Source organism: Coregonus lavaretus, assembly GCF_964263955.1.
Source record: "Coregonus lavaretus genome assembly, chromosome: 2".
NCBI classification, from domain to species: domain Eukaryota; kingdom Metazoa; phylum Chordata; class Actinopteri; order Salmoniformes; family Salmonidae; genus Coregonus; species Coregonus lavaretus.
In genome coordinates, this window is record NC_139989.1 from 5383154 (window position 1) to 5446067 (window position 62914).

The 62914-nt window shown below is 43.2% G+C and overlaps 4 protein-coding genes across 5 annotated transcripts; 2 read left to right on the top strand and 2 right to left on the bottom strand.

The window, feature by feature from the left end:
- The first annotated feature begins 9156 nt into the window (after window positions 1-9156).
- On the top strand, window positions 9157-23842 carry anks6 (ankyrin repeat and sterile alpha motif domain containing 6). Its single transcript, XM_084178447.1, has 16 exons — window positions 9157-9748; window positions 12363-12889; window positions 15712-15756; window positions 16227-16431; window positions 16585-16691; window positions 16861-17012; window positions 17139-17373; window positions 17782-17831; window positions 18096-18299; window positions 18433-18604; window positions 18756-18955; window positions 19104-19290; window positions 19378-19445; window positions 19567-19683; window positions 19844-19940; window positions 22506-23842. Exons 1-16 carry the CDS (start codon window positions 9414-9416, stop codon window positions 22553-22555), a joined length of 2751 nt encoding a protein of 916 aa, XP_084034573.1. The 5' UTR covers window positions 9157-9413; the 3' UTR covers window positions 22556-23842.
- A 3717-nt stretch (window positions 23843-27559) lies between these two features.
- LOC311146369 (GRB2-associated and regulator of MAPK protein 1-like) lies at window positions 27560-35548 on the bottom strand. Its single transcript, XM_084182855.1, has 6 exons — window positions 35281-35548; window positions 33146-33286; window positions 32146-32276; window positions 30770-31966; window positions 30327-30502; window positions 27560-29951 (listed from the first exon to the last, which is right to left on the bottom strand). The coding sequence occupies exons 1-6, from the start codon at window positions 35399-35401 to the stop codon at window positions 29075-29077; spliced, it is 2643 nt and encodes an 880-aa protein (XP_084038981.1). The 5' UTR covers window positions 35402-35548; the 3' UTR covers window positions 27560-29074.
- Window positions 35549-40776: 5228 nt separating this feature from the next.
- On the top strand, window positions 40777-47796 carry LOC311144721 (neutrophil cytosol factor 2-like). The gene is made up of 15 exons (XM_084180816.1): window positions 40777-40979; window positions 41221-41303; window positions 41726-41834; window positions 42061-42195; window positions 42453-42560; window positions 44625-44684; window positions 44865-44908; window positions 45344-45488; window positions 45645-45710; window positions 45906-45978; window positions 46087-46130; window positions 46276-46436; window positions 46532-46643; window positions 46820-46937; window positions 47097-47796. The coding sequence occupies exons 1-15, from the start codon at window positions 40806-40808 to the stop codon at window positions 47186-47188; spliced, it is 1524 nt and encodes a 507-aa protein (XP_084036942.1). The 5' UTR covers window positions 40777-40805; the 3' UTR covers window positions 47189-47796.
- LOC311144732 (2-(3-amino-3-carboxypropyl)histidine synthase subunit 2-like) lies at window positions 47784-51708 on the bottom strand. Of its 2 annotated transcripts, none has more exons than XM_084180827.1 (7): window positions 51686-51708; window positions 51136-51293; window positions 50915-51027; window positions 50499-50719; window positions 49568-50257; window positions 49186-49374; window positions 47784-48998 (listed from the first exon to the last, which is right to left on the bottom strand). In XM_084180827.1, exons 2-7 carry the CDS (start codon window positions 51283-51285, stop codon window positions 48856-48858), a joined length of 1506 nt encoding a protein of 501 aa, XP_084036953.1. In that variant the 5' UTR covers window positions 51286-51293; window positions 51686-51708; the 3' UTR covers window positions 47784-48855. The 2 variants fall into 2 exon arrangements, with proteins under 2 accessions (XP_084036953.1, XP_084036954.1); XM_084180828.1 differs by having other exon boundaries at window positions 51668-51688.
- Window positions 51709-62914: the final 11206 nt, after the last annotated feature.

A 62914-nucleotide genomic window follows, 5' to 3' on the forward strand; every position in this document is an offset into this window, starting at 1 on the left:
GTCTAGAAACTCCCTGTTGTCCACCTCTATCTGAATGTTGTCCTGATGGTCAGGGAGTATAACTTCCCAGAGATATAAATACCCATAGATAGAACTTCCTGTGTCAATGACCATATCTGTACTAGTAAGAAAATCAGACACCAAGCAAAAGATGTTCACTAATGTTCAAAGAGCTGTAGGCAAGTCCCTTACTTACTGAAGCAAGCCATTTATCCCAATATTTATACGGAAATGCATACCAACTGAGATGAAACTGTACAAAGTAAGTAGAGATTAGGAATATTATCTAGTGCCACTGAGTATGAAATTACATAGATCTTGTAGATAAAGCTTGAGATTAGATGAAAAGTACGTTATTTTTTGTCTATCTTCCTGGAGAGAAGCCTGTTTATTTGTTTTACTCCGCAAAACCAATTTCTCTTTGATCCCAGAAATAATCTTGGGGCTTTTACTACAGCTGTGGCAGGGCTGTTAAAGCAAAGTGGCATGCACAGGAGCCGGTGCACCAGTGTACGCTCCTTTAGCTCGCAGCGTTGACGAAAATTGTAATATATGCACAGTTGGCATATAATCATCGCATGTAACTCAAAATGTGACTAAGGCTTAAAGGGGCACTTCGCCACCAGTTCTATAGTTCGATATGAAGCTCCCACACATAAAGCAATACTTGAGATAGGATATTTCAATGTCAGTTCAGAGGGGCGATGGAAAACAACATATTAAATTGTGAAACAATTGTTAAAGCCCCTCTTTCCTTTCTCTTAAAACCAATACTTTAGATAAGGGACTGCAATGTCAGTTCTCACGGACACTGTGAAAGTTGATTTGACATCACCGCCTGTTGCCAGCTCCAGTCAACAAGACTGGCTGAATCAACATCAGACCTAAAGCCACACTCTGTAAAATGGGCACACTATCACTGTAAAAGGTTGTTATCAAAGTCTTAATGCTTTAAAATCAAGCTGTATATGAAATGACTTGAAATCTTACAGGCTATGCCTTTAACATCAAACATCTCACTGAGGGAATTTTGAACACAGAACATGACTGGCCAGGTTCAAATTAAGAGTTTTTATTTATTTTGTTCAAGTTGGTGGTTCCAAACTTCTTCTATTTAAGAATGATGGAGGCCACTTCTTGGGGACCTTCAATGCTGCCGAAATGCTTTGGTACCCTTCCCCAGATCTGTGCCTTAACACAATCCTGTCTCAGAGCTCTACGGACAATTCCTTCGACCTCATGGCTTGGTTTTTGCTCTGACATGTCAACTGTGGGACCGTATATATGTCCAATCAATTGAATTTACCACAGGTGGACTCCAAGTTGTAGAAACATCTCAAGGATGATCAATGGAAACAGGATGCACCTGAGCTCAATTTCGAGTCTCATAGCAAAGGGTCTGAATAGTTTTTATTTTTAATAAATTTGCAAACATTTCTAAAAACCTGTTTTCGCTTTGTCATTACGGGCTATTGTTTGTAGATTGATGAGGGGAAAAATATGTAATCAATTTTAGAATAAGGCTCTAACGTAACAAAATGTGGAAAAAGTGAAGGGTCTGAATACTTTCCGAATGCACGGTATATGACCTTAAAAAGGGTTTATTTACAACCTCTGGGGTATAAGATGTTGGGCAAAGTGGTATAGGAGAGTCTGACATATAACCCCTAACTTGAGTTAAGTTTTCACCAATGAGAACCGAGAGGGGCCTAGCATCATCCTTCATGACTGGGAAAGGCCTTGATTCTAGGTCGTAGAAAATCCTACATCCATCTCATTAGATCAGAACAGGATGGATCAACACTGATTCATATTAATGGTTTGCCTCCTAAAAAAAGGATAGCTGTGTTTTTCTGCATAACACACTTACATTATTTGTCTACCCATATGATGTGGATCATTGTCAGGTTATTTGATATGTAAGCTTCAGTAACAAAATAACACCATGGTTGTAATAACACTTTAAACAGGTAGTTTGTAAATGTGTAGAATGTGTTTGTTTTGGGTCCACACTGGTAAGTTAACGTATGTAAATTAGACAGTCACAGAGGATTTTCTTCTGAATAACTGGTCAGGGCATGGAACTTTCCATTCAGCTTCAGGCAACTTTGATGTAAGGCTTGATCACACCTGTAGTGACCACTTCTATCCGTCACGCCCATTGTTGCTCATACATTGTTCACTAGATATATCAATGTAATTACACCCAAAACAATGTTGAAAAACAGAATGCTTCCCATCACTAGATCACATAACTAGACGTGAGCTGGACGTGATCCCAAATGCTGCCACCAATGTAGCGGAAGAAAGTGAAAGCTGCAACAGGGATTCTAACCTGGGCTCATATGTTGCAAAGTGAGCTCTAACGGCCGTTGCCATGAAAGCCTAGCAGGCCTCTGGGCAGAGGCAGTAGGCCTACAATGCTGGCATATGCCTTGTTACAATAGCCATAGAGTTACATTAGAAGTGCCCATCCAAGAAGGCTCAAGGTAATTGGCAACAGATAAAATGACGTCAAATCACGTTATATCTACAGTAGCTGTCACGGTTTCGGCCGAGGCTGCTCCTCCTCCTGGTTCGGGCAGGCTTCGGCGGTCGTCGTCCCCGGAGTACTAGCTGCCACCGATCTATGTTTCATGTTCGTTTGGTTTTGTCTTGATGTTGTACACCTGTGTCTTGTTAGTCCTCGTTAGTGTCCTATTTAGTTCTCGTTGTGTGTGTTTGTCTTTGTGTGTGATTGCTCTTCTGTTTCGTGTTGGAGCTACGTACTTCCCTCCAGTGTTTTGGAGAGGTTTTTGGCACATGTTAGTGCGCCGTTTGTTTGACGCCTGTGTGCGCCATTATTTCGCCTTCGGGCTTATTGTGCTTATTTTCTACGTGAATATTGCACTAAAGTCTTTTGGACTGAGCTTCTGCGTCCTGCGCTTGATTCATGCACCACACCCACCTTCAGCACCCCTTGACAGTAGCTTTGATTGGACTGATCATGTCAACATCATACTTTCAAAATATTAGCTAAGTCAACATCATGAATCAAGTCGACAATCTACTGGCAAATCCTTTTTAATCCTTGTCATACAGTGAGGGAAAAAAGTATTTGATCCCCTGCTGATTTTGTATGTTTTCCCACTGACAAAGAAATGATCAGTCTATAATTTTAATGGTAGGTTTATTTGAACAGTGAGAGACAGAATAACAACAAAAAAATCCAGAAAAACGCATGTCAAAAATGTTATAAATTGATTTGCATTTTAATGAGGGAAATAAGTATTTGACCCCTCTCAATCAGAAAGATTTCTGGCTCCCAGGTGTCTTTTATACAGGTAACGAGCTGAGATTAGGAGCACACTCTTAAAGTGAGTGCTCCTTATCTCAACTTGTTACCTGTATAAAAGACACCTGTCCACAGAAGCAATCAATCAATCAGATTCCAAACTCTCCACCATGGCCAAGACCAAAGAGCTCTCCAAGGATGTCAGGGACAAGATTGTAGACCTACACAAGGCTGGAATGGGCTACAAGACGATCGCCAAGCAGCTTGGTGAGAAGGTGACAACAGTTGGTGTGATTATTCGCAAATGGAAGAAACACAAAAGACCTGTCAATCTCCCTCGGCCTGGGGCTCCAAGCAAGATCTCACCTCGTGGAGTTGCAATGATCATGAGAACGGTGAGGAATCAGCCCAGAACTACACAGGAGGATCTTGTCAATGATCTCAAGGCAGCTGGGACCATAGTCACCAAGAAAACAATTGGTAACACACTACGCCGTGAAGGACTGAAATCCTGCAACGTCCGCAAGGTCCCCCTGCTCAAGAAAGCACATATACAGGGCCGTCTGAAGTTTGCCAATGAACATCTGAATGATTCAGAGGAGAACTGGGTGAAAGTGTTGTGGTCAGATGAGACCAAAATGGAGCTCTTTGGCATCAACTCAACTCGCCGTGTTTGGAGGAGGACGAATGCTGCCTATGACCCCAAGAACACCATCCCCACCGTCAAACATGGAGGTGGAAACATTATGCTTTGGTGGTGTTTTTCTGCTAATGGGACAGGACAACTTCACTGCATCAAAGGGACGATGAACGGGACCATGTACCGTCAAATCTTGGGTGAGAACCTCCTTCCCTCAGCCAGGGCATTGAAAATGGGTCGTGGATGGGTATTCCAGCATGACAATGACCCAAAACACATGGCCAAGGCAACAAAGGAGTGGCTCAAGAAGAGCACATTAAGGTCCTGGAGTAGCCAGTCTCCAGACCTTAATCCCATAGAAAATATGTGGAGGGAGCTGAAGGTTCGAGTTGTCAAACGTCAGCCTCGAAACCTTAATGACTTGGAGAAGATCTGCAAAGAGGAGTGGGACAAAATCCCTCCTGAGATGTGTGCAAACCTGGTGGCCAACTACAAGAAACGTCTGACCTCTGTGATTGCCAACAAGGGTTTTGCCACCAAGTACTAAGTCATGTTTTGCAGAGGGGTCAAATACTTATTTCCCTCATTAAAATGCTAATAAATTTATAACATTTTTGACATGCGTTTTTCTGGATCTTTTTGTTGTTATTCTGTCTCTCACTGTTCAAATAAACCTACCATTAAAATTATAGACTGATCTTGTCTTTGTCAGTGGGCAAACGTACAAAATCAGCAGGGGATCAAATACTTTTTTCCCTCACTGTATGAAGAGAAATAATTAAGAGAAATTATAGATAAAACGTATCGGTGGACATAAACATTACACAACAAGTTGGAAATCGCAAATTCAGCAATGAGTGGTTTGGAAAGAATCAGTGACAGTGGCTAACTGCAAGCATTGCAAAGCAATCACTAGCCTGCTATTCAGTGGAGTGGCTGTGTGGTCCCAAATCTGGGCTTAAGGGTCTCTTTTCCAAGTTTAAAATGATAAACATTCAACATTGGCCATGCTGTCAATGAAGCATGATTTGTGCCGTGCTCAAAACAACTGTTAACTCGGAACTGCAAAAACTTGACTTCAGTGAGTTCAAGACAACTCGGAAGTCGGGAAAATACGTTTTGAACGGTCATCCAACTCGGAATTGTAAATCCGGAACTCGGGCCTCTTTCTAGAGCTACGACCTGAAGATCAATGACGTCATCATGATTCAACCTTGTATTTTTCAGAATTTCCAGTTGTCTTGAAAGCACCATAAATCCAGAGAATGCCAGACTTTGATGACAAAATTTGCCCACGAAGGACTGCCGCGCCGCCTTCCTGTTCAAGTGAGCACAACACAACAAGGTGAGTCCAAAAATGTATTGTATTTACATTTACATTTAACATTTTACATTTAAGTCATTTAGCAGACGCTCTTATCCAGAGCGACTTACAAATTGGTGCATTCACCCTATAGCCAGTGGGTTAACCACTTTACAATATTTTTTTTTGGGGGGGGGGGGGGGGGGTAGAAGGATTACTTCATCCTATCCCAGGTATTCCTTAAACAGGTGGGGTTTCAAATGTCTCCGGAAGGTGGTGAGTGACTCCGCTGTCCTGGCGTCGTGAGGGAGCTTGTTCCACCATTGGGGTGCCAGAGCAGCGAACAGTTTTGACTGGGCTGAGCGGGAACTATGCTTCCGCAGAGGAAGGGGAGCCAGCAGGCCAGAGGTGGATGAACGCAATGCCCTCGTTTGGGTGTAGGGACTGATCAGAGCCTGAAGGTACGGAGGTGCCGTTCCCCTCACTGCTCCATAGGCAAGCACCATGGTCTTGTAACGGATGCGAGCTTCAACTGGAAGCCAGTGGAGTGTGCGGAGGAGGGGGGTGACGTGAGAGAACTTGGGAAGGTTGAACACCAGACGGGCTGCGGCATTCTGGATGAGTTGTAGGGGTTTAATGGCACAGGCAGGGAGCCCAGCCAACAGCGAGTTGCAGTAATCCAGACGGGAGATGACAAGTGCCTGGATTAGGACCTGTGCCGCTTCCTGTGTAAGGCAGGGTCGTACTCTCCGAATGTTGTAGAGCATGAACCTGCAGGATCGGGTCACCGCCTTGATGTTAGCGGAGAACGACAGGGTGTTGTCCAGGGTCACGCCAAGGCTCTTCGCACTCTGGGAGGAGGACACAACGGAGTTGTCAACCGTGATGGCGAGATCATGGAACGGGCAGTCCTTCCCCGGGAGGAAGAGCAGCTCCGTCTTGCCAGGGTTCAGCTTGAGGTGGTGATCCGTGGTGATTATATCCAGAAAGGGTTGTGTGGAACCTGGCTGCAACCATGTCCCATTGAGGGGCCAATATGGGGGCACTGAGCTGATGATTGACGATCCCATTTCCCAGCAGTGCTGGTGTCTATGCATCAGTGAGATTTTATATGATTTTACAGTAACAAACAGGAGAAAAAATGAAAAAGCTTAGCGCTTTAAACGTCCTACTGGCCAATGTAGGCCTTCTAGCAGTAAGGGCAGACAAACTATTACGAACTTGTCAGATCTTTTTATTTATAGCCGTTGTTTCTATCTAAAAAAGTGTCCCTGTATTCTCGCGGGGAGTGCACCTCCAGCTCCTTGATTCGGTGCTGACGATATTGAGCTATACAGTGGGGGAAAAAAGTATTTAGTCAGCCACCAATTGTGCAAGTTCTCCCACTTGAAAAGATGAGAGAGGCCTGTAATTTTCATCATAGGTACACGTCAACTATGACAGACAAAATGAGAAAAAAAATCCAGAAAATCACATTGTAGGATTTTTAATGAATTTATTTGCAAATTATGGTGGAAAATAAGTATTTGGTCAATAACAAAAGTTTCTCAATACTTTGTTATATACCCTTTGTTGGCAATGACACAGGTCAAACATTTTCTATAAGTCTTCACAAGGTTTTCACACACTGTTGCTGGTATTTTGGCCCATTCCTCCATGCAGATCTCCTCTAGAGCAGTGATGTTTTGGGGCTGTTGCTGGGCAACACGGACTTTCAACTCCCTCCAAAGATTTTCTATGGGGTTGAGATCTGGAGACTGGCTAGGCCACTCCAGGACCTTGAAATGCTTCTTACGAAGCCACTCCTTCGTTGCCCGGGCGGTGTGTTTGGGATCATTGTCATGCTGAAAGACCCAGCCACGTTTCATCTTCAATGCCCTTGCTGATGGAAGGCGGTTTTCACTCAAAATCTCACGATACATGGCCCCATTCATTCTTTCCTTTACACGGATCAGTCGTCCTGGTCCATTTGCAGAAACACAGCCCCAAAGCATGATGTTTCCACCCCCATGCTTCACAGTAGGTATGGTGTTCTTTGGCTGCAACTCAGCATTCTTTGTCCTCCAAACACGACGAGTTGAGTTTTTACCAAAAAGTTATATTTTGGTTTCATCTGACCATATGACATTCTCCCAATCCTCTTCTGGATCATCCAAATGCACTCTAGCAAACTTCAGACGGGCCTGGACATGTACTGGCTTAAGCAGGGGGACACATCTGGCACTGCAGGATTTGAGTCCCTGGCGGCGTAGTGTGTTACTGATGGTAGGCTTTGTTACTTTGGTCCCAGCTCTCTGCAGGTCATTCACTAGGTCCCCCCGTGTGGTTCTGGGATTTTTGCTCACCGTTCTTGTGATCATTTTGACCCCACGGGGTGAGATCTTGCGTGGAGCCCCAGATCGAGGGAGATTATCAGTGGTCTTGTATGTCTTCCATTTCCTAATAATTGCTCCCACAGTTGATTTCTTCAAACCAAGCTGCTTACCTATTGCAGATTCAGTCTTCCCAGCCTGGTGCAGGTCTACAATTTTGTTTCTGGTGTTCTTTGACAGCTCTTTGGTCTTGGCAATAGTGGAGTTTGGAGTGTGACTGTTTGAGGTTGTGGACAGGTGTCTTTTATACTGATAACAAGTTCAAACAGGTGCCATTAATACAGGTAACGAGTGGAGGACAGAGGAGCCTCTTAAAGAAGAAGTTACAGGTCTGTGAGAGCCAGAAATCTTGCTTGTTTGTAGGTGACCAAATACTTATTTTCCACCATAATTTGCAAATTAATTCATTAAAAATCCTACAATGTGATTTTCAGGAATTTTTTTTCTCAATTTGTCTGTCATAGTTGACGTGTACCTATGATGAAAATTACAGGCCTCTCTCATCTTTTTAAGTGGGAGAACTTGCACAATTGGTGGCTGACTAAATACTTTTTTCCCCCACTGTATATCCATGTTTGACGGGGTAATTGGAAAAGCGCGGGCCATGGCTGTTGTACTTGGCCGGTTGCCACAAGTTGGAAAGAACATTACTCATTTAGAAGGATCCTTACAGTTAGGCTCATAAATTATGTGTGGAGTAGAATTATGAGAGGAGAAAGTGACCCTCAAATTAATTCACCTTAAAAAATGGTCCACTACACACAATACATTTGACAGGAGAATGGCTCCATCTGCTGTCTATGTGTGGTGCTCCATTGAAGTATTGAATACTGATCAAACCATTAGGGTCCTCAATCAGTCTCCCCAAAGTGTAGGGTACACTCCTTAATTTCCCTCCATACCCCTCATAGATTTAAAAGGAATGGATTGGTGTAAGATTAATAAGGTGGAGACTACCTCTAGCCCACACTTACACCCATCCAATGTTTGTAATCTATGAGGGGGAGTGAACGAACACACTCGGGGAGAAGAGTAGAGAATTTGACTGCAGCCTGTATCTGTGTATAATATGGATTTAGCTCTGCACAGTATCCTCAAACTATTTTGATTGTATTCATAACAGCTCACCGTTCCATAATGAGCCTATGCATGTTTATAATGCTTTCATATAAGACAACTGCCAATTCAATTAACAACCACAACTCCAAATTAATAACCAGCAATATAAAACAATAGCAGTAGCGTAAAGAGAAACGTCATAGTCTATACATTGTTTCAGAGATGAAAAAAGTGCCGTGTTCTCTCATTTATAAGCCTAGAGAACAGTAGGCCTATATCCAAAATCCCATGTCCTTTATCATGCCTAAATGAATATTAAAGTTGACCATTAAATATACTACAAATTAATGTGATCGATTTTAACCATGCATCACGGTCTGTAGCCCTCAACTATTTGTTTAATGTTCCAAGGGGCTCGTTTCGTCCAATACATTATTTTTTTGTCCAATAAAAAGAAGGTGGTCCGAAAAAGACTGCTCTTACGTTTTCTTCATTTTGCGCACGCGCAGAATGGCAACATTTCCAGAGGTTGAGACGAGAGAGTAACCGGCTGCGAATGAGTTACATTAGAAAATAAAAAGCTTTTTGCTTTTTATTTTTATGATAATATTTGTTATAGTACAAACCAAAACGCCGTATTACTCGAGGAGAACTTTACTATTGTTAGTGCGTCATGCTTTTCAAACATGGGCCGCCGATAGACATTGGATTAAGGAGGAGAAAAGTTTTAGAACACCATAACTGGAACTCAAACTAACCTCGGAGATGAATTTAGGTGTTCCAGCAAACGCACTGTTGTTGTTTCGTGCTTGTGATGAAGGAGACTACGAAACTGCTCGAGGGATTCTTGATCCCGGGGTGAAAGAGTCCGGGAGGCAAAGCAGACTGCGGTCAGAAGCGGGATCGGAATGCAATGTTGTGGACATCACCCGGGGACTCTCGCTGGTGCCAGTGGATTGCACAGATGAAGAGGGCAACACGGCGTTGCAGTTCGCCTCGGCGAGTGGACATGAGAATCTGGTCCGATTTCTACTGCGGAAGGGGGCTTCGGTGGACAGCCGTAACAACTATGGCTGGACGCCTCTCATGCAGGCTACAAGGTGTGGTTGCTACCAGTTTATGTGCTCATGACATTGGTTAATAACGTATACAGATGTTAAATGGGTGTGTCCCCGATCAAAATGTTATAATTGTATTATAATATATGCACAACACAGAAGATTGTGCATGATAAATAAAACAATCCATACTAGGCAGGGGTGAGTTTCCATAAAGATCATCTTAAAGGTAGACTCAGCGAAATGACGTTGCCACGAGCAGCACCGCAGATATTGGGTGTGTTCGAGCAGTAATGGTTGGTTCTACATTTACATAATGTACCTGGAGGGAAATGGGGGAGGGTCATGCTTTTTCAATTTCAGTCAAGGGGAGGGTTGAGTATTTTTTTAAAATCTAGTCCAGGGGAGGGTCATGTAATTGGTAATTGATGAAATTTCAATATTTCGCAGTGTTTTAAAATTAGTTGCTTAGTAGACTATATATCAGTGTGTGCCTGATACCGCCCCTCATCTCTGATTCTCCACTGGGCGTGCAATATCAAGTGTGCCTATAGGCTATTTAGTGTGGTCTCAATCAAATGATCCATAGCTGGTCGGGAAGATGGCGGAAACTAAGGTTTTGTTTGAAACTGCTAGTGAGTCGGGTTAAGATAATAGTACAGAAAGTGAGAATTCGTGGGTTACCGTGGCGAAGAAAAAGCTAAACGAGAAGTAAAGCTGTGGTGGAAAATAGGAAACCACTAGACTCGTTTTTAGTCTGAGTGAGGGTTTGGATCAATGCTACTTGGGAAATCCTTTCAACGTCTCAAGGAAAATCTGGAATGTGTGGAGTCGGTGAGGGTCACAAGAAGTGGTCTTATTTAGATTTTTTGTGTGTCTGCGGAGCAGAAGAAGTATGTTTTGACTCAAAAAGATATCGGAGTGGAATGTTTCCTGCATGGATTTTCGTAGCAGGGCGCCTATCAAGGGGGTTATTTCTGAGTTGGCGCAAGAAATAAAAGCAGAAGATATTACTGAAGGTATCGATGGAGTGGTTGGTGCATGCCGACTGGCCTGTATGGTGGATGGAGAAAATAAATTCACTTAATCCATGCTACTGTTCTTTGATGAAGAGTTTCTCCCTTCTCATATAAAGTTAGGATTAATGAGATACCCTGTAAGAGCCTTTGTGCACAAGCCCCTTCAGTGTCATAAATGTAAAATATTTGGTCATGTGTCAAGTGTGTGCAGAAGGGAAGAGTATCATATGCCAAGTGAAATGCTACAACCGTGGAGGTGAACATGCACCTGAATTCCTGGAGTGCCCTGTTCGGGTGAAGGAGAATGAGGTGGCAAGGGTAAGGAGTGTCCAGCTTGTCTCCTATCTGGAGGTGGTGAGAACATTGGAAGGAACGAGTGGCGGGGAAGAAACAATGGTAGTAGAGCCACCACGACCAGTGAAGATTTCTCATCAACCAAGGGATAGTGAAATGCTACATGTTAAAAAGGTGGACTTTGTTTTATTTATTGCAATGTTTTTAAATTTTTTTTATTCAATACCTCGTCCAGCTGGTGGCTGTAATGCACCATTAACATTGGATGCCAACCGCCGTTAAAACCAATCGAAGAAGATGAGCCATAGTTTATAGGCTATAGGCTACCAAGTGCATGCTCAGAGAAGCACAGAGCAAAGTTATATTTCTAAGATAGCAGCTGGGATGGTGTAAATAAAACTAGGCTGCATTACACACTGAAATGGATATTCCAACCCTGAGCCCCGGCCTGCTCTGCTCTTGCTTATCAAAAACGTTTTTGTGTGCTACCTAACCAATGGCTGTGCTTTGTAGGCCTACGGTGCCAGTTCAGGAGGAGAGTCAAAGGATTCTTCCAAAAATAATTTTTGATTAGCCTAGTGCTAAAAACTTTGCGTGGACTAGCCTATAGCGTATGTTCTGTTCCGTTTGAGAGATCAAATTTGATAGCTTACTACTACTATAATTGATTTTATTATGTTTCTTGCCCATGATGTAGTCCTGTTTTATCATAGTTATTGACCTCACAATAAGCCAGATTCGAGTAACTTACGTTGTGGTTCTGAAACTTGAAGCAGCAGCTGCGGCACCATCAATCGGAAATGGACAACTCATGGTGCTGAAAGAAGGCTCGCGCTTCAATGGTCTTAGTTGTTGCGGAAATTGATCCACAATTATATGTTTACTTAGAACTGCATCTATGTCATATTGCTGAGTCTACCTTTAAAGAGATAGATCATCTTAATGATAAGAACCATATGCTCTCCTCGGTTTTGACTAGATGGTATACAGTTTCCCAGAATTGACTTTTCGTAGCAGGTTAGGATAATTAATGTGGCATGTTAGGAGAATTAGGTTAAGGTTACAAAAAATGGTTATCAAAAATTCAATTTGTTTCAACTTTTGATGTCAATTTGACATAAGCTGTATCTCATCTAGACATGACCACTCTCCTCTCTCCTAACACTTCCTGGTCACCTGTGTACCATGTGACCTATGACCCCATGTGAGAGTGCCCCTAGTCTTCAAAACATTAAGCATTAACATCATTGTGCGTCCATTGCCTACCAATGGACTTAAGATGATCTTAGTACGTTTTTGGAAATCTTTGGACAGTTCCATGACATTGTCTTGTCGTCCACTAGGTTTGGCCATCTAAATGTGGCCCACATCCTGCTGGAGAACGGGGCGGAGATGAACGGCAGGAACCGGATGGGGGCCAGCGTGTTGACTATGGCGGCCAGAGGCGGTCACACCCACGTGGCCAAGCTTCTCCTGGAGAGCGGCGCCTACGTCGATGACTACGACCACCTGGCACTCGCCGAGGGCATCACCAACGGCAACAACAGCGTCGGAGGCGAGGGCGGAAGGGAGTTCATGGATATCACGGCACTCCTTGCTGCCTCACAGCATGGCCACGAGGCATCCGTTCGCCTGCTCCTGGAGTGGGGGGCGGAGGTGAACTTTTCCCAGAAGACCACGGGTTGGGGTGCCCTCATGCTGGCCACGCTGAGTGGGAAGGTGGGCGTGGCCCAGCAGCTGGTGGAGCGGGGGGCGGACCCTGACCAGGTCAACGTGCTGGCCAAGACTGCCTTCGAGTTGTCGCTGCAGCTCAAGCAGAGGGATGTCAAGGCCTACCTGGACTCCATCACCACCGTGCGCCCACAGCCAGGTATGGAACAGCCACGAGTTCACTTCTCTGTCCAGTTGTAACGAAGGTGGTTTGGTGAACCACACTAATGTGATGAGTAACCCAGCCTGAGACCCGAAGACTTGCGTTAGCTTTCCAAGCTAACGTCTAGGCTTTAGCTTGGCGGGCTAACACAGTCATGTGACATGTATGAGACCCGAATTTGAACCCTGGTCGGTTGCACACTGTCGGAAATCAGTTTTCCAGTATTTCCATTACGCCTACTTAGGTGGACTGGAACAGACCCCCGTCTAACTCTGTTACCCCCTGCCCCAAAACCTTTAGGCTAGGTTTCAATTGGTTTAGGAAATGTTATTGTTGGCAAGCCTTGATGCTGATTCAGGGATCTCTGTCCCGCTGAAGAAACATTCAGGAGAAACACTAATTTGATATGCAGTCAAATTAGGCCAACAAGGCACAAAGCAGAGTTTTTCTATTTTTGATATGAGTGTCATTAGTCAATACACAGATAAGATTGCAACAAGTTCATCTTTGAGACTTAAAGGAAGTCTTCAGCAGATCTTGTCCTGGTACCTCATCGGTAGTAGTCTCGATTGTTGTGAACGTTTTCTAATTCACTCAAAGCTGTGTAACATGTTTATTGTAACACTACAATTGACACTCAAGTGAAAGTAAAGTATTGGTCACACCTTGTGTGTCTAAAAGAAAGAGACATTGTTAGAGTTCCCCCTTTAGACACCTGTTCTCTTTGATGTGCCTCTTGTGTTTGGCCAGGAAGTACACAGGAGGGAACCTGAATTTGAAACCTACCCTTGAAAACGTCTGAGCGCTGCATTTCTTTGACAAATTGTTGTAATGCAGGGCTGCAGATAGAAATGTCACGAATAGAGCTGACATGATTCCTTACTCTACATGTCAGAGAGGCAAGTCTGTTGTACATCATATATTTATATCTGAATGTCCCACAATGTTGTGGCCTTCTGAACATGGGTAATGAAGTGCCACCTTAAAGGGACGGTTCACCCTTAAATAAAAAAATTATTTGGATCTTTTCTCCCTCAAATTCCTGTGTAGATCCTGCGAAATGCATTAGGAGAAATCTGCAGGCCTCCATTCCAAATGAATGGGAAAGATTGGCACCATTTAAGCCTAGTAGTTAGATGGATAGTGCCAATATTTCCCATTTAAAACAGACACAAGACCACCTTCTGAGCTATAATGAAAACAAACTTAGATTTTGGGGTGAGCTATCCCTTTAAACATCTGAAGCTTCCTAGAATTTGTTCAGACAGTTACCCATTATAATGAGTCATGACTATCAAACAGGCAAAGCGTCAATACAGGACGAAGATGGAATCCTACTACACCGGCTCTGATGCTCGGCGGATGTGGCAGGGCTTGCAAACTATTACGGACTACAAAGGGAAACCTAAATGCCCTTTATGCTCGCTTTGAGGCAAGCAACACTGAAGCGTGCATGAGAGCACCAGCTTTTCCGGACGACTGTGTGATTACACTCTCCGTAGCCGATGTGAGCAAGACCTTTAAACAGGTCAACATTCACAAGGCTGCGGGGCCAGACAAATTACCAGGACGTGTACTCAAAGCATGCGCGGACCGACTGGCAATTGTCTTCACTGACATTTACAACCTCTCCCTGGCCGAGTCTGTAATACACGACTTTGTGGCCAAGCACGACCCCAACACCATCATTAAGTTTGCAGACGACACAAGGCCTGATCACCAAAACGATGAGACAGCCTATAGGGAGGAGGTCAGAGACCTGGCAGGACACTTTACCCCTACCTACATGTCCAAATTACCTCGACTAACCTGTACCCCCGCACATTGACTCGGTACCGGTACCCCCTGTATCTAGCCTTGTTAGTGTTATTTTATTGTGTACTTTTTATTTTTTACTTTATTTTATTTAGTAAATATTTTCTTAACTCTATTTCTTGAACTGCATTGTTGGTTAAGGGCTTGTAAGTAAGCATTTTATGGTAAGGTCTACACATGTTGTATTCGGCGCATGTGACATAAAATGTGATTTGATTTATTAACTATATCTGCCTGTATAGCTGGAAAGACAACTTATGTCATTGGTGTGGTGCAGATTGTGTACAATGAATCTTGCCTTCTTTGAGCCCTAATAAAAAATATACATATTTTCTGCATGCATCTTCCCTAATGTTTTGGCAGTTCAATTGATATAACAGAGATCAAATTGTATTTGTCACATGAGCCGAATACAACTTAGAGTGAAATGCTTACTTACAAGCCCTTAACCAACAATGCAGTTTTACGAAAAAAAATAAGTGTAAATAAACAATTGATAAGTAAAAAATAAAAGCAGTAAAATAACAGTAAAAATAACAGTAGCGAGGCTATATACAGGGGGTACCGGTACAGAGTCAATGTGCGGGGACACTGCTCAAGTTTTCTCCATATCACTACTGCATTCTTACAATGCATACATAGGTATTTTATGCTATGGTAAGCACATTAACCTTAACTACAATTCAGGACGAAAAGGACCAGTCAGTGTTTTGAGTTCCCTCATCCGTCTCCCTGGCTAGCAGTCATGTGATTGTGGTCCACTCTCCTGGTGGTTTTGGACTGAGCTTTGTTGACTCAAGCCTGTACAACTCTCCAGTATTTCTCCACTCAAGTGTTCCCTGTCTTCTTCTGGTACCCAATGTGACTGGGTTCAGCAGTAGGGGTAGTGCGTGGTGGTGCTGGGTAACATAGTTAATTGTGACCATGTAGGATTGTTGCTTTACCCACTGAGAGGTTTTCAGTTCTTAGTACATTCATCTTCTGTTCTTTTAACCCTCTCATAGATGACGAGAAGAGGAGACCAGATGTCTTCAGTGCCTTGAAGTTAGGTGAGTTTAGCGGACGCAGACACATACTAAACAAACAGAGGTTTGCCTTGTGAGAGGACGTATTGCATTGTAAGGGGAAAGCTGTCGTATTGAGTTATGTCTGCAAGAGTGGGCATACCACTACCATGCATTTACAGTAGGTAAACCAACCATGAATGTAGTTCAACCAAAAAGTCATACTTACACCTTCCCGAAGTAGGGACTGTGAGTTTGAGAGAATCTAACATGGCACTGGGCAGTCTTACATGGTTGCTCAATGCAGTCTGTCGTAATTGTAAAACCCTGGGAGGGAAGAATGTGTGGGGTCTGTGAGGGCTGAAAACATTTGAAACTTTTGGGTGGAGGCCAGAGACCTTTGTTTCAATAAGAATGTATGTAGCTGGAATTGAGTGGTCTGTGGTAATCTTGTGTGTGCGTTCATACGCATATCTGTGTGTGTGTTTGCACATGTACATGTGTGTGTCCCCCAGGAAACTCCCAGCTGGTGAAGGAGATCTTGGAGGAAGACCCATCCCAGGTGAACATGGCCAACCCGGACGGCGCCTCTCCCCTGATGATAGCAGCCGTCAGTGGGCAGCTGGAGGTGGTGCAGCTCCTGCTGGAGAAGAGCGCTGACGTGGACAAACAAGATGGAGTACACGGCTGGACGGCCCTCATGCAGGCCACGTACCATGGGTAAATATGTGACGCGTGACCGCCTTTTTGGTTATACTTTCTTGTTCTACACAGACAAATTCACAAACACACAACGGCTAAAACACATCAGGGTGATTTTTTAAAAGTTGTCTTCTAATCTAAGCTTTTCTTCTTTCTTACCTGTGCTCATAGGAATAAAGACGTGGTGAAGTATCTGCTCAGTCAGGGTGCAGATGTCAACCTGCGAGCCAAGAATGGATACACTGCTTTTGACCTGGTCATGCTGCTGAATGACCCAGGTAAAGCCACGACACAACCAGCCGCTGCTTCTGGGTGTACTGGTGTAGATAGTCAGTGTGAAGTGTTATAATGCATTTGCACTGTGATATGTGTTATCATTGCTAGTGCTTAGTACACCTGGTAAACCCAATGCACCCCAGTCACACTCTGCCATTTTCTTGGCCACAGACACTGAGCTGGTGAGGTTGTTGGCGTCAGTCTGCATGCAGGTGGACAAAGACAAGGGAAAACACCGGGGCAGGACTCCCCTCACTGGCTCCAAGAGCAGGCAGTCTCTCAACAACGTCCCCGTACCACCCGATGACAGAGGAGGACTAAAGGTCAGGCACTGTTTAGATCAGGGCCAAATTAAATCAGATTTTGGGCTGCGTTTCGCCCGCGGGCCGTATGTTGTGTACTCTGTTTATTATCATATGACACATGACTACTGTCTCCTTCCTGTCCAGTCATGGTGGAACAGGATGTCTAACAGGTTCCGGAGGCTAAAGCTCACCCACACTCTAAGGCACGGGCTGTCCTCCAACCGCCTGGCCCCCTTCCCAGACGAACCTGAGGTGCCTCTGGACGCCACCATGAAGGCTGAGAGGAAGAGTGTCACCCCGAGCGGAGCGGTGGCGCTCCCTGCAGCCCCGGGGAGTACTGACATCAGCACGGCCTGGACAGCCAAGAGCAAAGACAGTGGTGAGACATAGGGGAAATAAGACTTTTCCAAATAACAATGTTTTTGTTTTGGAAGCTGAATTTTTGTAGTATTTAATTTTACAGTATAGTCAGTTTAGAATAAGCAATACTTAAGCTGTCCTACTGATTGTACATGGATTGTTTGTGAGAAATGGGAATTGAACAAAGTATGGTAAATGTCTGTAAGTGGCATTTCCTAGAAACCATCTTGATTCCCTGATGTTTTGAAACGGTTCATTTTTCACAATGGCCATATTCTTCCTGAGAGATTTAGTTGAAACATTCTATTTTGTGGTCAGTGGCTGAAACAGTTGGGCCTTCAATACAGGAACATGAGAGAATGTCAAGTATGGTTCTACTAAACTACCTATTTATTTATTTGAAAGTGAATTTGTATCTGTTTCATAGGTCTTGGCAGAACGGGCACAGAAAAGGATGACTTTCTAATAACCGCAATGGTAGGAATATTTACATTTGAAGAGGTTTTGAATTTAAATTAATTAACAATGATAAGCCCTGTGGCTACATTTAATTGAAACTTCAGTTGACGTTAACAGTGGAGTCCTGTGTAAAACTGCTACACATTGTGGATATTATTGACAAAACGGTGAAAATAGAGATGCTCTGTCCGGACTGGGGACCATAGCCTATTTACTGTGCATGCTACTGAATAGATAATGCAATGCTGGTGTGATTGAATTGAACTTCTACTAAACTTTCAGCTGAGAAATGGGGCGCCCCTGACCCGTCTGCCCAACGACAAGCTGAAGGCAGTGATCCCACCCTTTCTGCCCCCGTCGAACTTTGAGCCGTGGAACTCAGACCGCTCCCGGGTCATCAAAGAGGGCAAGAGCGAAGCCTCACGGCTGCCCATGCCACAGAGGCCCGGCAAAGCCAACTTCAACAGCAGCGGCAACTCTGACATCGTGAGTCACGTGTTGTTGATGATTTTCAAAAGAAAAAAAATTCACTGTAATTGAAAACCACTGATAAATTGTGATTTTGGAGTGAATTTTGGAGTGAAGAAAAAGTATTATTTCCTTGCATGCTGTGTCACAGACCTCTATTAGTCGTGTGGTGAGCAGGTCCATTAAGTTCCCCAGCCTCACCAAGGGCCCCTCATCCACCTCCCCCTCCAACTCAGGCAACTACCACTCCCCCCACTCCTCAGGGGGCTCCAACGGGGTGGCAGGGCTCAACCGCCATGGGCCAGACTCTCACAACCGCTCAGGTACAGGCATATGAAAACACACTTGGCTAGGTGTCTCACACACACACACTTTCAGACTATTAATCTATGAGATTTGAGCAGACAGCTAGTGCTAGTACTACTCAGTGGTAGTGCTACCCCTCATGGGCTGCGTTTCCTCTCTTCCCCACAGGGGGCAGTTCAGACAGCGTCCTGTCTCAAATTGCTGCCCAGAGGAAGAGAGCTGCAGGCCTGTTAGATCCAAAGGCCCAGGCAGCAGAGGTGCCAAGCCCCACCCCTGTGCCTGCTCCTTCCCCCACCGTGCCTGACATCAGTCTCCCAGACATCCACAGCACCCCCAGCCTGGTGTCGAGCGACGTCCACTCCAGACGGGTCAGATATAATATTGATACATAGAAAGACAACATATTACAAGCCTTGTTATAAGACATTTATAAAGGCTCATACACGCTTACAACATATCAGTGTTAACTAGCAAAACATGATCAAAGTGATTCACACCCATCTATTTTCTTTACAGAAAGCTGACCTAAAGAAGAGACCCCAGTCTGGGAACTCCTCCACCTCCAAGAGCACCTCTCCCACCCTGACCCCGTCTCCATCACCCACCCCCAAGCCTCCCCCGGGGGACTCCCTGTCCTCCGCCTCCTCCCACCCGCGCTCCAAGAGCAGCGGCGGCTCCAGCAGTGGCACCATCACCGACGAGGGTGAGCCAGTGCATCTCTGGTTTGTATGAATACTTTAAAAACACACCCTTCCTCTGCTTATCTCTGTTGATCTCTCACTACACCCAGATGAGCTGTCCAGTATCCTGAAGAAACTTTCGTTGGAGAAATACCAGCCCATATTCGAAGAGCAAGAGGTATGCGTTATCCTCACTATAGCTTAAGCCAATGTGTCTTTGCTACTTATCCTAAAATGTTCATAGCTGTGGTTTAAATCTCATGTCATCCACTCACTCAGTCAATGTGCATCCATTACAGGTGGATATGGAGGCCTTCCTTACTCTAACAGATGGAGATTTAAAGGAACTGGGGATTAAGACGGACGGGCCTAGACAGCAAATACTGGCAGCTATTTCTGAACTTAATGCTGGGAAGGTGTGTTTTCAATATTTACTCACCCCCCTCTGTGTTCCGTGCCTATCTATTTGTTTATTTCTATGTGTTTAGTTACCAAAGAGAGATCACAGCTTGATACATCCAATTAAAATGTATAAATACAATGTATTATTATTATTCACCTGAATTGTTGCTGCAGGGGAGAGAGAGGCAGATTTTACAGGAGACCATCCACAACTTCCAGTCCTCCTTTGGCAGCAGTGCCAGCAACCCTAGACCACCAGGACATCCACGCTGTGAGTGTTATGATGTCACACACCCCTAACCAGGATGTAGGACACATGGCGTCCGATTCCAATATTACAAGTTAACATCCCATCTATAAACCAATGTCTCCAACACTTCCTTAAGTTGCTTACATAGCCTGACTGTAATTAGTGGGCCTACATGGTAATCATGGCTGTAACTACATATGAGGACACAGAGATCCGGACCTCTGTAATATTTTCTAATAAAAAATATAAAAAATGTGTACACAATACAGAAAATAAATTGAGTCAACATCTAAATATTGCTCCCAGCATTGATCGAAGCTCAGAACGCTTATATTCTTGATCTGACTGAGTTCTAACCGTGGCTGCCTCTTTGCGAACGAGTAGAATCATGAAGAGTGGTATGTTCGCCTGCGTCCCCCGGATTTGCCTCCTGGATGGATTTGCCTTTTTAGCAGCACATTCACCACTCTCTCAAACGTCTAGCTTCGCCCTCTTGTGGCACATGTCGAGGGCCTGAGACGTGAAACGAACCACCCCAGCTCAGTCGGCTAAATAGAGATTTAGGCAAAACTAGAGACGCTGCTGACAGTGTGTTTGCGAGATTTCTGACAAAATACAATTTTAAAACCGTCCCACGACTCCTGCCATGTCTACAGACCGCCTCCAAACAAACAAAAACCGACTCTCGGAGAATGAGTGCACAATTGGTAGTCGCTTATAGATATGTCAGAGACTTCTATTGCAGTAATGTAGAAGGGCTCTGGCTAGTATTACTTAGTCAGCTAGAAGGATGAAGTAAGAACCTAACGTTACACGGCGCCTACCTCAGCAGGAGCAAAAAATACGCTACTAAGTTCTCATAATAACTTTGCTTTACAGAGAGTAGGCTACTGAGACAGACAGTGATGTGGCGCTCAGTGGTGAGGCTGAGGCAGGCTGCAGTGCATGCAGGAGGAAGGGGAGAAGACCTAGGGAGATGGGAAATGAGCGGAGAGAGAGAGAGAGGTTAGTACAGTGGTTCCATGGGGCCCCCTTAGCAAATCTGTGCTAATCTTATCAAACAAGTTAGGAACTTAAAAAACAATGATATGTTTCTATATGAGCATCTCGACATGGCCTATCTTCCCTATAGGCCTACAACCAGCAGTATACCACCCTGCATCCCACTGCTGGCTTGCATCTGAAGCTAAGCAGGGTTGGTCCTGGATGGGAGACCAGATGCTGCTGGAAGTGGTATTGGAGGGCCAGTAGGAGGAAGTCTTTCTTCTGGTCGAATGTTTTTATTTATCCCAATGCCCCAGGGCAGTGATTTGGGAACATTGCCCTGTGTAGGGTGCCGTCTTTCGGATAGGACTGTGGTCACTAAATATCCCATGGCACTTATCGTAAAAGTAGGGGTGTCCTGGCTAAATTCCCAATCTGGCCCTCATACCATCATGGCCATCTAATCATCTCCAGCTTCCAATTGGCTCATTCTTCTCCCCTTTAACTATTCCCAGGCCTCCCGAGTGGCGCAGTGGTCTAAGGCACTGCATCGCAGTGCTTGTGGCGTCACTACAGCCCCGGATTCTATCCCAGGCTGTGTCACAACCGGCCGTGACCGGGAGACCCATGAGGCGGCGCACAATTGGCACAGCATCGTCCGGGTTAGGGGAGGGTTTGGCCGGCCGGGATTTCCTTGTCCTATCGTGCTCTAGCGACTCATTGTGGGGGCCGGGCACTTGCAAGTTGACTTCGGTCGCCAGCTGGATGGTGTTTCCTCCGACACATTGGTGCGGCTGCCTTACGGGCTAAGCGAGCAGTGTGTTAAGAAGCAGTGTGGCTTGGCAGGGTCGTGTTTCGGAGGACGCATGGCCCTCGACCATCGCCTCTCCCGAGTCTGTAGGGGAGTTAGTCTTGTCCCATCGCTGCAACTACCAATTGGATATCACGAAAAAGGGGTAAAAGTTTTAAAAAATATATATATAATAATATTCCCTGGGTCGTTGCTGTAAATGAGAATGTGTTCTCAGTCAACTTACTTGGTTAAATAAAATAATTAAAATGCAAACCAAAGTTCTAAAAATGTCATAAGTTTTCGTTTATATTGGTGGTTTTTCGTCTTGTCCATTACCTTTTTTTACCACTACATCACTGATATTAAAATACAGAATCGTAAGTAATATTCTAATAATTCATGTGAATGTGATAATACAATCATCTGTGTGCTCCATTGATGTCTGGTTGTGCGGAGCTTGATTAGTAATGCCTAGGAATACAAATGTGAACGCTATGTAATTTGTGAAACGAGATCTATGTAAAGAGTTTATGATTTTATGCAATTCATCATTTCAACTGACTGAACAGTCGCTGATGCTACGCGTCAGTGTGAATCATTTCTCATATTTCCCCCCTTTGTGTTTGTAGGTTGAATGAGGTGAATGAACTTACAGCAGCAGGGGTCAATTTTGCTTGTTTTTGCTGATCTCCAAATAGCATTTTAAAGTGTTTTAATTGTATAGAAATGCAGTAAAAAAAATAAAGAATCCTTATGGACCTCCCTAAAACCCTGGTTACGGCCCTGATGGTAGTCCTTCTGTCCTGTAGCTCCTACAGGCTGGGTCCGACACCAGGTGCGCACCTCCAACAAGAGGTAACGGCACCACGCTGCGACCTCGGACCAACCGTATAGGTCAGAGATGACCCTATAGCCCAGGTGTGAGGAGACTCTACTGGACGCCAGCGTTCCAGAGCACTGCTGAGTGTGGGAGGACGCTGCAGCACCGAAGGGACCCCCAGGGGATGGCGACCCCACGCCCAGCTGCTTACCGACAGAGCACAAAGTGATGTGCGGCCATCCTTTATTGCCATGGCAACAGGGCTGTTATGCCAACTGCTGACCTGGAGGGGAGATACAGTACAGGGAGTGAACGGGTACTAGGAGAGAACAGACCTAGGCATGTCTTAATGGATGTGGGAGATGAAAGCCTTCAGGCTGAGATTGAGACTGTTGGGCACTGATTAATGTACTAAGTGAGAACAGACCTTCAGGGATGGTTTCCTAGACACAGATTAAGCCTAGTCCTGGATGGTTTCCTAGACACAGATTAAGCCTAGTCCTGGATGGTTTCCTAGACACAGATTAAGCCTAGTCCTGGACGGTTTCCTAGACACAGATTAAGCCTAGTCCTGGACGGTTTCCTAGACACAGATTAAGCCTAGTCCTGGATGGTTTCCTAGACACTAAACCTAGTCCTGGACTAAAAAGTACATCAAGAGAATCTCCATTAAACATGCTTCTGAGTCCAGGACTAGTCTTAATCTGTGTCTGGGAAACTGGCCCGTAATGTAAAATCAAATGTTATTTGCCACATGCGCTGAATACAACTGGTGTAGACATTACAGTGAAATGCTTACATACAAGCCCTTAACCAACAATGCAGTTTTTAAAAGAAAAAATATGATTTAGAAAAGTGTTAAGTAAAAAATAGATAAGCAAATAACTAAAGAGCAGCAGTAAAATAACAGTAGGGAGGCTATATACAGGGGGGTACCGGTACAGAGTCAATGTGCGGGGGCACCGTCTAGTTGAGGTAATGTGTACATGTGGGTAGAGTTAATGTGAATAAAACTGAATTTGGGAGATAACATTTTGAGGCTGGGATTAAGATTGTCACATATTGATGATGTAAGTGATTGGAGGAATTCTGGTTTGCCAGAATGATGAGGAAAGATTGTTTTCCTTTTTTGTTTTTATTTGTTAAAATTTTTTGCTTTCTACCGCCTTTCTCTTTTTCTCCTTTCTTTTTTACTATTAGTTAGTTTTGTAATATGTTTTCTTGTACAAGGTTTCGTGATTTGTGTGTAAGCAAAGTAAGTACATTTTAGTCTGATGATGAATGTGACTGGCTGAACTGTCATTATTAAAACCCATGAAAAGATGGACATAGTGTTTTCTTTCGTTGGAATTAGGACTGCTGACAACCTACACATTGCTCTTTACAGACTGTTGTCCACACTAACTCTCAACTTTATGTATGATGGTTTCCAAAAGATATTCATGTATTTTCCCATAGGAATATACTCAACACTCCATGCCGCTAGATCAGGGATGGGAAACTTTGAAATCTTCTCATCATGAGGGGCCGCAGTGGCTCACGGGTCTGTATACCGACATCCATACCTACACATGCAGAGCCGGCCCTAGCCTTTTGGGGGCCCTAAGTAAACATTTGTAGGGAGCAAAACAGTGGACACAGCAGAGAGAGAGAGAGAGAGGGCAATGACCTGGTGAACATATCCACACATATGTGACAAACTCAGCAAAAAAAGAAACGTCCTCTCACTGTCAACTGCGTTTATTTTCAGCAAACTTAACATGTGTAAATATTTGTATGAACATAAGATTCAACAACTGAGATATAAACTGAACAAGTTCCACAGACATGTGACTAACATAAATTGAATAATGTGTCCCTGAACAAAGGGGGGGTCAAAATCAAAAGTAACAGTCAGTATCTGGTGTGGCCATCAGCTGCATTAAGTACTATAGTGCATCTCCTCCTCATGGACTGCACCAGATTTGCCAGTTCTTGCTGTGAGTTGTTACCCCACTCTTCCACCAAGGCACCTGCAAGTTCCCAGACATTTCTGGGGGGAATGGCCCTAGCCCTCACCCTCCGATCCAACAGGTCCCAGACGTGCTCAATGGGATTGAGATCCGGGCTCTTCGCTGGCCATGGCAGAACACTGACATTCCTGTCTTGCAGGAAATCACGCACAGGACCAGCAGTATGGCTGGTGGCATTGTCATGCTGGAGGGTCATGTCAGGATGAGCCTGCATGAAGGGTACCACATGAGGGAGGAGGATGGTTCCCTGTAACGCACAGCGTTGAGATTGCCTGCAATGACAACAAGCTCAGTCCGATGATGCTGTGACACACCGCCCCCAGACCATGACGGACCCTCCACCTGAAAAAGGGACGTTTCTTTTTTTGCTGAGTTTAGTATGCAATTTTTGGGGACTGCTTTTGGCTAGTGAAAGCTACGTTCAGAACTACTGGCAAAAACATATACAAAAGTACCGGAGAGTATCTTTAACTTCCGTATATTTAGTTCTGTCTTTTTAGCTATCTGTGCTTTAGTCGTTTTTTTTGTGTCCCACCTTTGGATGGCGTCACTGTTACTTATTTAACCTTTCACTTTGGATAAAATCTTCTGCTAAATGGTTATATGTATTGGGGGAAGTAGCCTAGAGATTAGCGACAAGGACCATTAGCTAGAAGGGGGGATGGAGATTATCTGGCCACCGAAAGGCTGCTGTTTGAGATCCCAGGTATCATCTACTGTACTGTTGTGCCCGTGAACAAGGTACTTAATACCTCAAATAGCTCCAGGGGGCACTGCACTGCAGCTGACCCTGTGGTCTTCACAAGATCTGTGTGTGTTCTGTTGTGGGAGAGCAGAAGGCAGATTTCCATCTCATCAGAGCTGGACTAATAAAGTTGTATTCCCAGTCTGGCCAAGCAGCTAGCTCTCTGGTTGCTGGTGTCCTGCAAGAAATGGAAGGCCACAAGTCTACCGGGGAGAATAAAAGGATCCACAAGGAGCTACTGAGGGATGTGAACAGGTTCGATCGATTTACAGGTCGGTTTACGGGAGCAATTAGGGTTAAGTGCCTTGCTCAAGGGCACATCGACAGATTTCACTTAGTCAGCTCTGCGATTCGAACTAGCAACCTTTCGGTTACTGACCCAACCTCTTAACCGCGAGGCTACTACCCAACCCAAAAGCACCCTTTACTTCCATATTGCAAGTTGGAGCCTTTAAAAAAATGTTCACTGGTGGTATTGTGGAATGTTCCTGAAATACTGGGATCTGCATTTGTAACATTATAATTTTTGTTATCTCTGCTATATTGTAGGTTGGCTATAACTAACCAGTATTGCAGATTGTATGATAATAAAATAACATTGTTGTAGACTACACTGAGACAGTGAAGCTTTACAACGATGTCATGCATTGAGAAGAATGTTGATGAAGTACAGCTGATTAATAAAAAAAATAATACTAAATAAATATAACACCAGGACCACTATCCAACAAGTCAATGTTTTTAAGTTTGCTAGTCCTGGAGTAGATGTTACTCAATAACTACTGTATGCCTATCACCCCATAGTGTATTATAAGAAATATAGTGAGCTCCAAAATGATTTGGACAGTGACACATTTTTTTGTTGTTGTTTTGGCTCTGTACTCCAGCACTTTGGATTTGAAATGATACAATGACTATGAGGTTAAAGGGCAGACTGTCAGCTTTGCATGGGCAGTATTAGGGTAAAGAAAATTAAAACACTGACCAGGATTCAATCTAACGCAGATTAACGACCTGTGCACAACATTTTCCTTTTAAAGGCAGTTTTCCCGACATTTGCTGAGATCAATTCGCCGTGAACTCATGACTGTAAGTCGCTTTGGATAAAAGCGTCTGCTAAATGGCATATTATTATTATTATTATTATTAACTCCACGGATGTCGGCTAAAGCAGAAATCACCTATTAGTTAATCGCAGTGCACAAGTAATTTATCTGCGTTTGTTTGAATCCCAGCCTTATTAAACATTTCTATGGCATGATTGGTGAAGCAGACTTTTAGGACTCTATTCAATCTGTATCGCTGAAGTTCAGCATTACAGCGCGATTGAAATGTACAGGCGTTAGCGGAGACTGCGTTCACAGAAAACGCTGCTTATGTTGGCACAATCGTAAATTACCTTTACATTTCTATCGCAAAATCTGTAACGCTTCAGCGATACAGATTGAATAGAACCCTTAGTGAAGCGCTCTCTTTGTTGTTTGTTTTTAGTGAAGAGCTGAAGCTGGGCTTTAAGAAGGACACTGCCTTCAAGGGCAGGCAGTCTATGGCGTTGGGAAGTGAGGAGCATAACGTGCGTGCTCGGCAGGAGCCTGTCGGTATAGAGCCAGGTGGACTGTCTGCTGGACCAGGCCATGGACCCCAACGTTCTGTGTGGGCTGGGAGCCCTTGATCTGAAACACACACCACCTAATGAGATGCCCCTCCGCGAGACAAAACGTAACCATGTTGTAATACTTCAAAAATACACTCTTCCTTCCTTGATGTAATCACTGACCCAACTAAATATTATAGGTTCAAGAAATGGTTCTGGATCAGGGATTTCTTCAAGGGAGAAACAAAGCATGCATTCCTATAGTATTCAAACAGGGCCAATGACTGTTGCTCATGATATAGTGGCGATGTTGTTCCTTACATACAGCCTTATTTTACATTTGACCTTTAGCAAACGCTCAGAGCGACTTGAGCGCATACATTTTCTTTTTTTCTTTGTACTGGTCCCCGGTGGGAATCGAACCAACACGCTGCAAGCACCATGCTCTTCCCTACTGAGACACACGGGACCACCTTATTGCCTTAGTCTCGTCAGTCATTTTTTATGCTTGAAAAAATTAAGTTAATGAATCCAAACTGACACTCAAATTACACTTCTATATTGTTTAACGAGCTTTTCAGTTTGTTTGGAATGCACTACATGGCGTATCATTACTAAACACCAGTCCTTCGATGTGCATTTGTGCGAAAGACGTAAGGTTGTCGTCATTGTAACTCAGCCAAAAGACAAGACAATGTGTCCATTTTTATTGATCATACACAACCATAGAAACAGAGCAAACAGAGTTAAATCAAAATATAATAGGGGTTGTTCATAAACGTTACCGTCAGTTTTCCCATGACAACAGAGTTTGTCGATGAGCATTTTACAGTTTAGTCCTGTGCTACTGGTCATTTTACAGTTACTGGTACTTACCACCCTTTTATCACTTGCATAACATTACACTAATTCATGACACAAAAACACAGGAAAAATGACACCTGAGGTGTATTCAGTGAGGTGAAACGGTCAGAACGTTGCAGATAGAAATGTAATGAATAGAGCTAACATGATTCTCTTTTCTATACATGACAGAATCATCTGTGCTATACAATTCATGATCTAGCTGAACGTTCCATAATGCAGCACCCTCTTGAACGGCCCCCAGCTAAATGTAGTTTAGTTAAAAGTTCTGTGGTGGGTTAAATTAAGGCAGATTAGTCTGGTATGTCTCAAGTCTGAGAAAGTCTGCATTTTTGAATGTGCACAATAAAAGGGAAAATATTGTTAGTTCAGTTTATATCAAATGAATCAATGGCTATTTCAGTAATTAAATATCACCAATGTAACATATCCTTGCAGTCTATATAACAAGTTCTCCATTTCATTTAGTCAAATACATGTTCCTTCTGTAATGGTACATAGTTCCTTCTTGATCACCAAAGCTTCCCCTTCTTTAGCTATTACATGTAAAGCCAACGTTGTTAAAAAACCTTGTGGTTTTTCACAATGTCATGAGTTGATTGTCACAGTCCATTTGTACTGGCAAAGGCTTTTTTTAGACAAGTGCATCTTACATTATGCAGAATCTGAAGTTACATTGTATTGGTTGTTGTTACTTGCATATTAATTCAGTATTATAATAAGGCAACAAGAAGTGCACACTGTTATAAATGGGTTAAACGCCATCGCTTCGATTTAGCAGCTGTGCCTGCTATCGCAAACTTTCATGAATAACCTTCAATTACTTCTGTGGAAAGGCTTTGGGTTAATGCAGGTAGTAACGGAGTTGAGAAAAAATGTCCCGAAAGAGGACAAAGAGAAAATCAAACAGATAATATAACATGACAAGAGTTAATACACAACACATCCCTGTTACATAGTTAGACAACCGTAATGGTTACCAGGGTTGGACTTCGGAGAGCTGGATCAACAAGTTAGGCAGCCAACTTCCAGATACACCGAGATTACTCTTGGTTTTCTGGTTCCACAAGAAAGCTTAAAGTGGAGTATGGGTTATTGAGAGGAATTATATAGTCAGTTATATACCATGCCCAATTCAAGTGTTATCTTTCTTGAAGAACTAGAATGTGCAGTTATTTCAGAATGTTGAGGAAAATCGTCTGACCAACTCATGCTATGAAATAACCCCCAGAATTAGAGTACAAAACGGACTACAAAACTGAAGGCAAAAGTTTACGTCGGCATTGGCAGCACATTGCATGTTTTTTTTCTTCCTAGACTAGTACTTTTGTTAAAGGGTTAGGTTATATTTTAGGCCTCCAACCGTTAATAAACTGCATGAGTTTCTTCACTTGGAGTTTGCTTAACTTGAAGTCCTCCGACAGAATCTCTTCCGTGAGCTGCAGGAGAAGATTTCCGTCGATTTTCTCCGTCACGAACAAAGACACAATGTCGTCGGAGAGGCCAATGAACCGTAACGATTTGGACACCTCATCGATGGAGAGTCCAGATAGGTTGGTGGGTGGTTGCCATGGTCCTCCGGGGGCTGGTGCGGAGGGGGAGGACAGTGACAGTGGGGGGAGGGGCGGATAGGAAATGGAGAATATGTCTGTCGTCGTGACCTGATCGTGTTGTTGGCTGACCAGGCACTTTAGAGTGTCCTGCTCCGTACCTTTGACTGCATCTGTACCTTTACATTTACTTGTCTCATTTGATTTGGGCGTCCTCGGTGGCAAGATGGGGCACGACAGGCTTTGTTTAGTGTTACATTCTTCTATAGTATTATCTCTGTACATTTCCAGGGTGTAGCTCGACGACTTGGTGCAAAACTGATTAGTGTACGAGGCTTTGAAGGGGACAGCATTACTGCTCTGCTCTCTTCCGTCAAAGTCAAAAAGGCTGGAAGTGCAGGGTGACTTAGGTGTGCCCAGGGGTCTTTTTCGGGGATAGCTGTAGTAACTTCGACAGTGGATGGGCAGGAACTCCTCCATGCCTTGAGAATCCCCTCCACAGAAGTCGTTGGGCCAAGATAGTCTAGAAGGGCAGGAGGTCACGCCGTCGAACGGTGGGCTCACGTGGGACGTTGTCGGGCTTTCCTCGTTAGCGTTGGCCTTGACCCAGTTACAGGGGTAACACACATGGTTCTGCTCCTCCGCCTCGGTCACTTCATTCCCTCCTCCACTGCCGGCAGCAAAATAAAAATACCAAAGTTAGTGAAAAGAACTAGGTACAAGTTGAGATTAAACACTACTAAACTATTCTGAAATAATGTCACATAGGGATAAATGAAGCCCAACATTCCAGACCATTGGGAGGTAAACAAAAGCTATTGACTAGTCAGCAATATGTAAGGAAGTGTGTACATAAGTACTTTTTTTATTGTCATTTCAATGTATCATCTAGGATCAAAATAAAAACTATAGACTGCAGGGCCAAATCCTTACTTAAGTGGCGTGTGTGAGACATGGAACCTTAGTGTAAATCATGCATTGAACTCAATGGAAGGTGTGTGCAAAGGATGAGGCTACATATTGGGATTTGCCCCCCAGTCCTTACATGCTGTGTAGGCCTGAAGCATAGTAGGAGAGCGTAGGGCTTGGCGAGCGCGTTTCCGTCTGCCACGCCTTAGCTCCAGCCGGCGTTGTGGTGGACATCGTTGGGGTGGACATCATCTGCTTGGAACTTCGGGGGGGAATGGGAGGGGCGTTCAATAGACGACATTCTTCCTTCACCTGGAGAGGAAGGTGAAGGAAAACCAGCTAACTTTACAAATTACAATTCAGCGTGTTCACAATATGTTTGTCTTTAGCTGTGAGAAGCTGTTTACACCAGAAAGAATATTAAATTGTTGTTACAATGTAATGTCTCAAACACTACATCTGATGATCATAAGCAAATTATATCAGTCATTTAAATATTTTCCCCAATTTGCTTGGTAATAATAATGTAACATTAGTTGGTAAAATGTAGCCATGGTGATGGATCACATGTGTACTCACAGCTTCGGACTTTGGAGGGACTGGGGGCGGAGGTAGACAGATTTCAGAGCTGATCATTGGGCCCACATGACTGGAGGAGACGGGGTACGATAGGACCGCCATGGAGGTGCCGATGGTGTTGCTGGTGCTTCTCGGGTCCTCGCCGCCAACACTGTGCCCTCCTCCCCGACTTGATCTCAAGTGGTCCAGCCACAGCTCCTCGTAGGGCACATCCGACTTCAGGAGGACGGACTGGCTCATGTTCTCCAGCAGCTCAGGGAAGAGGTACTCTGTGTCGACCGAGTCGACCGGCACGCCCTCGGGCGGCAGGAGCGCCCAGTCCCCACACAGCGTCATGAAGCCCTGCAGGTTGACCTCGCTGTTGCTGTGCAGGTTGTTGCCGTAGACGCACACCGAGAGCCGGTGGAATGACTGGGTAAGCTCATCGCGGGCGTACGTGAGCGAGCTGGGCACGTGCATGTGGGAGGGGCAGCCATTGCTGCTCCCGCTACCGCTTCCACTGCTCTTCTTGGGGCTCTTCCCGTCGACGTCGTTCCAGTCGGTCCTGACATCGCGCACAGCACGGGAATAGTCGTCAATGTCAAACTGCTCCTGGCAGAAGGTGAACCAGCGGTGCACCATTGTGTCCAGCCACAGCTCGCTTTGTAGGAGCCCCTCAGGGATGATGAACTTGGGCATGGAGGCCATGTGGAGCGGGAAGTGGACAGGGATGATCTTGTTGCTGCGCAGCACGCAGCCCACCACCACCGTTTTGGTCTGGATGTTGACAAACTTGTAGCGGTGGCCCTCGCGGATCAGGTGCAGGTCGTGCTGGTTGCGTGGCGGGCTGCCAGGCACAGTGACGTTGACGGGCAGCCGGGTCTTCTCCACGATGTCACGGATGGTGTGCTCGCCCTCCTGCATCTGGAGCTCTAGGGGGCTGCAGGTGCTGAAGCGACCCTTACACTGGAAGGGCAGGCTGACGCTCTCGTTGGTCCGGTGGTTCATGCAGATGAGGCAGGGCATCTTGCCACGGCTCGCCATCTTGCTGATGGAGTTGAGCTTGCTGATCTTCTTGAAGATGGTGTTGAAGCGCGACTTCTCCTTGGACGCCTTGGCGTAGAGGATCTCTGCCTGGCCCATGAGGGTGAGCTCATCACCGGTGCTTAGTGTGATGTTGTACACCTCTGTGTCCTCATTGCATTCACCCGAAGCCATCTGTGAGACGAGAACGTGTTAGATTGCAGCCTCATTGCCTAAAAATCACATAACTATAACCCCATAAAAACACTCCAATTGGACTCCTACTATGACATTTGGGAAACGTACATAACTTGCACGTCACTTTATAACGCTAAAATCATCTTTTGATTAACTATCAACCAATAGCAACTGACCTTCACATTGAACGTAATTTCCTCCATGACATAAACCCGTTCGGGAAATGCTTTGGCCACCTCCTCCACGCTGTTGAAGTACTGCACCGGCTCCTTGACATCTCTGTCCTGCTCCAGCAGCTTAAACTGACCTACAGGAGGGGGTGGAGAGAATCAGATGGGAGAACTTGCTTACATGTAACCTTGTTTATGTTACTGGATAGGATAGGCCTTTGTTTTAGTTTAGTCTGTGCTTGAAAGGAAACATTTCTGAAATCTCTCAGTGAACATTACTATCTGAATACCCCTGGTTCCCAGCAGTAGCCTGAGCCTTCACCAGGCCAAGCTTTCATTGCAACCTCACTGTTCCAGTGTTATGTACAGTGTTTCCGTGAATCAGTTTTACAGTTTGGTGCACTGACTAAGTACACTTCCCCTATGCTGTAAGTGAAGCGAGAGCATTGATCATATGACAGTGTGTGAGGTTTCATCAGCCAGATCAGCTTGATTGGGGCAGGCGCAGCAGCGAGTCATTGATGTAAAATGGACCCATCTGTGTAATCATTGATTCGAGCCTGAGAGGCTTTTAAGATCAGCGAAACAGGACTGTGCCTGTTCTAGACCAATTCCCCTGAGCAAACAGTACTATGTGCATGTTTGCATGTTGCATATTTGATACTAGCACAGGATTTATAAAGCACTGATTGTACAGATGTATTTTTCTTGATTAACTGAAATGGCTTTAGAACGGCATTGTAAAGCTTGTTGACAAGGAAATAAACTATTAGCAAAGATCTGTCTGTAATCAGTCCACATTACGTGTATATTACTGCAAAATAGGTAGGTTAAATGATATGCTAGATTGTGGCAAAGGAGAGTCATAGTCGATGTTAGGTTGAGTGGGTAGTAGCGTACTGATTACTATTACTCCGTAAGGCATTCACATACATCTGAATAAAACATGGCCATGTGAACCACTGATACAGAGTAGATTTCATAATGGAACAGCGATTTGACTAACCTTCATAATGCACTGGGATCTCTATTTTGGGCCCAATGACATAATGGCCCTCCTCCAGACTGTGTGCAGTGATTGTTGTCCATTGCCGACAGGAATGAATCAAGAGGTAGTCATTGTCTCGTAAGCCGTCCACCAACTCACCTGGAGAAGAGAGGCACTTCCATAAAAATGACATTTTTAACAAATACATTTTTACAAATGTTTGACTACAGTAAATCACAATCTTTGAAATGTATAACTTTAGTTATCAGTCCCCCATGAATATTATATTTTACATGATTTGCATATCACTATGTTTTTTATGTAGACTTTGTAAAAAATAACTACGTACACTATATATACAAAAGTATATGGACACCCCTTCAAATTAGTGGATTCGGCTATTTCAGCCATACCCGTTGCTGACAGGTGTATAACATTTAGCACACCGCCATGCAATCTCCATACACAAACATAGGATGCCAACTTTCCAACAAGTCAGTTCGTCAAATTTCTGCCCTGCTAGAGCTGCCCCAGTCAACTGTAAGTGCTGTTATTGAGCAGTGGAAACGTCTAGGAGCAACAACGGTTCAGCCGCGAAGTGGTAGGCCACACAAGCTCACAGAATGGGACCGCTGAGTGCGTTAAAAAAGTTTGCCCTCGGTTGCAACGCTCACTATCGGTTCTAAACTGCCTTTGGAAGCAACGTCAACACAATATATTTTCATCGGGAGCTTCATTAAATGGGTTTCCATGGCCGAGCAGCCGCACACAAGCCTAAGATCACCACGCGCAATGCCAAGCGTTGGCTGGAGTGATGTAAAGCTCGCCGCCATTGGACTCTGGAGCAGTAGAAACGCGTTCTCTGGGGTGATGAATCACGCTTCACCATCTGGCAGTCCGACAGACGAATCTGAGTTTGGCGGATGCCAGGAAAACGCTACCTGCCCCAATGCATAGTGCCAACTGTAAAGTTTGGTGGAGGATGAATAATGATCTGGGGCTGTTTTTCATGGTTCGGGCTAGGCCCCTTAGTTCCAGTGAAGGGAAATCTTAATGCTACAGCATACAATGACATTCTAGATGATTCTGTGCTTCCAACTTTGTGGCAACAGTTTGGGGAAGGCCCTTTCCTATTTCAGCATGACAATGCCCCCGTGCACAAAGCGAGGTCCATACAGAAATGGTCTGTTGAGATCGGTGTGGAAGAACTTGACTGGCCAGCACAGAGCCCTGACCTAAACCCCATCGAACACCTTTGGGATGAACTGGAATAACGACTGCGAGCCAGGCCTAATCGCCCAACATCAGTGCCCAACCTCACTAATACTCTTGTGGCTGAATGGAAGCAAGTCCCTGCAGCAATGTTCCAACATCTAGTGGAAAGCCTTCCCAGAAGAGTGGAGGCTGTTATAGCAGCAAAGGGGGGACCAACTCCATATTAATGCCCATGATTTTGGAATGAGATTTTCGACGAGCAGGTGTCCACATACTTTTGGTCATGTAGTGTAGCTTGCTAAAGCTTCAAATAATAAAAAGTATTGCTCTCATGGAATGTCATTCCTTGAACTATAAATATGGCTATCATCAAGGCCTAAACCAAATTCCATTTGCATGTGAAAATGTCTGCATTTGCTCAATAGTTTTGTGGCAGTCCACTCTTGGTGGGTGTTGCTTTTTTCTGTATGCATGCATTGTCCCAAGTAAGCTAGGTAGCTAGCTAGCTACGGACGGTAGCTAGCTATGCTACAGAAAATGCTCCTGCAATGCATTCCTCGATCTTTGCATTTCAACTTTCTAACTTGTTTTGTTTAAGCTTGATAACAATAAAGACTTAACAAGTTAGCAAGGAATGAATCTAGATAGCTAGCTAGTTACAAGCTTTAATCAAAGTATTGTATTATGGCAACTTTAATTAGCTAAAGCTTAGCTAAGCTTTTACAACTTTCTTGACTACAGTAGCTAGCTGATGTCAACATTGACAGAGTAACGTTACATAGACGGTATGGCTAGCCAACTAGGCTAGCCAGCTAATTAACTAGCCAGCCAACTTTGCTAGGTTGGAGGCTAGCTAATTGGCTAACTGGCATTTTATGCAGCAAATCAACTGGTTAGCCCCTCCTAAAAAAAATAAATTGCTCCAGAAGTTGCCTTACCACTGTCCAACTTGACAATTTGCGGCAGTCTATAAACACTGACAAGTCGATCTAAGGGTAAAGACGTCGTGCTCCATGATACATCTTTCAAATTGTTGTACAGCATTGATCCAAGGTCCATGTTAGCTTGTAAACACACGACACATTAGCATGAACGCACCCGTTGCTGCTAGCTATGCATTGTTCTCTCATGTAACCTATAATTTTCTTATAGTTCTGTTTTATTTACTTTGAGGTTAGCTAGCTATCATGAATAGTCGCGCAGCCATGTTAGCTCCTTGCTAGCTGGTATGCTAGTTAACCCTAAATTGACAGGAAATGCCATGTATTGAAACCATAGATATCTGTACATGCCAGACGTCTACTTCCAAAACGATTCCCCTGTCTGCCAGTCAGCCGTTGCAATTACTGCAGGGTCACGCACAAGCCTAGGGTATTATATCTGAACCCAAGAGAGAATATCAGAGTTAATTAAAGTCTTTATTTTACTTTAAGTCCTACTCAAACAACTATCAGTCTGACAAACATAATATGTTATGCATATAACATACATTCACCTGCCAGTTTATTAGGTACACCACCCCATTCACAAAAATGTATCACTCCTACAGTGAGTCAAGTGGCTATGGCTTGCTATGTAAAGCAGGCAGACAGGCATCAAGGCATTCAGTTACTGTTCAATTAAACGTTAGAATGGGCAAAACGAGTGACCTAAGCGACTTTGAGTGTGGTTTGATCGTAGTTGCCAGTATCTCAGAAAGGACGCCCTCCAGGGCTTTTCACGCACGACAGTGTCTAGGGTTTACCAAAAATTGTGTGACAAACAAAAAACATTCAGTCAGTGGCAGTCCTGTGGGCGAAAATAGCTAGTTGATGAGAGAGGTCGAAGGAGAATGGTAGTGGTGTGCAGAACAACATCTCGGAATGCACAACTTGTCGATCCTTGTCATAGATGGGCAGCAGACGACCACACCGGGTTCCACTCCTATCAGCTAAAAACAAGAAGAAGCAGCTCTAGTGTGCATGCGATCACCAACATTGGCAACTGAGGAGTGGAAAAATATTGCCTGGTCCGACGAATGCTGTTGGCAGTCAGGATTTGGCGTAAGCAGCATGAGTCCATGGACCCATCCTGCCTGGTGTCAACAGTACAGGCTGGTGGCGGTGGTGTACTGGTGTGGGGAATGTTTTCCTGGCACATGTTAGGTCCCTTGATACCAATTGAGCAACGAACGTTTCTGACACCTTGTAGAATCCATGCCCCAAAGAATGCAGGCTGTTCTGGAGGCAAAGGGGGTCCGACCCGGTACTAGATGGGTGTAGCCTACCTAATTAACTGTCAGGTGAATGTATATATAAACGCATATATTGGGATTTTAATATGTTATGCATATTATGCACACTGAACTGAGAAACTAAATTATTGATAAGCCGAGCTGAGGAAGTCAGGCCTGCAGGGTGGGGATCAAATACATAGGAAAACAAAACACAGGTATTTGTTTTGTTTTTCCACTCCATGCCACATGCATAGGCTACCAATATCAATCTTGAAGATCACTGGGCCTAGGCTACTCCAACACCAGCAGAAGATCACTGGGCCTAGGCTACTCCAACACCAGCAGAAGATCACTGGGCCTAGGCTACTCCAAGAAGACTGCCCAGTGATATCTCTCTTCTTTGTAGCTGGTGCTGAGCTGGCTGTAGGCTGCCTAGCCCATGTCAGGACTGTCAATGCATTGCTACTGTATGCACCAACGTCAGTTGTCATACCTGTCTCACGTTCGCAAGGAATGTCTAAACAGCCCCAACGCTCTGTCTAAACATTTTTATAAACTGGGTGGTTCGAGCCCTGAATACTGATTGGCTGAAAGCCATGGTATATCAGACCGTATACCACGGGTATGACAAAACATTTATTTGTACTCTTCTAATTACGTTGGTAACCAGTTTATAATAGCAATAAGGCACCTCGGGGTTGGTGGTATATATGGCCAATATACCACGGCTAAGGGCTGTATCCAGGCACTCCGCGGTGCGTCGTGCATAAGAACAGCCCTTAGCCGTGGTATATTGTCGGAAATTCTGAAAATACAACTTGTAAACTCAAAGCAACGAGTTGTGTGCATTCACATGCTTTTAACTCATTGCGTTCAAACCTTTGGCAGATATCTAACTCCATACTACTACAGTGCTGATCAAGCTGATCCTAACTGTTATAGGCCAATTTCTATTTTGCCCTGTTTATCAAAAGTGTTGGAAAAACTTGTCAATAATCAACTGACTGACTTTCTTGATGTCTATAGTATTCTCTCTGGTATGCAATCTGGTTTCCACTCAGGTTATGGATATGTCACTGCAACCTTAAAGGTCCTAAATGATGTCACCATTGCCCTTGATTCTAAGCAATGTTGTGCTGCTATTTTTATTGACTTGGCCAAAGCTTTTGATACGGTAAACCATTCCATTCTTGTGGGCTGGCTAGGGAGTATTGGTGTCTCTGAGGGGTCTTTGGCCTGGTTTGCTAACTACCTCTCTCAAAGAGTATAGTGTATAAAGTCAGAACATCTGCTGTCTCAGCCACTGCCTGTCACCAAGGGAGTACCCCAAGGCTCGATCCTAGGCCCCACACTCTTCTCAATTTACATCAACAACATACAGTGGGGGAAAAAAGTATTTAGTCAGCCACCAATTGTGCAAGTTCTCCCACTTAAAAAGATGAGAGAGGCCTGTAATTTTCATCATAGGTACACGTCAACTATGACAGACAAATAGAGAATTTTTTTCTCCAGAAAATCACATTGTAGGATTTTTTATGAATTTATTTGCAAATTATGGTGGAAAATAAGTATTTGGTCACCTACAAACAAGCAAGATTTCTGGCTCTCACAGACCTGTAACTTCTACTTTAAGAGGCTCCTCTGTCCTCCACTCGTTACCTGTATTAATGGCACCTGTTTGAACTTGTTATCAGTATAAAAGACACCTGTCCACAACCTCAAACAGTCACACTCCAAACTCCACTATGGCCAAGACCAAAGAGCTGTCAAAGGACACCAGAAACAAAATTGTAGACCTGCACCAGGCTGGGAAGACTGAATCTGCAATAGGTAAGCAGCTTGGTTTGAAGAAATCAACTGTGGGAGCAATTATTAGGAAATGGAAGACATACAAGACCACTGATAATCTCCCTCGATCTGGGGCTCCATGCAAGATCTCACCCCGTGGGGTCAAAATGATCACAAGAACGGTGAGCAAAAATCCCAGAACCACACGGGGGGACCTAGTGAATGACCTGCAGAGAGCTGGGACCAAAGTAACAAAGCCTACCATCAGTAACACACTACGCCACCAGGGACTCAAATCCTGCAGTGCCAGACGTGTCCCCCTGCTTAAGCCAGTACATGTCCAGGCCCGTCTGAAGTTTGCTAGAGTGCATTTGGATGATCCATAAGAGGATTGGGAGAATGTCATATGGTCAGATGAAACCAAAACAGAACTTTTTGGTAAAAACTCAACTCGTCGTGTTTGGAGGACAAAGAATGCTGAGTTGCATCCAAAGAACACCATACCTACTGTGAAGCATGGGGGTGGAAACATCATGCTTTGGGGCTGTTTTTCTGCAAAGGGACCAGGACGACTGATCCGTGTAAAGGAAAGAATGAATGGGGCCATGTATCGTGAGATTTTGAGTGAAAACCTCCTTCTATCAGCAAGAGCATTGAAGATGAAACGTGGCTGGGTCTTTCAGCATGACAATGATCCCAAACACACCGCCCGGGCAACGAAGGAGTGGCTTCGTAAGAAGCATTTCAAGGCCCTGGAGTGGCCTAGCCAGTCTCCAGATCTCAACCCCATAGAACATCTTTGGAGGGAGTTGAAAGTCTGTGTTGCCCAGCGACAGCCCAAAAACATCACTGCTCTAGAGGAGATCTGCATGGAGGAATGGGCCAAAATACCAGCAACAGTGTGTGAAAACCTTGTGAAGACTTACAGAAAACGTTTGACCTGTGTCATTGCCAACAAAGGGTATATAACAAAGTATTGAGAAACTTTTGTTATTGACCAAATACTTATTTTCCACCATAATTTGCAAATAAATTCATTAAAAATCCTACAATGTGATTTTCTGGATTTCTTTTTCTCATTTTGTCTGTCATAGTTGACGTGTACCTATGATGAAAATTACAGGCCTCTCTCATCTTTTTAAGTGGGAGAACTTGCACAATTGGTGGCTGACTAAATACTTTTTTCCCCCACTGTACCTCAGGCAGTAGGAAGCTCTCTCATCCATTTATATGCAGATGATACAGTCTTATACTCAGCTGGCCCCTCCCCGGATTTTGTGTTAAACGCTCTACAACAAAGCTTTCTTTGTGTCCAAAAAGCTTTCTATGCCCTTAACCTTGTCCTGAGCACCTCCAAAACAAAGGTAATGTGGTTTGTTAAGAAGAATACCCCTCTCCCCACCGGTGTGATTACTACCTCTGAGGGTTTTATAGATCGGCAGGTAAGGGTGCTCTCGAGCGGCTAGATGTTCTTTACCATTCGGCCATCAGATTTGCCACCAATGCTCCTTATAGGACACATCACTGCACTCTATACTCCTCTGTAAACTGGTCGTCTCTGTATACCCGTCGCAAGACCCACTGGTTGATGCTTATTTATAAAACTCTCTTAGGCCTCACTCCCCCTATCTGAGATACCTACTGCAGCCCTCATCCTCCACATACAACACCCGTTCTGCCAGTCACATTCTGTTAAAGGTCCCCAAAGCACATACATCCCTGGGTCGCTCCTCTATTCAGTTCGCTGCAGCTAGTGACTGGAACGAGCTGCAAAAAACACTCAAACTGGACAGTTTTATCTCCATCTCTTCATTCAAAGACTCAATCATGGACACTCTTACTGACAGTTGTGGCTGCTTCGCGTGATGTATTGTTGTCTCTACCTTCTTGCCTTTGTGCTGTTGTCTGTGCCCAATCATGTTTGTACCATGTTCTGTGCTGCTACCATGTTGTGCTGCTACCATGTTGTGTTGCTACCATGTTGTTGTCATGTGGTGTTGCTACCATGCTGTTGTCATGTGTTGCTGCCATGCTATGTTGTTGTCTTAGGTCTCTCTTTTTGTAGGGTTGTGGTGTTTCTCTTGTCGTGATGTGTGTTTTGTCCTATGTAATCCCAGCCCCTGTCCCCGCAGGAGGCCTTTTGCCTTTTGGTAGGCCGCCATTGTAAATAAGAATTTGTTCTTAACTGACTAGATAAATAAAGGTTAAATAAAATAAAATAAAATAAATATGTGTTTAGAGCCCAGAGCAGTTTTACATGGACACCAAACGCATGTTTATTTCAAACACTATCTTTAGCCATGTTGTAGCCAACACCATGAACTGGTGAAATAAAACCTTAGTTTGTCATCATCACACTTCCTGCCAACCCCCTTGTGGGAAATGTGTCAGTCTACGAAGTGTGGTTCCACTGTTCTCATCTCTCCATATCACTGTAGCTCAGTTCCCTGATTTGGAACCATGTCATTTGTGAACACTCTCAAACAGTGGGATGAGGCAGTGGCCTGTTTCGAACGGGGGAACTCTGCTGCTGCCCTTGGAACATTTCTGGACATCCAGGAAAAGAACTCCAAAATCTTTTTCAACATTGGCTGTCTACATTTGATCAATAAGAACCTAGATGCAGCTGAAAAGGTATGGCATTTGTTACCAAATTTCATCATTCTTGAAAGACAATCCTCTCTTTCCCTGTTTTACTAAAGAAATCAGACTGCATCTAAGGTTAATAGTTACTATCACATTGTAATGACATGTTCTTTTCCCAAAAAGTGCAAGTCACAGAAAAAGGGGAAGTGCCGTTATAGTACACAAAACTTGTGACAGCCTACTATTTCATTGGGAGGAAGTCACTGAGTTTCTTCTGAATATTACGCAGGCTTTCGATGGCAGTATCGGAAAGGATCAACACTTGGCTGTTGCATTCTTTCAAAGGGCATTGACGTTCTACAAAAAAGAGAGGCAAGACAAATCTATCATATTAGGGATGGGTGATTGGATGCATTATAATAAAACATTAAAAACATTATCCCATACTTTCAAATGGTGTGTTAATATGAATAATCAATTCACAGACATACACTCTTAGGAAAAAAAGTTATATCTAGAACATAAAAGGGTTATTTGGTTGTCCCCATAGGAGAACCCTTTGACGAACACTTTTTGTTTCCAGGTAAAACAATTTTGAGTTCCGTGTAGAACCCTTTCCACAGAGGGTTCTGCATGAAACCCAAAAGAGTTCTACCTGGAACCAAAAAGGGTTCTACCTTGAACCAAAAAGGGTTATCCTATGGGGACAGCCAAATAGCCCTTTTGGAACCCTTTTTTTAAGTGTATAGCAGGATAGTGAATGACTTATGGATTTCTCTTCATTTTGCCTGCAGGTATGAGGAGTCTTTTGCTGATTTCCAACATGCCTTCAGGGAGTTGAGGGGGAACCAGCTGATCGACTACAAACCTCTTGGTCTGAGATACAAATTATATGCTTGTGAGGTGAGTCCAGGTAAAAATATGATGGAAGTCTTGCCAGTGTAACAATAATTGGTGTTGGGACAGCAACCTATCCCAACATCACAGTATGTACACGCAGAGAACAATAGCTGCAGTGCATAGGTGGGTGTTTCAATGTAAAGCACTTTGAGATCTGGGGGGAAGTGCTGTATAGCTGTAGTTTTACTACAACAATAACACTTTTTTGTGACTGGTATCACTCCCACAGGTACTGCACAACATGGCGCAGGCCCATGCTCAGCTGGGTCAGTGGGAGAAAGCCAAGGAGACCCTCCTGACTGCTCTGAACCTCAGGACTGAGGGCAAACTCAGCCACATCGACAGAGGTCTGGAGTGCATCTTGGTCAGTGGCCCTTCTCTATTACACCTTTTTCACATTATCATGTTGACCCAAACCATACTGTGCTGGCTTGGATTGTTCTTTTTTATATTGTTCGTTCCAGCACAGTTCCAGCAACTATAGTGAATGAGTAACCAGGCCAGGCAGCTCGGCTCAGTAATGTGAAAAGTGTATTAACATGTAGTTATTATGCATTTTCACTGTGTCTGAGTGTTCAACAAAGTTGGTGATCCTCTGTAAATCCTCTGTTACTCCTATAGAAGCAGAAGCTGTTTGAGCCAGTTGAGGTCCCGGCGAAAGTTCTGTTCAAGCCAAACAAGCATTACGTGGCTGAACTGGAGAAGAAGGATTACCTGGGCAAGGCCAAGGTATCCATTTAATCTCTCTCTCAAAATAAAACATACAGTGCCTATAGAAAGTCTACACCCCCCTTGGATTTCTTCAAATGTTATTGTGTTACAAAGTGGGAATAAAATTGATTTAATTGTTATTTTTTGTCAACGATCTACACAAAATACTTTGTAATGTCAAAGTTGAAGAAAAAGTATATATTTTTTAAAAGATTAATGAAAAGTAAAACACTAATATACCTTGCTTAGATAAGTATTGACCCCCCCTCCCCTGAGTCAATACATGCTAGAAACACCTTTGGCAGCGATTACAGCTGAGAGTCTTTTTGGGTAAGTCTCATAAGACCTTTGCACTCCTGTATTGTGCAATATTTGCCCATTATTCTGTTCAAAATTATTCAAGCTCTGTCAAGGTGATCATGGCTAGACAGCAATTTTCAAGTCTTGCCCTAGATTTTCAAGCAGATTTAGGTCAAAACTGTAACTTGGCCACTGGGGAACATACACTGTCTTCTTGGTAAGCAACTACAGTGTAGATTTGGCTTTGTGTTGTAGGTTATTGTCCTGCTGAAAGGTAAATTCCTCTCCCAGTGTCTGGTGTAAAGCTGAAGCAGGTTTTCCTCTAGGATTTTGCCTGTGCTTAGCTTCTTTTTATCCTGAGAAACTCCCCAGTTTTTGCCGATGTCAAGCATACCCATACCATGATGCAGCCACCATCATGCTTGAAAATAAGTGTATTCTTTTGTTGTGTGTTTTTGCAGTATTACTTTCGTGCCTTGTTACATAAATATGCATGTTTTGGAATATTCGTATTTTGTCATTTACGTCACGTCATTATTGTGGAGTCACTACAATTTGTTGATCCATCCTCAGTTTTCTCCCATCACAGACATTGAACTCTGTAGCTTTTTTAAAATCACCAATGGCCTCATGGTGACATCCCTAAGCAGTTTCCTTCCTATCCTGCAGCTCAGTTCAGAAGGACGACTGCATCTTTGATGTGTCTGGGTGGTTTAATAAGTCATCCACAGCATAATTATTAACTTGACCATGCTTAAAGATGTATTCAATGTCTGAATTGTTATTGTTACCCATCTACCAATCATTGCTCTTCTTTATGAGGCTTTCGAAAAGCTCCCTGGTCGTTGTAGTTGAATCTGTGCTTGAAATGAAATACTTGACTGAGGGACCTTACAGAAAGTAGCCAATTTATACCCCTTGACTTATTCCACATTTTGTTGTGTTACAGCCTGAATTCAAAATGGATTCAATTGTTGTTTTTCTACACACAATACCCCATCATGACAAAGTGAAAACATGTTTTTAGAAATGTTTGCAAATGTATTCAATACATTTCAGCTTTTCATTTTTTATTAATTTGTAAAAATTTCAAAAAACATAATTTCACTTTAACATTATGGGGTATTGTGGGTAGGCCAGTGACACAAAATCTAAATTAAATCAATTTTATATTCAGGCTGTAACACAACAAAATATGGAAACTCTCAAGGGGTGTGAATACTTTCTGAATACACTGTATGGGAGACAGAGGAAGGGCTAGTCATTCAAAAATAAATTCAACCCCTATTATTTCACAAAGAGTGATTCCATATAATTTATTATGTGATTTGTTAAGCCAAATTTTACTTCTGAACTAATTTATGCTTGCTTGCCTAAACAAAGGGTGTGAATACTTACAACTATATTTTAGGTTTTTCATTTTTATTAATTTGTACAAATTTGCAGAATTTCCTTTTCACTTTGACATTATGGAGTATTTTGTGTAGATCAATGACAAAACATGTAATTAAATATACTTAAATCCCACTTTTTAATGCAACAAAATGTGAAAAAAGTTAAAGGGGGTGTAGACTTTCTATAGGCACTGTATCTTAAACAGGCAAAATGTTGCGACTTTGTAGATGTGTATACAAAATGCATGTCAATTACCTAATTGGATTGAAATGTGCAATTAAAATGTGTTGCTTTGGTTTTTTCTTTAGTTAGATATTTGGCACTTTATCAGTAGGCATTTCATAAAGTATTGTTTCATGTTGAACCTGTTTTATTCTCTATTCTCAGGTTGTTTCTTCCATCGTCTTCCAGGATGAGTTCTCTGGCTTTGCTCCGTTACAGCCACAGGTGAAGTATCATATGATTTGATGTGATGTTTTAATAGTGCCTTAAAAATGATCAACAATTATTATTTTTTACGATCAATTAAAATAAAAACTATCAACAATTAAAATGGAACAATTGATAGAGGAGGAATATTCAGTGTAACAGTGTAATGGGATGTGCTATTTTCTACGGTGAGAATAGGTTGAAGAGGTTCCTACCAGACCAAAGGTGCCTGAAGTTCTGAGGTAAAGTTAATGTGATCTTGATGTTAATTCTAGCAGAGACTGTGGGGCTGGTTTGACACGATTCAATCCGTATCGCGGAAGTTCAGCGTTATAGTGCAATTAAAATGTAAAGTTATGACGGCAATCCATGCTTTGGTTTAGTTTCCCTAGTATTGTTTCCACATCCTAACATTTTAGCATTTGTGGCACAAATCCCTTTCAAGTCATGGGAGCAATATTATAAATGTTCACGCATCATGTCCAAATAATCCGAAAGTATTTTAAATTGATTGTGAAGCTCAACAAAGTCACTTATAAATGTATTGAAAATTATGCGATACAAATGCTAATATCGGTCCCATGACTTGAATGGGATTTGTGGCAAAAATGCTAAAACGTTAGCATGTAGAAACAGTGCCGGATATCAATGCAGGATATCTCTGTCGCCCCCCACAGGGCTCTGGAGGAGGGTGAGCCTCACACTGTCCTCTTTGAGTTTGTCCCTGAGACAAGTGATGAGTTAGCTGTGGTACCTGGCAACATCGTCTTTGTGCTGAACAACGGAGCAGACAACTGGGCATCTGTCATCTTCAATGAAAGAGTATGATTACAAACATTACACTGAAAAAATGCTTTGAATTAAAAAAGTACATCTATTGTTCTCTTTATGTGATAGACACTCGGTTGATTACGAGCATCCTTATTCAAAAAATTATACGATGTGTTCAGTTAATTCATTTAACCTTTACATTTTTAGAGGGGGCTTGTTCCTTATAATTTCCTGGAGCGTTTGGAAATAACCTTATCATCTAAGCAAGATCAGGTACATTTCTACCATCTAGTTTGTGTTTTTTCCTCATCACAAGATGGCATTGACTCAAACACCTGTGTGTGTCAATGCTGGGCTATAACAAATTTGAAATCCTTTAAGGTGCAATCCCTAAAATTCTGGTAAAGCATACCCTTCAATTGCTATGTTAATTGATTCCTCCTATGTGGGTTGATTGCTTTCTTGTAGGATGGGACAGACAAGGATGACTCCCCAACGCCACCTAGACGAGAACCACCGACGAGACCTCAGAGAAAATCTGGTAAAGATCTGTTATGTAAAAATATGGAATGAAAGTTGTATAGCTAACGTTTTAATTATTGGCTATGCAACAAATAACTTTACTTTTGGGGGGGTCTTTTTGTAACAGCTTTGGCTGCTGAAAATCAGAGCATCGGGGACACAGAAACAGAGGTATGAGAATTATTCAAAATAGATCTCAACACATTATTAAATAAAAAATTTACAGCATGCAATATCCAAAGTAGATACCAATTGTTTATCAGTACTCTATGTGTACAAATTTAAAATATCATTGTACATTTATTTCATTCCCTAGTCTTGCCAGATTGAAGAGTCAAATGAATCTTCACTGTGTGTAGTGAAAGTGCACTTCACATACACCATAGCAATCTGCATGGTGCCTGGACTTCCCTACACAACCATTCTGGAGAAAATCAGTAACAAACTGGGCCTTCCTGCCATGGCAATCACCTTGAGGTATGGCACTGTTTAAACATTAGCTTCAAAACTTTAATTCAACATTCATTACCGTTACAAAACCAAGCTCAGGGTTTTTTGTGATTTTTCTCAAGCTATGCCCACATAGATTCTGGTAAAATAGTGATTGATGAGGACACGAGGATGGAAGATGTTTGGAGCGGTGTCCACAATGGTCGTCTAACACTGTGGTGTGAGCTCAAAGAGGTAATGTGGTCATACAGTAAGTTGTTTGCTATGTGGACTTTTAAGTTACAAATATAATGGTCAACTCCTAGAAAAAGAGGGTATGGGATATAAAACTTGACTGACAAGACAATTTAATGCTGACAGATGTCATCATGGGTACTTGTTACCCTTATTTCATGTAATCTACACTACAGGGTATGAGTGAGCAGCTGCAAAGCCAGACTCACCTGATGGCTCTTCATTCCTACGAGTCTTCAACTCCAGAGGACCTTGAGTTCCATCAAGGAGATACCATCTTACTTCTCTCCAAAGGTGAGCAAACAATTTCTCACATGCAGGGCACCATTTCGACAATGCACAAATCAGTTGTGTCAGTGTTTATTATCCTGTTATTAGATGATATCCTGGATGAGCTGTAACCTACTGTTTTCTTAAAATTCAGAATTTCCATTTTCATTACTTTCTTTTCAGTCAATGAAGACTGGTTTGAGGGACAGTGCAACGGAAAGATTGGCATATTCCCGGCATCCTTCGTTGAAGAAGTTCCCATGAAAGATAAATAATATGATTAGAACAAAAGACTAAGGAACAATGACTTTATCGAGATTGTGGGATTTGTTATTTCTACTTTGTCTTTGTTCAAATCTGGATACCGCCAACCATCATCAAAGAAAAACGTACAGAAGCAGACACAAAGTCCGATTTATACATTTACATTGAGGGAAGGCATTTAGGTCCGAAACGTCATTACCTAAGGACTTTTCTTCGCTAGGCTGATATTTACTGATTTATGTGATGTTATTGTTAAAGTATGAAGTTTCAATAACCGTTTTGGCAGGCACAAATCAAGCATGCCCTGGTTTTCTACGTATTTGAATGTAATGCAGTAGTATGTTTTTAATTATTTGTTATGTGTATGTATCGGACAACAAAAAATGAAGTTTCCTCAGAAAAAATTTAGTTCTGCTAAGTCTAAGTTATTTTCTTATGTCATTGTTAAACAAATTAAACATTGGGTATAGCCATAGACTATTCTGAATTCCAGTGTACAGGAAAACAGCTTTCAGAGCACATTTGATGGTCAGCAATTAATTTAAACTGCGATTGATCTAACACCAATAGTCTATATTGATTTGAATTAAAAAATAAAATCAGACATAACTTGAATATATCTCTTTTGTATATCTCAATTGTGATTTACAGTACATAGAGCAAAAAGTTGTTGAATAAATAATAATAATTATGTGTATTCACAACAGTGATGAGTGCATTTAAGTCCAAGTATGTGGTCTCACATTTTCAAAGTTCTATCTGTTTCATTTAGGGTGCGTTCGTAAATTCGCTCTGGCTATCTACTCCGATTTCAGAGCACTCTCGTCTGAGTGTGCCAGAGCGCAGAATAACTGATGAATTTACAAACGTCGGCAAAAAAGCGTCATTAAATTGTTGCCAGCAGCAGTTACAGTCACCAATGCTCTGGCTAACATGGAAACAGCTCTGCTAGGGCGAGTAAAATGGTCAGAGTGAGGTGTTCTCTCATTTGTGTCTGGAAGTAGCTAGCAAGCTAGCCAACGTTAGCCAGTTAGCTTGGGTGCTTGACTGCTGTGTTGTCAGAATGCTCGGATCAACCCTACTCCTCGGCCAGAGCGTCCAGTGTGCGCTCTGAACGCTCCGAGAGCGAAACACTCAGAATTTACGAATGGACAATCTGACAAAGCTCTGAATTTACGAACACCCAGAGCACACTCTGAGCGCACTGGCACTCGAGTTTGAATTTACGAACGCACCCTTAAAAACAGTTAAAGTTATGTTGTACTGTGACAGTCATCACATTCAAAGCACTGCTACACTAGCTGCATATTTCTTGACAGGCATTTTTTGTTGTTGACGCAACTAATCTATAAACCTTTATATTCGTATGCTTCAAGTCTAAGAGATGTTAACAAAAAAGCATAAATAACAGGAAAAGGCTTGCGCTTTTCAGTTCTCCCTCCATGACACACTTCAGTGTCGCCGTAAAAAAAAAAGCCTATGTTGATGTGACTTACACGAATATAATGCACCTGATAAAGCTTAGTTATGCAATAATCCTGGTAAGGCCTTCAATTTGTCAGAAGATTGATTACTTAAATTGGAAACTGTTGAGCTATGAAGCAACATAATATATTGATTGATATTATGTGTAAAAAATGAGCAATGAGGACTAATAATCTGGATGTGATGAGTGCCTTCATGATGAATGGTCCCTGTCAGTCATCGGCTCCTCTTCGTAGGCAATGGCAATGCCTTTCCTTCCCTCTAATGCTTTCACCACCGGTGTTTCTCCCAGTTTCTGCTCCAGTCCCTGCCAGCTACGACCCGCCAGGAACGTGGCTAAAACAAACAGATGAAGGAAATATGAAAATTGTAACTCAAGAAAAGTAATCACTCAACAGCATCTTTATTAATGGTCTTGCAATCCCAGAGTGGAGTTTAAACCCCAACCCAACGGAGCCTGTCACGATTCTGTGAATTTAGACTAGTTTTAGATATTTATGTCTATTTTTCCCATATATCGTACCAGCTGTGTTAGCATTGGCCACAGTGAGCGTCTGGTTCCGTAGGACGAGTGAGGAGTCGCGTGAGGTAGACACTGGCTCACTGGACGAGAAGTGGGTCGTTCGTAGAGCTCCAGTGATGAGGGAGACATCAGTCTCATCACCGTCCTCGAGGTCGTCAGGGTTCGCCAAGGCCACATGCTTAGATCCACCTACAACAGGTTTTACTATTAGTCTTGATACCTATGGCCTGGTCCCAGATCTGTTTGTATTGTCTTGCCAACTCCTGGCATGATGACATAAACAGATCTGGGACCAGGCTAAGATACGCACAGTACAGCACCATGTCTATTCTTGCTCACAAAACTTTAATTCAGGAACAAATCAATGTCAATCAGATCCTACCTGGAAGCAGATCGCGGAAGTCTGTGACATACTCTCCCGACCATTCCCTGTTTTTGTTGCAGGCCACCTCCATTTCAAAGGGGGTCACGACCGGTTTGTAGAACTCACTGGAGTCCAACAGAGAGTTCTCAGGACATGCGATCAGTACATAAATGTCAATCTCAAGAAAGTTAGCCAGTTTGGCAACATTCAGTTTCCCCATGGCAAACATGTAGCTCTTTTTCCCAGCTCTGTGGATGGTTTCTTTCAGCTGCTCGATGATAGTGAGGTAGTTTGCCACGCCAAGTGTGCCCACAAGAATGCCCACCACACTGGCATCCTTTGCCCTCTCTATTGCGTAATATCGCTTCATCAAAGCTTTGTTGATACTGATCGACTCAGTCCGCCCTGTCATTGTTACAGGGTCAAAAGAGTAGAAAGAGCAGCGGTTCCAAGTCATCATGAAGTTTGTCAAGGTTGCACCTTCGTGGCCGATAAAGAACACACTGTAGTCCTCAACGGTCTGTCCACATTTCAAGACAAACTGCCTTCCGAACTGGTGAACGACTTGATCACCGTTTTGACACTGAGAACTGCTGACATTGTGTTGTCCATATCTTTGTCCGTGACTGTAGCAAAGTTCTCCGTCCACGTGAAGGGTTGAGGCGGCAATGTTCGGATACTCAGAGGACAGCAGTGCCAGAAGATCGTCTGAGGAGAGACATTATCATGCTATAAATCAGTATTAAGTAAGTTGCTAAAATGTGTTGAAACACATATCTCATTTTAATATATTTCTAAAACTATGCCGCAATGCAACCTGAGGAAAAAATTATAAATCGCTCACATTCCTTTGTAAGGATATCACAAACTCAAAGTTTCCAGTCTTAAAAAACATTCACACAATGGGACAAATGGGACATACGTCATTGTTTGAAGCTGAGAGGCTTACCATTAATGTGAGCATAGTTGACATCGTACAGGAGGATGACGTGACTCTGTCTGTCGGGGTAGAGCTCTCTGAAGGAGGAGGCACACGTCTCCAGGACCACAGGTCTCCTCTCAAAGACGTACATCAGTGGGAGTCTTCTGGACGGGCTGAGACAAGCCCTTCCGTAGTGCACAATGCAGTCTGCGCCCACATGCTCCGCTGCAACTTCATCCACACAACAACTGGAAATATCAAGAGTATTGACAATAAGGTTATAGTGATTAATCTCAAATTATTAAAACAAATAATGGCAATGGTGATTCTGGCCAAACGAATGCTTGCAAATGCACTAGTCTCATTCAATAAGATATAATTAAATAAGTTGAAATTTCTATCAATTTCATGTTTTTGATAACGACACAAAAATGTTTTCCTACCTGCCATAGGATGTGTCTCCAAGGATGAATAGTTTTGCTTTGGTTCCCTTCTCTATCTCTGCAGCAATTGCTATTGAATCAACCAGCACCTCATCTGGAAATTGCAAGGCAACCTAAAGCACAAATTATTCATAACTAGCCTACACACACACACAAACTGTTATTCAAGTGACAATTTATGTAGCTAGTTAGCTAGCAACTGCGTTGTTGGATCCTCATACCTTTTTGAACTGATGATCGTTGATGAAATGGCATGTCTCCTTGATCTGATAAAGCTCATCTAGATTCCCAGAGTGAACATTCTTCTCTGATGTCACGCCCAGCACGCGCTGAAGAACCAGCTCACTGTTGGTGCTGAATGCATCCGTCATTGTAACGTCTAGGAATAGAAAATAGCTAGTGGAATTAGCATCTCATCCCAAGGACCACACAATCACCGGATGCACTTTGTTAAAAATGTAGCAAGATGATCATGAAGGCTCAATATGCATTTCCTCGTCTATGATAAATGCTACTACAACAAAACATGGAATTTATGCTGTGTATCTGCAATTTATTATGTGTCGATACAGGCTACTGTATGCTAGCTACGTGCTAGCTAGCTCGTAAATGATGACCCAACGTGATGTCAAATTAAATATTTTAGAGAGGTGACCCAGGCATAGGCAGTATTGGGTGCAAGTTTCTCATAAAGACCACCATAATAAAGTATTCGTTAAATCAGATAACAAACTACGATAAATTGCATTATACCTGACAGGCTAAGCTTACCGATGTAAACACACGTGTAGGACCACAGGAAATAACTTCCGGGTTGTTTCTGTCACATTTCACAATAAAGGTCCCCTGTGCAAATATGATTATTCCTCTGGGATAGTAAATAATCATTATAAAAAAACAAGTCTGATATGGGCAAAATTATCTTTTATATACTTAAGTCATACTTAAGTGATGCTTTCCTTCATACAGTTTTACAATATCTTGTCATTAAAAACATCAATTGGACTGTAGAGAAATTGAATGTGTGTTCAATGACTCACCAGAGTCCCCTAGTATTTAAACAATTGAGTTAGAATATGGAGCTGCATCATAGCAAGTTTCTTTACTGTGAATACATAGCCAGAAATGCACACTTTGGACAGTATTGCACAAATATCGATGAATTTCTACAGCATACTCAAACACAAAATACACAGGTTTCTTATTTACAGTGCATGAAAATAATGCATTAATATAAATTGCAATATGTTCATATCTGTTGTCAAGATCCTATCATAAATAACTTTTCATTCATTTTGTAGGGTACTCTGTAATATGAAAACACACCAGACAAATTACAAATACAGGAGATAGTTGGACAATGCAGCTTTCCGCATTTCATGGTTTGGTCCTCAAACTAGACATTTCAATGTCAATACACATCCAAGCATTTTCTTTGCTTGCTTTTCATGTCATAGGCCAGTGGTTATTTGGTCCTATAGTGACAGACTTTTATCAAACACAAAATGGTGGCAGCGACCTTCCGTCCAAATGGGTTCTTTTTTAGCTACAGTGGTACAGATGACCAGCTCTTCCTCTACTCACCGGTTTCTCATCCAGCTGCGATAGAATCCGAGAACCACAGTGAGACAAATGAAGACTGAACCTGAAAGACATGGGAGGAGTCCATCAGTCAGAACTTGTTCATCGCCTATGGCCAAAAGTGACGTTTAGTTGACCAAAATCAGAGATAGACAATTAGTAGGACTGAGGAAATATCAGTAGTTATAGCTGATATCCTATTTCATTCGAGGGCCACAGTATGTTATCCAGAATGTATAGTATTGCACTTCCCATGTGTATTTTTATTGAGCAAATGAGAAAAGACAATAATCCATGGATACAATTATGCAGGAGCGCAACTTTCACTGGGGACAGGGAGGACATGTCCCCCCCACATTCTGAAATTGCATTTTTGTCCCCCTCCCCCCAGTTTTATCATTGGAATGTGATACAACACGAGGCAACATGTGCTTTAGGAACATGCGGACGCCTCCGAGCGGTCGGGTAGGCTGTTTGGAGTGTTTATCCGACTGGATAAAAAATATATAAAACTCAGCAAAAAAAGAAACGTCCTCTCACTGTCAACTGCATTTATTTTCAGAAAACTTAATATGTGTAAATATTTGTATGAACATAACAAGATTAAATAACTGAGACATAAACTGAACAAGTTAAACAGACATGTGACTACAGAAATTGAATAATGTGTCCCTGAACAAAGGGGGGGTCAAAATCAAAAGTAACAGTCAGTATCTGGTGTGGCCACCAGCTGCATTAAGTACTGCAGTGCATCTCCTCCTCATGGACTGCACCAGATTTGCCAGTTCTTGCTGTGAGATGTTACCCCACTCTTCCACCAAGGCACCTGCAAGTTGGCCCTAGCCCTCACCCTCCGATCCAACAGGTCCCAGACGTGCTCAATGGGATTGAGATCCGGGCTCTTCGCTGGCCATGGCAGAACACTGACATTCCTGTCTTGCAGGAAATCACGCACAGAACGAGCAGTATGGCTGGTGGCATTGTCATGCTGGAGGGTCATGTCAGGATGAGCCTACAGGAAGGGTACCACATGAGGGAGGAGGATGTCTTCCCTGTAACGCACAGCGTTGAGATTGCCTGCAATGACAACAAGCTCAGTCCGATGATGCTGTGACACACCGCCCCAGACCATGACGGACCCTCCACCTCCAAATCGATCCCGCTCCAGAGTACAGGCCTCGGTGTAACGCTCATTCCTTCGACGATAAACGCGAATCCGACCATAACCCCTGGTGAGACAAAACTGCGACTCGTCAGTGAAGAGCACTTATTGCCAGTCCTGTCTGGTCCAGTGACGGTGGGTTTGTGCCCATAGGCGATGTTGTTGCCGGTGATGTCTGGTGAGGACCTGCCTTACAACAGGCCTACAAGCCATCAGTCCAGCCTCTCTCAGCCTATTGCGGACAGTCTGAGCACTGATGGAGGGATTGTGTGTTCCTGGTGTAACTCGGGCAGTTGTTGTTGCCATCCTGTACCTGTCCTGCAGGTGTGATGTTTGGATGTACCGATCCTGTGCAGGTGTTGTTACACATGGTCTGCCACTGCGAGGACGATCAGCTGTCCGTCCTGTCTCCCTGTAGCGCTGTCTTAGGCGTCTCACAGTACGGACATTGCAATGTATTGCCCTGGCCACATCTGCAGTCCTCATGCCTCCTTGCAGCATGCCTAAGACAAGTTCACGCAGATGAGCAGGGACCCTGGGCATCTTTCTTTTGGTGTTTTTCAGAATCAGTAGAAAGGCCTCTTTAGTGTCCTAAGTTTTCATAACTGTGACCTTAATTGCCTACCTTCTGTAAGCTGTTAGTGTCTTAACGACCGTTCCACAGGTGTATGTTCATTCATTGTTTATGATTCATTGAACAAGCATGGGAAACAGTGTTTAAAAACTTTACAATGAAGATCTGTGAAATGATTTTGATTTTTACGAATGATCTTTGAAAGACAGGGTCCTGAAAAGGGGATGTTTCTTTTTTTGCTGAGTTTATGTATAATGTCCCTCCCACTTCTAAAACCAAAGTTCACTCTTTACTTATTTTCTGCAAGGTATTTGATAGTGTCAAGTTTGTGAAATTCAAACATGGTTTTCAGTCCTGCAACTTCAGTGTCGATTTTTCTTATTGGACTGAGTCAAATTACGATCTTGCTCAGCATTCTACAACAGACAAACTTGGATATTAATCACATAAACCATAGATATGTTTCTGATCATAACACATAAATAACAAAAAAATGGGGAAAAGACATCATCAAGATGGGTGCTACACATGTTTGGTGAATGAAGTAATACATTAAGAGCTCTAAAGTGGAATGGTTCAATCATGATGTACAGTATACTGACCATTTCCATAATCTCTGTCTGATTTTCCAGAAGTCTCTTCTCATTCTCCGCTTTCTGAAAGTCAAATAAACAGTCTATCAGAGGCGAAAGTCATTCATTCATAAACCACTTTAATTTCCATATGTACTAGAAAGCTAAGTGTTTGTTTCTTGGGCTTCAGGAATGTGACTGGAAAAAGTGCCCCAGGTCTTGAAAAATAACAGATTGAACTGATTGAAAGTAAAAGGGTGATATCGGCAAACAAATGCTGTGGTCAAGGCTACCACGGCGCCAGTGCAATGAGTTGAGCTTACTCAGGTATTCAAAACCTCATATCAGACCGAGCCTAATGCTTCTTAGGTAGTTCTTTATTAGTTTTAGTTTAGAAAACGATCATTCAGCAGAAGCGACAGTTACAGGGATGGTAAAAACAGCTTGATTTCCGTAGAAACATCAGGGAAACTGGGCAGAAGGTGGTGCTTCAACGTCCTTCACATCTTTAATTGAGCTTCTCATTCTCCTTAATGGCCGGCCTCAACACGTTACGGAAAGAGGTTAACTGTATAGGAAGCTCTGGGGACAGGTCTTCTGGATACTGGACAACCAATAAATTGGCAGATGCAAACAGGTGATCATATCAAGTGATTTGCGATTTTCGTTCAAACTGGTGAACCGGCGTTTGAGTTGTGTGGTTGTAGTAAGCTACTGTTTTGAGGGTGGACTAACTGTATTATTCGGCATTAATAGACTGTTTTTACACACAACAACTTTCTATCCAAACTGGGAGAGAACGAGAGGACGGCTCATGTCATGCAGGTTGAGGTAGCCTTTACAGGACAGTTTATTAGGTACACCCATCTAGTACCAGGTCGGAACCCCCTTTGCCTCCAGAATAGCCAGAATTATTTGGGGCATGGATTCTACAAGGTGTAGCGTTCAAACGTTGCTCAATTGGTATCAAGGAACCAAACGTGTGCCAGGAAAACATTCCCCACACCATTACACCACCGCCACCTGCCTGTACCGTTGACACCATGCAGGATGGGGCCATGGATTCATGCTGCTTATGCCAAATCCTGACTCTGCCATCAGCATGATGAAACAGGAACCAGGATTCATCTGACCAGGCGATGTTTTTCCACTCCTCAATTGTCCAGTGTTGGTGATCGCGTGCCCACTGGACGCTTCCTCTTGTTTTTAGCTGGTAGGAGTGGAACCCGGTGTGGTCATTTGCTGCAATAGCCCATCCGTGACAAGGACCAACGAGTTGTGTGTTCTGAGATGCTGTTCTGCACAACACTGTTGTACTGCGCCGGTATTTCCCTGTTTGTGGCGCCTGTTAGCTTGCACAATTCTTGCTATTCTCCTTCGACCTCTCTCATCAACTAGCTGTTTCCGCCCACAGAACAACCACTGACTGGATGTTTTTTGTTTGACGCAGCATTCTCTGTAAACCCTAGACACTGTCGTGCGTGAAAAGACCAGGAGGTGGGCCGTTTCTGAGATACTGGAACCGGCGCGCGCCTGGCACCGACAATCATACCACGGTTGTAAAGGCTGCAAGAGCCAGAATCAGTGTTACATTGTTGACAGCACGAGCTGATGCTGCTTGTCAAAGTTATCTTCAGAGAGGAAATGTTAAGAGGTTGGAGCATTAGAGCAACTGTACTGAAACTTTATCTGTCCTCAACAGTGGAGGCTCATCAGAGGAGGAAGGGGAGGACCATCCTCCTCAGTGAATGTCATAAAAATAAAAATAGTGAAACATTAAAAAAGTTATCCTTTTTAGATAAAACTATGCAAAATATATTCATGTCACCAAATCATTTATTAAAACACATTGCTTTGCAATTAAGGTCTACAGTAGTGTAACAGTGTTGCTTCCGTCCCTCTCCTCGCCCCTACCTGGGCTTGAACCAGGGACCCTCTGCACACATCGACAACAGTCACCCTCAAAGCACCGTTACCCGTCGCTCCACAAAAGCAGTGGCCCTTGCAGAGCAAGGGAAACAACTACTTCAAGGTCTCAGAGCGAGTGACATCACTGATTGAAACGCTACTAGTGCGCACCGCTAACTAGCTAGCCATTTCACACTGGTTACACTCACCCCCCTTTTGACCTCCTCCTTTTCCACAGCAACCAGTGATCCAGGTCACGGCACCACTGTAACAGTACTCTTCTTGCGTTGTGTCAATCAATCATCAACATGAACTCCATCTTGTAACACCAGTCATGGAGTTTTATTCTGATAGGATCAGCACAAAATTGCACGTCATGCAATGCACGGCTCACCATCCAACTCTGCACTCACGCACGCTGGTTTGGTGCTTGTTCACTGGGACATGTAGTTACCAAAATAATACAATTACAATATAATATCTTTAACAATGTACCTGATAGGACAGCACAAAATTGCACGTCATGCAATGCACGGCTCACCATCCAACTCTGCACTCATGCACTGTACAAAATATACAAACCCCCCACCAGACACAGTAAGTTGCTAGCTAGTATTAGCTGGAATTCTCTACAACAAAATGCACAACAAATATTCACCAAAAAACGCTGCATCTTATGTGTGATGTTCGAATAACATTTACAAACAAATTGATATAAATTATACATTTACATCATCACTTGGGAGTATAAAAATCACTTTTGACGTACAGTGCTTTGCAACCAACAACTTACCGCTGGTTTGGTGCTTGTTCACTGGGACGATTCTAACTGAAACATCCTCCCTTGTAAGCAAGCTACGCCAACCAGCCAATAACATGCCATGTTGAGTAGGTGAAGGCAAGACAAAACCAAAAACCCATTGGCTTAACAATAAAGTGGCAAGGGGAATCACCAATATAACCCTGTTACAGTAGCCTCAACAGCACTCTGTAGGGTAGCACCATGGTGTAGCCGGAGGACAGCCAGCTTCCGTCATCCTCTGGGTAAATTGACTTCAATACAAAACATAGGAGGCCCATGGTTCTCACCCCCTTCCATAGACTTATACAGTAATTATGACAACTTCCGGAGGACATCCTCCAACCTATCAGAGCTCTTGCAGCATGTTGCCCACCCAATCAAAGGATCAGCGAATGAATCACAGGAGGTTGGTGGCACCTTAATTGGGGAGTATGGGCTCGTGGTAATGACTGGAGCGGAATTGGTGGAATGGTATCAAATACATCACACACATGGTTTGCAGGTGTTTGATGCCATTCCATTTGCTCCGTTCCGGCAATTATTATGAGCCGTTGTGGTGAGTAGTTGACTCAAAGAGATAGAAAGACAACAGTTGAACAGTTTTTAACAAATTGATTTATTCTTGAAGGAGGAGCAAGAGAGAGAGAGAGAGAGAGAGAGAGAGAGAGAGAGAGAGAGAGAGAGAGAGAGAGAGAGAGAGAGATATTTCATCATTTTGTTTCACTTTCACTTACTTAGGTAGCAAATGCAGCGAGCTAGTTAAGCCAACTCAAACATCTGGCTCAAACAGAGAGATGCTATGTTAGCTAGCTGGCTATGACTATCCAACACAGGAACTCTTCCAAGTCAAGGTAAGCGTTGGGATTTACACATTTATTGCCACCGGGGCCCGTTGGTGTAACTGCTAAACTGCTTACTGACTGTGCACTGTACTGCATGATTGTAGCGGGTTAACTAACGCATTAGTTCTATTAGCTATGTTGGCGATGACGTTACTTTACTTAATATGGTGACAACGATGTAGGCTGTGTGTAGCGGTTATGATATGAAGGTTTGGCTTGGAAAGTTTTTTTTGCCTGGTCACAGACAGCTGGTTTTGTGCATTGAAGTCCACAAGTGAAAGAAAAAGGTGACAGGAGGAGAGCGTGTAGATGCGAGAAGGAATACAATGAGCTGTTTGTATGTGGCCATGAAAGTGAGCTGTTTGCGTGTGATCAGGGGTGTATTCATTCTGCCGATTCTGTTAAAAAACGTTTCTTAAACAGAAGCAAACGGAACGAAACGGGGATAAACATACCTGAATTTGTCCAATAGAAACTCTCGTTTGCAACTGTTGGACTAATGATTACACCTTAGATCAGCTAGATGCAGGTAAGAGAGTGCAAGGTGATATTGAATGTGTCACTGTCTGTCCTCAAATATTTATCTCGACTTGTGTGCACCTACATTGTAAACGTTCATTTATAGGCTAGGTTGTAGCAACCTCATGATGGGTATAGGGATAATAAGAGTATAATTTAGTAGCCTAAACCTATCGATGTTACACTGAACTGGGTGAATGGAATATTAATGACAGTCATCCAATATGCTGTAATAGAAATAAGGCCATACAAAAATATATATAATCGTCCTCCCTCATCTTAAACGGCACCGACCGCCACTGGTCCCCGCATATTATTTTGTTCTTACCTACTATGCCAATACTCTTCCAATTGGCTCATTGATCCCCCCTCCTCTCCCCTGCAACTATTCCCGAGGTCGTTGCTGTAAATGAGAATGTGTTCTCAGTCAACTTACCTGGTACAATAAGCGTAAAATAAAATACAAATACTCAGAGTTTAAAGTACATGTGTTCAGCCGCAAGTGAAATACCAGGTGGCGTGGCGAGAATCTGTCTCTGCACCACATGCTCTCACCACTGGTGTCCCCCAGGGCTCAGTTCTAGGCCCTCTCCTATTCTCGCTATACACCAAGTCACTTGGCTCTGTCATATCCTCACATGGCCTCTCCTATCATTGCTATGCAGACGTGTTATGAGAATTTATATCCCAATGTTTCAAAAATGAACTTATTACTCAGTCTGTATCCCAGAGGTTGTAAATCTCTAATAATCAGACCAAGCAGCCCAGCATACAATCATCAGGGTTTATTCATGAGAACATTCTAAAACAAGATGGTCGTACAATATTTTTACATGCACACGTCAGAGAAAAAATCCCTCCCCTCTGTAGGCAGGCTGTAGTTTTCCACTTTATAATTGCTCTCCTGACCATCAGTTCACACACACACACACACACACACACACACACACAAACACACACACACACACACACACACACACACACAAGCCTAACAGTTTCTCTCCTCCCTAAATTCCTTGGTTTCTCAGTTGCTTGTAGACAGTTTTCCTTGTCCTTTGTTGTCTGGCCTAACTCTTACTCACATTGCTAAATAGTAGCACAATGTCATAATCTTTACTGGTCCTACACTCACACATTACCAGGTAGTAGATTCTAACACATCTCACACAGTTTCAGAGTGTAATAATTAGTCACTACTAAGAAAGTACTAATCATACTTAAAACAAGAACATTTCACAACTATATTTAAGGGTGGAACATTTAGTCATTACTTTTAACCTGATTCCTATATCAATCCACCCTTTGACTAAATTATCCACACTTCAATACACAGAAAATCATTACAGTTACTTTTAAACTAGAGATTTATAGTTCTAGGAAAACATCCAGTCTCAAACTATCTGAATCGTCGTCGTCCTCCACCAAGCCTGGTGGGTCATATTCTTCATTCCTTAGGTCGGAGTCCGGGATTGGGCCGTATCTTACCATCTGTTGGGAAACTGCATGCTCCAACGCCTCGCTCACCAACCCTCGGACACAGGGAATAAGACAACATCCACAAAGAACAAGCATACCCATAGACGCGATTGCCGCGCCTAAAATAGTTACAACAATAGTTTTCCATTTACCAAACATTTTATCAAACCAACCAGTCATTGATGTATTCACCCCCCAGTTCTCAGCCCATTCTTTACTTAATGCAGTGAGACCTACCAGTGCTCTAGTTACTGTACCATCTGGGGCTGTATTGTTGGGGATAAACATACAACAATGACCTCCCACCATCTTGCAAATCCGCCCTTCTCTGCTAAAAGCATTTCGAGAACCAAACTATTCTGCAGGTCATGAGTGAGGTGGCGGATAGTTGGCCTGAGATTCTCTTCACTGCATCCCTTGTCTAATTAACGAACCTTTGTAGATGTAATTAATCCAGTCAACATTTTTATCAATTGTAACCCACCAGAAAAACGTTGTAGTAAACCCTTCTCCAATTTGATCTGTGATTCGCATTACTTTGGTGTCTATAACATTGATAATCTCCGGGGTTCATGGTGAATTGGGGTGCCTTAGTATTATCCTTTTTAAGAGTGGTTATTTTAATGTCAGAACAATTAGGTGAGGTTTGGTTTGATCCCAAATATATCACACAAGAGAACATGGTCTGAGGCATAGGTGCAGTTACAAGGGTTGACCTACCTGTTGAACAGGCATAACAATTAGTTTGACCCAACGCCCTAGCTGTGTAGTTCATCCACCTTACCCAGAAGTTCTCTTTTGAAATTCCTTCTACTTCTCCTTGGTTCATTTCCTGCAAGAGGAAATATTCTACCCTTGGTGGTTTAGTGCTATTTAGGATTCCTTCTGAGGTCCTTCCAAGGGGTATTAGACTATTTGTTGATACCTCTGGTGATAACATTAGATCTACCTGCTGTTCTGTCTCGGGGGTGGAAGATTCATTTCTCTCCTGAAAAATGAACCTCAAACATATATCTGCCCCGAAATCATCAACACAGGCCCAATAGTTCCTTGCTATGTCATCTTGCATAATTGACTTTACCGTTATCACCAGTTCCGTTTTACATTTATCATGGGTTTGTTTAATTCCCCATCGGTGTACTGCGTCCATTCCATTCTCATAGTATGTTCCCCAGGTATGTTTAAACACCCTTGCCCAAGGACATGAGCGTTCCCCAGTGCAAATGTATTTACCATACCTTCTAGGACCTAACTTTCTTGTACACGCCCCCTTCTTACCAAAGCCCCCAAAACCTCCTATCTCTTCATGGGAGAAGTCGAATGGTATCTTGAATCCCCCATCTTGTCCTAAACTGACTTTAACTATTAAAATAATCATTCCCCCAATAGTCTTTCTTGGTTTCAGTATTTCTACAAGATCGAATCAGTGCCTTGGTATTATTTTGTTCATAATTTCCCTGTTTAGGTTGACCTGGATTAATCCATAATATGGTTAACATGATGATGCAGCTCCGAGTCCCCCAAAATCCCCAAAACCGTCATCCCAATCCTGTCCCTGACCCACCTGCCTGGTACTTCCCCATACCCACACTTCTATAAACACCCCACAGTGATGAAAGGTCGGGGTAGGGTTTCTTCGTTAACAGAGTTTACCCCCGAAACCTAGTGGTGCAGTTCTTCTCTTTAACTCTGTGTGTGTTAAACGGTGTTGGTATGTGGGCCTACCTTTTTGCAGTGGGTAACATGGACCCAAGTGGCTCTCTCAGCTATTCTTATAGCGAAGGCAGTTACCAATAGGACTTGGTATGGTCCCTCCCAGCGTGACTGCTTTCAATCCTTTTTCCTCAACGATTGGATCCACACCCGGTCTCCAGGTTATATACTATGAATCACCTTCTCCTTTAATTCTCCTGTAGGACGCAAATTCTTAGACATACGGTTAATGAACAATTTTCTCATGTGTTCTGCTAGTGTATTCTCTAGTTCTATGTCTGCCTGTTCTGGTCCTGCCAACTGTGGCATTCTGTAAGGTCTTCCAAACATTTTCTCAAAGGGGGATAACCCATCTTTATCTGGGGTTACTCTAAATGTATTCCCTTCACTCTGTGATAACTCTATAAAATCAATTTCCAATTGCTGGAAGGGGTACTTAGCCGGAGGATTCTCACCCTGAGGTGCCCTTTATCTGCCCTGGTGATTATTTTGAGCACAGATAACACATCTTGAACAAAAGTTTTTATTTATTTTTTATAATTAGTAATCCCATATGCAACAAAGTGTTGTCTAATCTGCTCTACCATCCATCCCTCCCGTTGATACATGGCTCTGCCCGTGTGTCAATATTGCAGCATATCTAAACAGTAATTTCGGGAGAATTGGTAAGCTGTCTTTGACCCATATTCCTTCCTTATTTACTGCGCCTTGCTTCACCCATCTGTGAACTTCCTTAATTGGGGCCCTACTGTAGCTCTCTATAAGTAGATCTTTATCGATTGAAACTTCCTCTTTTGACAGCTGACTGGGACCAGAGAAGTGTTTTAACCCTGCTGACAACATTTGATAAT

Excerpts from the sequence above, each read along its gene's own strand:
- LOC311146369 (XM_084182855.1), bottom strand. The coding sequence starts at position 35,401 with ATGGACCTTGGATCAATGCTGTACAACAATTTGAAAGATGTATCATGG. Across the intron at positions 31,967-32,145 it reads AAATTACGTTCAATGTGAAG|ATGGCTTCGGGTGAATGCAA; the intron begins GTCAGTTGCTAT and ends CTCGTCTCACAG. Across the intron at positions 30,503-30,769 it reads TCCCTCCAAAGTCCGAAGCT|GTGAAGGAAGAATGTCGTCT; the intron begins GTGAGTACACAT and ends CTTCCTCTCCAG.
- anks6 (XM_084178447.1), top strand. The coding sequence starts at position 9,414 with ATGAATTTAGGTGTTCCAGCAAACGCACTGTTGTTGTTTCGTGCTTGT. Across the intron at positions 15,757-16,226 it reads CTTCAGTGCCTTGAAGTTAG|GAAACTCCCAGCTGGTGAAG; the intron begins GTGAGTTTAGCG and ends TGTGTCCCCCAG. Across the intron at positions 19,941-22,505 it reads ACCACCAGGACATCCACGCT|CTCCTACAGGCTGGGTCCGA; the intron begins GTGAGTGTTATG and ends TCTGTCCTGTAG.
- LOC311144732 (XM_084180827.1), bottom strand. The coding sequence starts at position 51,285 with ATGACGGATGCATTCAGCACCAACAGTGAGCTGGTTCTTCAGCGCGTG. Across the intron at positions 51,028-51,135 it reads ACGATCATCAGTTCAAAAAG|GTTGCCTTGCAATTTCCAGA; the intron begins GTATGAGGATCC and ends TTTGTGCTTTAG. Across the intron at positions 50,258-50,498 it reads CAACTATGCTCACATTAATG|ACGATCTTCTGGCACTGCTG; the intron begins GTAAGCCTCTCA and ends GTCTCTCCTCAG.
- LOC311144721 (XM_084180816.1), top strand. The coding sequence starts at position 40,806 with ATGTCATTTGTGAACACTCTCAAACAGTGGGATGAGGCAGTGGCCTGT. Across the intron at positions 44,909-45,343 it reads AAGGTGCCTGAAGTTCTGAG|GGCTCTGGAGGAGGGTGAGC; the intron begins GTAAAGTTAATG and ends CGCCCCCCACAG. Across the intron at positions 46,131-46,275 it reads TCGGGGACACAGAAACAGAG|TCTTGCCAGATTGAAGAGTC; the intron begins GTATGAGAATTA and ends TTCATTCCCTAG.